Source organism: Parasteatoda tepidariorum, chromosome 9 (genome assembly GCF_982258835.1).
Source record: "Parasteatoda tepidariorum strain Cologne lab strain chromosome 9, Ptep-v5.0, whole genome shotgun sequence".
NCBI lineage: Eukaryota > Metazoa > Arthropoda > Arachnida > Araneae > Theridiidae > Parasteatoda > Parasteatoda tepidariorum.
This window is the reverse complement of record NC_141763.1, coordinates 53,201,970-53,271,948: the sequence shown is the minus strand read 5'-3', so window position 1 is coordinate 53,271,948 and position 69,979 is coordinate 53,201,970. Positions and strand designations below refer to the sequence as shown.

At 30.8% G+C, this 69,979-nt stretch overlaps 1 protein-coding gene across 3 annotated transcripts; it reads left to right on the top strand.

Annotated features, from left to right (window-relative positions):
* The first annotated feature begins 17,713 nt into the window (after positions 1-17,713).
* On the top strand, positions 17,714-54,025 carry Hn (phenylalanine hydroxylase). 3 transcript variants are annotated; one of them, XM_087151824.1, is made up of 13 exons: positions 17,714-17,959; positions 36,320-36,454; positions 37,494-37,671; positions 39,568-39,662; positions 40,470-40,537; positions 41,556-41,606; positions 41,736-41,881; positions 42,596-42,731; positions 45,421-45,547; positions 48,340-48,435; positions 50,705-50,838; positions 52,423-52,538; positions 53,728-54,025. In XM_087151824.1, the coding sequence occupies exons 1-13, from the start codon at positions 17,912-17,914 to the stop codon at positions 53,766-53,768; spliced, it is 1,371 nt and encodes a 456-aa protein (XP_087007950.1). In that variant the 5' UTR covers positions 17,714-17,911; the 3' UTR covers positions 53,769-54,025. The 3 variants fall into 3 exon arrangements, with proteins under 3 accessions (XP_087007950.1, XP_087007949.1, XP_087007948.1); XM_087151823.1 differs by lacking the exon at positions 17,714-17,959 and adding an exon at positions 25,747-26,082; XM_087151822.1 differs by lacking the exon at positions 17,714-17,959 and adding an exon at positions 34,113-34,237.
* The last annotated feature ends 15,954 nt before the right edge of the window (positions 54,026-69,979 follow it).

Here is a 69,979-nt window from a genome sequence, read left to right as displayed (position 1 = left end):
CTAACCCGTCTCTTCTAAATAAATAAAAATATAATTTTCTCTTATTTATTACAAACATTTATATAAATTGCACAATAAATTAGTAGTTACTAGGATTACAAATACTAGGTTACTAATAGTAAAACCTAGTTTTTCTTTTATGAAATAATTTCTTTCTTTTATGAAATAATTTAAATAACAAAGGTCAAGTTATCTGTCAATTATCATGTCAATTTATCCGTTTTATAAATGAATCAAATATGACGTTTGTCAGTTCCACAATCAAGCCAATGATTTACAGAGGTTTCTGCGCAGAAATCTGAAAGAGGTTTTCCATTTAGGTAGATGTTCATAAATGTGTTTAATGCTTCTTGTTTAAAACCAGTAAGTAATGTGTTTTTTTTTTTTTTTTGTAAGTTCATTGCTGAAAAGCCCCTTTTAACCGCTGCAGTACTCCCAGACAGAGAAAACATCAATTCCACCATGCGCAGTATGTTGCTGTATTTCTAGATTAGAGGGTCATTTTAGAAGTGAGGCGCTAGACTCTTGTAAGATAACAAAAATTGAAAATGTATTACGAACATTAACGGGAAAATGGCCGTCCGCGCGGACGCTGGATTCGAGAAATTTGTTGTCCACGGGGAATTTTTGACCTCCAAGGACGGGCGGTTTTTCGAGCCCTGAGCTATGTGTACACCACATCAACTGAATTTTATAGACAAATAATGTATCGTGATTCTCATGCCCATGATTTAAATATCCCACATCCTGATTCGTATTCGCTCAGATTTAAAATGTAACATTTGTTTTCACGCAATTAAAAAAAAAAAACAGACACCGTTATTCGTAAATCACGCGATTTTTGAACCAAATATTCTGATCTGTACTCACATGTTTTAAAAATCAAATATCATGATTCGTAGTCAAATAATCGTAAAATAAGAATTCACGATTAAGATCAATTATCATGCAGGGTTCCCACAGTCCTTAAAAACTGCTTAATTTTTATTTTGTTAAATAAGGGCTCTTAAAAGTACTTGATTTTGGTACAAGGTTCTTTAAAGTCCTTAATTTTTCTTCATCACTATTACTTCATAGGAACAATTTTTTCAGTCTTGGAAAAATATTTTTTAAAAAGTCATTTTTTTACCACCTAAAACGAAACCATGCATTAACGGTAGAGCATTTTAGAGAGACAATCTTTTTGGCATTACTTAATCAGAGTGGCCACCCACCTGGAAAACCTTGAAAACCTGGAATTATCAGGGAATTTTTTTATACTGGAAAAAACCTGGAAATATCAGGGAAATTTGGATAAAAGATGGAAATTTTTTCTTTGATAATTTTTTTAATTTCACTAATTTAAATTATGTACTAATTTTCTTAATTTAAATTATTTCATCCATTATATCCACTTTTTTTAACGGAAATGTATCGCCAAACAGTTGAAATATCATCAATTTAGCTATACTTTGCTTGCATCAAAATTTGCTCCATTACAGCTGTTAAACTAGAATGCCACATAAAATTCTCCTACTGTTGCTAAACGAATGCAGAAACCTTTGACCGCTATGGGACTGTGCAATTTAGGAAAGATTCTGGTGTAGGTGGAAAAAGATTTAGGATATTAGCTTCTATTTTTAAATATTGTCTTTGGGCTGAATCCATTTATGGCTCAAGTTTGTTCCGATGCTTTTGGTGGTAATTTTTTTTTCTATTTTGACAAAATGTTTTTGTATTTTTAACTTTATAAAATTCTCCAAATTGATTGATTGATTGATTGATTGATTGAATGTAGAGTTTAATGGTAAAATTCTCCAAAAATTAGTTGGTTATAATTTGATAATAGATTTTATATTGCACTCTTTTTCTGAAATTTTTTCTACTCCCATTCAAGGAAATCTGTGAATTACTTTTTCTCAGCAAGCCAACCAGTCACACATTTTTTTACCATCGCTGACAGCAATGTTTGTCGATAAATCGTTACAATTGTTGCATCAATGCTAATTTTTTCTATTTCATCTTAACCTTTTATAACATATTTTTAAAAAATGGTTTTTTTAAGAACCAACTATATATTAATATTTAATTTTACTCTTTTGTTGGTCAATATATGATTTTTGATTCAAAATTTTGTACCAAAACATTTGAAAAATAAATAAAAAATCTTGCCAAATTGTCAAAATAACATTTTGAATAAAATATTTTATAATATAGACACTTTTCTTGTACACATCCTACACTTAATAAGAAAAAAGAAACAAAAACCTGGAAATTTTAATATTTTTATCTGGAAAACCTGGAAAAATCAGGGAAATTTGAAATCTGATTTGAGTGGCCACCCTGTTAATATTTAGCATGATTGGCCCACAACTGAATGTTATGCGTGCCTAACAGCGAAATATAAAGACTTGTTTTAATAATTTTTTCAATGTGTTTCCCAAATTTCATTATTTACTCTTTTTTAAATGTATGGAAAGAAATGCTAATCTTAATTTCTGCACTTAATTTTACAATTCAATTTCAGTGAAATAATTAAAAATGGAATATGGTTTAGTTTCATAGATGTTGTTAACATTTAATCTGAGAATATTTTTTTTTAAAACCCAACCCCGGTGTGCAGAAATTACCTGGTCCATCTTTGGTGAACCCTGTTAATTAATACAATTATATCAGTACTTACATTATAATAAAATTGTTTTTTATTATTTTTTTTTTATTGATTTTTTTTAAAGAAAAGTAAATAACTGTCACTGGTGGTATATTCGATGGTAATCATGCTATTTTTAAGGTCCTTAATTTTTCATTTTTTCAAAAAAAGAGTCCTTAAAAGTCCTTAATTATTGCTTTGCTTAAAGAGTGGGAACCCTGTCATGGTCCATATTCATGTGATTTTAAAATCAAACATCATAGTTCCTATCATCTTGCTTTCAAAACATTTATGAGCAAAAAGAATACATTTTGTGTCTGGTCTACTCGTAATTCAAAACATAATTGTAACATAAATTTGGTGCTTGTACAAATAATTAAAAAAATAGCAATTGTAAAACTTTTTAAGTAATTTTTTCAAAGCTACATATTTTCTATTGTTTTATTACTCAAGCATTCAAATCTGTGTAAAATATCTAGATCTACATAAGCAATACTGTTTAAAAAAATTCAAGTGTTTTTATTTCTTAAAATAATGTTTATAATTTTTATTTTAATTAGGTTTTAATGTGTAAGTATCTAAATTTCATAAATTAAAACAATCCAGAAGTATATCAATTTTTTATTTATAAAAATTAGAATTGAAAAATTTTTAAATGCGGAAAGTTACAGCAATCAATAAATATGCTCCCTATACACACTTTTTTCCTATTAAGATTTCCTATGTGTTTTCATCAGGGTTGAAATTTCTTCTGGAAGAAACCTTTCTTCTAATACACTAGAGAAAGAAACTGAGCAAAGAAAAATAAAACTAAAAATGACCAATACAATTGTTTAGTAGCAATAACTGTAAAATTTTTTTTTTTAAAAATAACTATTTTCATATTATTTATTTTAATTTTATATAGAATCCTAAAATATCTATCTATCTATCTAATCTATTATATAATTTATCTTGAATTTAGAATTTTGTTATCTTTATCTTCCCAAATAAATTTGTGCAGTATACGTTGATGGAAATCACAACAGCTAGAAAAAATTGTTGTAGAGTAATGTAATTTCAAAAATGCATTTGTCTAAGTAACATATTTAATTGATTTAAGTTTCAAAATCACAGGTTAGTGCAATTAAGAAGTAAAAAAACATTTCAAATGGGAAATACTGGTACATTAATAACTGATGTAGCCACCAGAATTTTGAATGAAAACGGGCATGCATTGCGTCATACAGATGTCATTTTGTGTAATTCCATGCCTTTTGCCAGTAAATAGGGGATTGTTAATACTGGTTGTGGATGATGCTGAAGTTGTCTTTCAATTATGTCCTATACGTGCTCGATTGGTGAAAGATCTGGTGATCTTGCAGGCCAAGGCAACATGTCGATATTCTGTAGAGCATGCTGTGTTACAACAGCAATATCAGGGCAAGTGTTATCATGTTGGAAAATACCCTCTTAAATGCTGCTCATGAATGGCAACACAATAGGTTAAATCATCAGGTTGACACTATTACACGGCCACGATGCACAAAGGCAGTGAGCTGTTGATAATGGCTTCTTTGTCTTCTTAAAGACATTCTCGACTAAGTGCAACTCACTATGTCAAAATTTAACGAAAAATAACGCTTGCGAATTGTGGAACACGTTTTTGAAGCAACCCTTATTTGCATGTTCACAGTAGCGCTACTTGTTGAAAATATAATCAATAATCATGTCAAATATGCACCGAATCTATGCTCTTTGTTTATCTCAGGTTAAGTCACTGGATAACGTCATAAAAGATCAATGTGGAAGGTTTATCGGGAGTTATAACAAACCACGCTCGTGAGATAATGTTTTCCTCACTGGAGAAGTCAGTTATTGCTCAACTCTTCACCTACTTGTAAGATAATTTAATGCAAGATGCCCAGTAACGATTTCTAAGGTTTGAGTGAATTACTCCAAATTTTGAAAACATCCTTTCAATTGACGCTGAGCTTGCTGGGCATTAGACGAATTAGAGCGCTGGGCATTAGGTGACGAATTTAAAAATGTCTTAGGAATATTCCCCAAATGATATTGATTTTTCAATAGCCCTCCACCATGTCACTGGTTTAATGGTTCTCCCAGCTTCTCTGAAGTAAGTTTTCGGAAATGGTGTCGCTTCAGCTTCATAGGCAATCAAAAGAGAAATGCACTCAGGAAATTTGTTAGTCAGTTAAATATGACTGAGCACTTTCTTTTTGCACATCAGACAAGCCTTCTCCTTAACATTTAGGGTTTAATAAATAGGCCAAGTAATGAAATACTTACATTGCTTGAGCCATTTGCGTTGAAACTTCTTGAAGACGGGGCTGTAAATTGTCTTCCTTAATAAGTGTTAACCATACACGGCATGCTTAATCTAAAGTTGCAGTGCCACTTTGCAATCAGTGTAGTGCATCACCGATAGGTTTTAGTTTCAAAATTTAATCTTTAGATTGTTTAAACAAATTATAATTATTTAAGATGTGCTGTGTCCCAATGAGTTGCACATTTTCCTCAATTATATGCTGATAAGCTTGTCTGTTTTTCTAATAAGTCTCTATACAAGCCAACTGGCTCTTCCATCTTGTATCCGCTGGCAGTTGCGGTTCCACTGTATACGTATTTAGTATTTCTTTCAACAATGCACTTGGTATGTGATGATTTTGAAAAAAATTCTGAGCTTTCATTATGTTTTGTATAACTTGACTTGGGGTAATGTCTTGTCCCAATAGGTTTAGGTAATGAGCACTGCATCCATATACTACTAGATTATTGTCATCCTCCAACAAAAGATCCGTTGCTTTTTCCAGGACACTGGCATTATCTGTTACCACAACTTTTACATTGCAATTGAAGTCCTCTTTTGCTTTAGTGATGGCATCTTGTATCAATTTTTTGTGAAATTCTGCATTTTTAGTAACAATACCTGCTTCTACTGAATCTAGAAAAAATTTTTTCCCTCACTATAGATGCAAGTTGCTATAATTGAATCATTATGTATGTTACTCCAACCATCTTCCACCAGAGTGACTTGTTTTTCTGCAATATTTTTCTTTGTTTCACTTATTACTTCTGCAGATACTCTGTCTAAAAGCTTCCCAGAAAGTGCTTTGCGATTTGGTGGAGTATATTCTGGACGCAGGACTGAAATCAATTCCTTAAAAGTTTGATGTTCAACTACCTTAAAGGTTAAATTGTTGTCATAAAAAAATTTTGTAGCAAGTAAATCTAAGCTTTCCCATAATACTCTTGCTGGTTTTTATGATATGAGAATCTAAGCTTTGCTGAGTTTCAAGTCTCGCCCTCTTTTGCCAAGATTCATTTATGATTTCCCAATCATTTATAACTTTGGGAAAATCATTATCCACTGCTTCTGAATTACACTCATTAGTGTTATTGCCTGTCTTTTGTAGCTGACAAGTCATGTGTTTTTTCATTCTTTCCACTTTTGCCACTTGAATATTTCCACCATGTTTACATTTTGAAAATTTGCTTTATCTTTATTCTCCTCTCTGAGAAAATGTTCCCACGCAACATCTGCTGGTCTGCCACCGTTGTCCATTTTCAATATTTATCTTCAATTTTTTTTAAAAAAAAGAAATCAGTAAGCAAATGTTTTTAACCTTCAACTTTATGCATAAATTAATTACAGAGGAAAATACTTTAAAAATTCGAAAATTATAAAACTTTTCCTAATATATTATATTATTTTCCTTTAATAAGTTAAAGTAAATTGTATAAAAAATTAAGATTTCGTAAGGGAAAAAAAATCTTATTTAAAAGTAATAACATTGACTTATTTGCCCAAGCTATTAAACTTCAGAGATCTCAGTGGATACAGGATTCCATAGACAATCTTTAAGTGTTTTTGTAGTGGAAGAAAGTCCCAAGTGCATTAAGCAGTCTTAGAAAACCAATCTTTGGTCAGCAATCAAAGATCCTAATACTATGATGTTATTTATTGATAAATGTAATTATTATGTGTACAATGGTTACACATATAGAATTTTTACCATTTACCAAAGTTCAAGGTTTTGCACACTTTTAGTCAGTTTAAGACAGTAAAACCCACGTGTCCTGTCCAAAACCCCAACCCTGATTCCTTATAAATGGAAATGCACTTTAAAATGTTGATGATTTTTTTTAATATTTCATGTGATTAATCTTGATATTGAGTCTTGATCAATTATTTATTTTAATCACATATTTGATTTACGGTTGCTTTCTGGTTTTCTGAATCAAAATAAATTTATCACAAATTTTAAAAAATGTATTTAATTTCCTTATTATTTTATTAATGATATTTTTTAAAAGAAGGAAAAAACATTGCTCTGCTTTTGAAGCAGTAGTTGAATTACTAAATGATCTAGTCTAGCTAACCTAATTTATTATATTGTACAGCTGTGTCATGAGATGCTTTTTTAGTTGGTTTATTATAATAATTATTCAAAACAGTATTACACATGGATTTAATATATTTTGTCATATGGGTAACATATCCGGTGGTTTTCCGGTGTACAGTTAAGATTTAATCTTGATTTCTAAAAATTTTTTCTTAATTGAAATGCAAGGATAAGTTCTAAAATAATTCCATGGTTATCTCGTCACCTTTCAGATATTTCAAACTTTTTCGAGTCCGAAATAATTATGTATTAAGACATAAAAATGATGATGGCAGTGCACGCGGACCATTGATGAATGGGTTTAACTTGATCTCCATGCTGTATAATCTGAAACAGACAAGACCAAATGTTTACGATTATGCATAAGTGTAGCTATGGTTAGGACCAAAAAAAATTTTGAAAATTAGAATTTTTGCGCTTTTAAACGTACGTGAAACAATAAAAATCGAAATTTTGTTAAATGTTAGATTTCTGCCAACCATAGCCACATTAGTTTTCTAAAAATTCCCGAAACATTTTTCTATTTCCAATGGAAGATTATAGACAGTAACAGCATACATAAACATCTAATAAAAATAAGAACAGAAACAAAAGATGCTGCAACAGAGTCTATTAATCTATTAATCACAACATGTCTCTAGCTTCCCAATAGCGTTCAGTGATAGAATTCCCGCAAAGTGCAGAGCAGCGGAGAAGATGCGTGGAGTCCATGTCCTCACCAGAACTGCAAAGAGTGCATACCGGGGAAGGAACGATACCAAATCTAGACAGATGTTTCCGCAGACAGTCATGACCGGTGGCCAAACGGACGCAAAGTCTGCAAAAGCTCCATGCGCTTGGCTTGGGACAGGCCGCCAGTCTACTGTAACAGTCTAAGAACAGAAACAGGAGATATAATGCCAGTTGTAGATCTTTTAGCCACAAAAGTGTTACCAGGTGCACCGCGAGGAGGTAGATCTACATCGCACCCAAATTCCCGAAGCATCAACAAAAAAAAAATCATGATTTTTGGGAAAATCGTACTTAAAGTTTTAATAACGTCTTCAATTTTTTGGAACTTATCATCAATCGGCGATGCCTGAACCATACAGCACGCCTTCCTTGAACTCATACATTTCGTTGGCGTGTACTACCTCCTTGCGAGCCGCTATCTGAGTAAGTGCTCAGTCTATAAGATGATCTACGTTCCGCCTTTTGCAAAACTCGAATGACGTTGCCACTTCGAATACTCAACCACCAAGCTGGCAATCCGCATGAAACTGTCGTTGAAGATCACTGCATCCAAATATTTGGCAATTTCGCCCAATTCTTTACCCAAACAATTTGTTTTGGAGAAAACGTCCTAATAAGCGAATTTATCTATTCGTTATTTTGACTGTTGATGCCAAAGCATCTTTTCAATAAGTTGTCGTTTTACAGGTCTTTGTACATAGGTCGGATTGCCTCCTGCACCGTTCGCGAGACCTCAGCGACGCGGAACGGCCGGTCTGATGATCGCGTTTTTCAGCTAAATCAGAAAGTTTTCACCCACATGTACTCCTTAGTATGTGATATAGAAATATACAATTAAAAAAAAAAAAAAAACGAATTTTCTGAAATTTCCAAGCCAGAAAACCCATTAAAAATTTGTAACTTATATAGATTTTTATTACAAGATATTTTCTGCAAAATGTAATATTTTTATAACAATATTTTTAATGTTTTGAACTACATTAGTTGTTTTACAAACATAAATATATAGTTAAAATTTTGTTTGAAAAAAGTTATTACTGTTTAAGTTTTTTTTCATTTGTATATAAAAAAAACCTTTAACTTGTAAATAAAAAATTCATTATTATTGATATATTTTTATATTCATTCATTATGTAATTTTAAATATATTTCACGCATGCAGGCTTGCATTGTTGAATTATAACTTTGTTAAAAATTTCAATTAGCACAAGCATGTTTCTATCTATTTAACGTTATTACTATCAAGAATGATACACATGCCTAAAATTGTAATTATTGGTAACGGATAAAAACAAAAATCTATATAAAGAGATTAGAATAGTCGACATTCTCTAAAGGTCTGGTTTCTTAGGACAAGCGCCTTATCTGGGCGTCAGCGGGACGTCAACGTCCCGCTGACGCCAACAAAATACTGGTTTGTTAGCTCAAGACCTGGTTTCTTAGAACTAGCGCCTTATCTGGGCGTCAGCGGAAAGTTGACGTAGAGCTGACGCCAAAAAAATACTTTTTTGTTAGCTCAGCCTGAGCAGTCGGCCCAACGCAGGCATTATCTCTCATTGCGCATGCGTTAATAACGTAAACAAATATTTATTTTGAATTTGTATTGATTTTGTTATTGTCGACCAGTGTTTCTGAAAACAAATAATGACTTTGTCCAAGAAAAAACACATTATAGCTGAGCTAAATGAAGAGTGCTATGTTTAATGAAGAAGCTATGTTTAATGTCAAAATCAAAATCTTGGCTGATTTCAATGTGCTGTTAAATGTTGTCCGCCATTGCTTCTGTGGTTAACGTCAAGTTGTAATCCAACTGCAGTTGAGTTCGACGGCAATTGTAGTTCAAGATGAGCGTTCGATGACGTATACTATCAAACTCCCAAATGGACCAATCAGAGGTTAGCGCTGATTTCCAGCTGACGGCGTCCTGTCCTAAGAAACCAGGCCTTAAGATGTTTATTTCAGTTTATAATTGAAAAGGAATGCAAGGATGATTTTTGTGCTGAATATCGATCTATCTTATCTCTTCCTCTCAAATTCAACAAACTAATTAAAAACTTATTTATATTTTACTTTTGAGAATAATATAGATACCTACTTTCTCCCATTAAACAATATTTTCATTTGCAACTGCAAATTGAGAAAAGACAGACTATACAATTGACTGATATTTCTAAAGACTGAGCGCAACAGTATAGCCAAGAGCAGTGGAAAAGAGACCTAGCCAAAATGGGGCCAACTAAAACGCGCGTCGTTGTTCTATCTGAAGAGCTACTTATACTTTTTTTTTAGTTTGCCGTTTGCTTTTTTAAATGTAGTCTTGAATATGTATCATGCTCGAAAAAATGCCATGTTTTTTTTCTTTGGCCCACTTCGAAGCCTGGGTATAGATACCACCCTTTTTCTCTCCCAATATACATTTTTTTCATTTACAACTGCAAATTGAGTCTATCGTAAAAAACAGACTCTTCAATATACAGGCATTGGTAAACACTGAGCGAAAGAGTATAGCCACGGGCAGCATACAAGAAATCTAGCTAAAACGCAAGTTTTTGTTCTATCTGAAGCTAGCTTTAAATCTATCGCCATCTGTTCTTATGCCGTTTTATCTCAAATGCAAGTAACTATCTAAAAACCTACTTATATTTTACTTTTGAAAATGGTATAAATATCTTCCTTCCTCTACACACCAAACAATTTTTTTTTTTTTATTTACAACTACGAATTGACACTATAGTAAAAAATCTGTTTGGTGTATTCTTTTCTATCAAACTACACATCTATCATGCCATTGTATAAAAACAAACTTTTTATTGAAAATCCGTTTACTTTAAATACAACAATACTAACAAATAACAAACCAGTTGGAAAAGAAAACAGCATTTCTAGCTTGACCACTGTCACAGCTAGTTAATTTCAATCTTCTTCGTCTGGCAATAAATATATAAGCAAAATACTTTGCCCATTGCAAGTTATCATTCCTAAATGAATGGCTCTATAGATGACACAAGTAAAAATTATGATCCAAGATTTGCGTTTTTCTTTAAGCATTAGATATTTCACCAGATCTCTTGTTATTTCGAAAACATGTGCATCTTTAACTCTATTTTCCGGCAATACTCCAGGACCACGTCTAAGTCGTATAGCCAGATCAGGGGTCTGTTTAGAAGAAATTTGAGTCCGTTAACGGAACATTCACAAAATATCTTCATAAAAACGGACCCTTCACAAAATATTTTAACTTAAAAACGGACCCTTCACAAAATAATGTATCTTTTAATCGGACCCTTCTCAAATTTTTTTATCTTCATTATTGTTTTGTTAATAGAATAAACCCTTTCCAGGGAGTCAAAAAGAAAGACAGATGTAAACAAACAATGTGACTCTTCTGTCCTGGGGACTGAAATCAGTCTTGAGAAAAAATCAGTAGACAAAATTTCATCAATTAATATCTCTTTCCCATTTGTTTTTTTAAATAATTTTTTCCCCTTATAGATAACAGATTTTCTGTTAAAAAAAATATCACAATTTAATGAAAACTTTTTTTATTTTTTCATAATTATTGCCAAATGACCAAGTAATGATGTCATACTGTAATGATTGTTGTTGTTACTTTACGTCGCACTAGAGCTGCACAATGGGCTATTGGCGACGGTCTGGGAAACATCCCGGAGGATGATCCGAAGACATGCCATCACAATTTTGATCCTCTGCGGAAGGGATGGCTCCCCCGCTTCGGTAGCCCGACGACCTGCGCGCGAAGTCGAGCACTTTACGGTAGCACAGTTTAACGAGGACCAATACCGCACACCCTCGGTCCCTACGCAGACTGATCCAAGTGGTCACCCACCCGCACACTGATCGTAGCCAGTGATGCTTGACTTCGGTGATCTGCTGGGAACCGTGTCTTAACGATCAGTCCACTGCGGGACCATACTGTAATGAAAATTCATGAATAAGATTGAAATTTAGCACCTGCTTGTTTAAGCGAAATTTGTGTTACTATTTTGTCTAAATTTACTTGAGTTTTCCTTTCCCCCCAACGTTTTAAAATGCTGACCAAAGTTAAATTAATATAAATTTTTTTTAAATTTATAGATTAGGACAAATATATATGTAATCTGAAAAATAAGTAGAGAGGAATAGATTCATACAAAAAAATAGTAAGTAGTTCATTATTTAGTAATTGGTGTAAAAAGATGTCAAGGTTGGCCGTTATTTTTACCTTGTTTGCTGTAAAAATAAAGAAATTTTTTTTTTTTTTTTTTAGAAAATTATAAATTCCTAGTTGATAATGAATGATGAGAAATGATATCCATTATTAAATGAGCCTTTATCATGCAAAGGTACATTTTATAGTCAGTGATTTTGGAAAACTCTGGTAAACAGCACTAGACCTTGTTAATTGTTTAACAAAAAAAATATGTTCAGTCATGAAATTTTTTTAGAGTGGCATCCATGTTCCTCTCTTCCAGACTGCGCGGAAGCTGATGACGTCATTGTTCAGCGCTCTGATCTGCGGATAACATTTATTTCGTCCCATAAAAGTTTGTATGGCAACGTTGGTCGCTTCACTTTTTATTAATTTCGCAAACACGTTTTATTGCTAGCTAAAGCATCATTTGGTTTCCTCACGTGTTTCCATTTCAAATCATGAAGCGTACACATCAGAATTGCAGCCTTAGAAATAGTGACTATTACAAAAAGATAGTGAAACCGACAGATGTTAAAGGATGTCTTTCTATTAAATTTTTTTTAAAGCAAACGAACCGCGGAATGTTGAACTAGATCAACCACCAATTATTGAGAGAGCAATCGCCGCGGAATATTGAACTAGATCAACCGCAACGGATTATTGAGCGAGAGCAATCGCCACCGAATATTGAACTAGATCTATCCCCGCCTATTATTTAGCGAGAGCTATCGCCATCAAATATTGAAGAATACTTGCCGTCGACTAGTGAGCCGAAAAGATTGGTGCCGAAAATTGCACGAGAAAAGTTACCTCTGAATATTGAGAGTTATGAAGAACTTCATAACTGGCTCTATCACAGCATCTCAGCTAAAGGATTTCTATGTAAAGTATGTTCAGTTATTTATCAAAATGGACCTTGGATTAGCCAGGCTGTAAAACTTGGCGATCATCCAAGTAGAGTTATTAATAAACATTAAAACAGTTCCTGACATCTTTCAGCAGTAGCAACTGGAAAAAATGCTCCAAGAAAATCGTTACATTTATCATATATTGAAGTAGCAGAAATAATTTCTGAAAGAAACAAGGAGGCTAACAGAAAACTTCTCACTAAGTACATAAAAATAGTTTATTTTGTGATAAAGAAACAATGGTCTGTAACAGAAAATTTTGCTTCTTTGGTGAAGTTTATTGGACAAGATATGGGTGATGCAGATATTCAACCCTATTTAAGTTCATGTGACAAGAATGCAACATATTTATCGAATATTTCTGTTGATAATATTGTTGGGACAATTTCTGTCTACCTTGAGCAAATTACTATTATGAATTTAAAAGTAGTATATTCCTTTACATTATTAGCAGATAAATCACAACGGGAGCAACACTTGGTTTAATAGCCCGCTATAAATTAAAAGGAGTCCCGATAGTCAAAGAAGAATATCTTGGAAGATCTGATGCACGTTAAAATTCTGTCGAGTCGCAAAGTCCTCCATGTTCCCATAACAAATCAATACCTCTGGGGGTACTGGATTGGAGATCGATCGTTCTCTGATTCAGGTCAAAATTACGATCTGTGGACGGATGTATGAATGGGTCCGCCTTATAAACAGGTGTGACGTATGATGTGGCAGAAGTCGAATTCTTGGCCATAGATGGCGCCACTTAAAAACAAGAATCGCACACTCTGCCTTAAATTTGCTCGGTTTCACCTAGCAGGCTTGCCCGTGTGGCATTACCTGGCATCTACTAATGCTGAATCAATAACCAGAGCAATAGAAAAATTTATGACGGGGAAAGGAATAAATATAGCAAATTGTTTTTTTGTGGCATTAGATGGAGCAAATGTTATGAGTGGAGAATTATCTGGGGTTCAAAGAAGAGTTCGACATCTATACCCACACTCATTATACATAAATTGCAGAAACCATAGATTAGCTCTAATTTTTGCACATCTGTTGAAGTAACATGAAATTTTACAAGATGTTGATTCCGTTCTTATTCGTTTATGGTTCCGTTCTTATTCGTTATAACTTTTCCATTATAGTTCGACTAAACAATAAATTTTTAAAGACATTCAATCGAATGTATATTGCACCAGTATTTTGAAGACACTGAAAGTGTCCGTCACACGATGGCTCTCACACGGACTTGCATATGAGAGAATCGTCGTTATCAACAGCTTGTTGAAACTCTGGACACCATGTTCCAAAATAAAAGAGAACCAGAGCTTAGAGGGCTAAGAGAGCAGTTGCTAAATGTTGATGTTTTGCTTTGCCTTTTATTTTTATCCGACTTTCTCAAAATAATCAACAAATTGAGTACTTGGCTGCAAAACAGTTCAATTTTGTTTGTTTCTGTTAAAGCCAAAGTATCCGTCATTATAAAAGAAGTAGAAGAGCTTTCTCTTAATTTGAAAGATGTCGAAAATTTTGGGAAAGCTGAAGAACTTTTAAAGTTTTCTGATGAGTGCACTGAACTTAGTATGGAAATTTGTTACAAAGGTAACAATCAAAATGTTTCCGACAGGATGCAAAATTTTATAGAACACTTTGTTAAAACTTTTTTATATGATTTTATGTTGGAGATTTCGGAGGCATTTGCCATCAATAATGACGTTCTAACTGCTTTTGATATGTTCAGTAATTTGGACATTAATTATAAGTTACCAAATAGTCCAGACAAAACTTGACTTTCTACTTTGTCTTTTTATGGGAATTAACAAACTGATAAATTTCAAGGTGCTATTAAAATTTCACTACCATTTGTAAATTCCGTAGAAGCGAAGAAAGAAATAGATAGTTTTGAGACGCAAAAGTGACTCATGACTTGAATGAAAATGCTGTGGCACAATCACTTCTGAAGTTTAATAAGAAAGAAGCTAAGAAATGCATTGAGAAGAAGATATCTTCCCTTGATGCATTAAATTCTTTTGAAAAAGAATCCTATTTCTGGGAAACTTTTCCTAATTTATTAAAACTATTAGCATTGTCGGTTATTATACCAACGTCAACATCTACTGCTGAAAGGTTATTTTCGAAAATGAATCTAGTTTGCACTGAGTTGCTAACAAGGATGAAACACTCGTTAGACATGTGCGTATTATTGTAAATGGACCGGAAAAATTGACTGATGTTGAGTGCTCAGCTATCATAGATATTTTCAAATCTACTGGCAATCGACGTACATTGCTCTAATATTTCGTTAATCATGTTTTTCTGCTTTAATTCTAAGGCTAAGTTTGATCTCATTTCATTTATATTATGTATCTTTATCTCTTCGAAGTAAAAAGAAAATTATAAATTCCAAATGTAGTATTCTAAGAGAATATTTCTACTTCTATAAACATCGTGTGTACATTCTAATTGATATTAAATGATATTCTTTTTGTAAATAAATAACTCAGCAATGTATTATTAATAAAATGAATTGATAAAATATTATGTAGATAAAAATTAACTTATGCCAATTTTTTTAAAAATATATTATAAATTTAAGAATTGTTTCAGTTTACTTAATGTGTAACACATTAGAAGTGATACATAACCAAGTTGTGTTTTTTAAAATACATCAATTGAAATTATTAAAAATGTGAGTGATTTTGTTTCCATTATTCGCCCGAAATGAATATTCTGTGTTGAGCAATATAGGCTAAATACCAAATATTTGTATGTTGCATCTTTAATTTAGTAACCTGTTTATTTTTAAAAATTTAATTTTTTTTGAAATTGTAATCTTATAGTGTTGAGCATAATCTTGTATCCATTTACAGTTTAAAAACTCCTCGAAAAGGTTTTTTGCAATAACCGGATCCTATTTTCACAAAAGCAGGACCCTGGTTGAAAGAATGTGACTTAGCGCTTATTTTATATTCACAAATTACGAGTAATTTTTTCACAATTTTGCAAAAATCGGAACTTTCACAAAATGTCTGGACAGATCCCTGCAGATGTCTTCTACACCTTACACATTTGCCCAAAACTTTACGAAATGTTTTACGAGCTCTAAAAATCCAAAATTGTTCTCGCAGTTTGAGCATTAATATCTGTACTCCAGAATGGCACAAATGCAGATTGTAAGTAATCAATTCTACTAGCTTGTAGTTGTTGGGAAATAGCATGCAATTAATGAAGTTTTCTGAGTGATTTCTCTCAGTTAACTTTGTGCGAACTCAAAAAGTATAATGCCTTATTCATTGTCTTGGAAAACGCTCCAGGTAATAGTGATGATAATGTAGTGCAGTGATTCTCAACCTTTTTTCTCGTCGCGGCACACGTTTAACGATTTCAAAATTTGGCTGCACACAAAGAATAAAATAGTTTATGATAATAATTTGGAATGTAAAATAAAAAATATATAATATGTACACTACAAAAACAACACTACGTTTATTAAGGGATTAATTACAAATGAATAATAAGAACCTTTTAATGAAAAATTTGAGCTTGATGTTTTTTGATAATTTCATTTATACAGTCAAACTTCGATTTTTCGAACTTGAAGGGAGAGGAGAAAAAATTCGAGATATCGGAAATCGCATGTTATCGATGGTAGAATAAAGAAAAATGCTCTTTACATACTTTATTTACTATTCCATATTTATTCTAAAATCACTTTTTACACTTTCATTTAAAAAAAGATTCAATTGTTGTTTGCTTTAGAGATGTGTAAGAAAGTTTGTCTATAACACTTTCTAAGTGGACTATAGCTTTAAATGTCTCCTCTGACATATTCGGCTGCCTCTCAATAAATCTCCTTACAGTGTCCACTGCTGAAAGTGCTTGTTTGTTAGTAACATTGGGCGGTAAAACTTCGATTTTCTCATTCTCTTCTTCTGATAGTTCACAAGAAGCTTTCGTTTGAGCGATGATATCATTGTCATCCCACTGACCACACACTGTTACTGCATCATCTACGTAAGTCATGAAATTCCATGTCATCAAGCTTCATGAGCCCGGTCAATCTGTTCCTATCATTTTCGGTGTAGTTTTCAGCAGAATTAACGATATTGATTGTTTGACCAGTTTTGTGATCTTTAATGAATCCAGACTTCTTGAAGCCATTCATTATCGTAGAGGAAGACATATCATTCCATGCCTTGTCAGCCATTCTTAAAAAAAAAATTTTTGAATATTTTTTTTAATTTTAGAAAAAAAATCTGCACTATTTATGGAGAAAAAAAATTCAAGTTATTGAGGGATTAGAAAAAAAAATTCGTGAAATCAAGTTTTTTTTTTAACATTGAGTGTATAGGAAATTTGAAGGGAATTTTTTTTTTTCTTCGAGATATCGAAAACTACGTGAAATCGAGGTTCGACTGTATTTGGGTTGTAAAAATGACAATGCTACTCTCATATCGTCTTCTACATTTAACAGTCTCGATCTTTTTTTCGTTTCCATGTTGGTTAATACTGAAAATCCGAATTCACACAAATAAGATGTAGAAGGTTGTGGTGTGGAGGTTATAAGCTCAGACGTTGTCCACGTCATTCCTGCTATGTCCGTTAAAAGATAGTCTTAAAAAGACGGATCTAGATACTTGGCCATGGGATGTGCACCTAGAAGTTCACATTTTTGCTATTTCGGAACATATTAATGTTTAGATTTAGTGTTGCTATGAGCCTTAGAGTTGACGTTACAGTAATTGGTAGCCATCGGTACCCGTCAACACTTAGGAAGTAAATAATAATCAGAGAAAAATCTTTTCGCAATCGTAAAAATCTATATAGATAAAAAAAAATACAGAAAAAAAACTTTAATCTGGCGTGAGAAACAGTGAGTGAAAGTTGCTTGACCTCTTGAACTGAATATAAATGTAACAGATATGTTATCGGGTTATTGATAATGAGACTCGAAGGCTTTCCATCATTTTTAAGTGCACTGAAGACTGACCACACACGCATAATTCAGATACCAACTCTCAGGAAGTAGCAGCGATACCACATAAAAAAAAATATGTCAACAGGAGTTGATTTGAAAACACTTTTTCGAGAAAATAAAGAGGTAACTTTTGTGACATTGAATCACTTATTAGTTTTGTAATGTTTTTAATTAAGCTTAGCTTAATTTTTATGATATCGAATATTTGCAATTTTAGTTATTAGTTTTTAATACTGTTAGTTATTTGAAGATTATTTACGCAAAAGCCATTAGTTTTTAATATTGAATTTTTTTAAAAAAAAATTTCTTGAATAGGAGATTCCATTTCTATTCTACCTACTATCGTCGATAATTCGAATTTATTGAAATCAAATGATCTAGTCAAATGTAATCGTATTATTTTTACTACTATTCATATTGTGTTAATAGAGTAATGATGTATCGTAAATTTTGTATAAAGAATCTTTTAATATATTTTTATTAATTATTTAAATGCTGGGTGGAATTTTTTCAATTCACAAAAATCGATTTTCCATTTAATTTTTGTGTATTCTGGAGCAAAATTTTACTCATTGTAAATTTAATAATGCTTTCTGTAGTTTCTAAAAATAAATTAGCAAAGTAATGTTTTACAATGAAATCGCATTTTTCCGTTGCATAGTTAACACAGATTTCGAAATTCCGAGTTATTCTTTTCCTTTTTTTGGAGAGGGGGGTTGGATATAGTTATTAACACAGTTCAGTTTCATTACATTGAAATTTTTGTAATAATTTATGCTTTTAACACAGCAGAGCCGTTTTCCCCTCTTGTGTTAATAGTGCTTAAATCATCAACTAAGCACTTTTTTCCGAAGTAAAGATAACTATTTTAGATCAGTATGATAATAGTAATTCAGTTGACATGGGCACAAGCTTTATAATACGACTTTATTTTTTTATAAGTTTAAAGTATTTTTATTTTGTTACACGATTGATTTCTTAGACGAAAGATTTGTAAAGCTAGACAAACCCTAATAAGACAATACTAATTAATAAGAAATAAGTCTTTGAAATTTATATATTTGTTTTAATGCTCTTAGTTTATGAGTAAACTGTTACCGTAGGTTATTTGGTCAAAAACCTTTAGTTTTATATAAAAAAGTTTCATATAGAGCTTTGGTATAGTGATTTGCTTATCTCTTATGCTAGATCTAAAAGATATTTTTCCAAGGTTTTTTAAAAAAAATTTTAATTGAAATTATAAAATTACCTGGTCTTTACTGTTTCTAATGTTATAAAAGATGCACTCTTCGATCTTGACTAGAACATGAATATTGTTAAAACTTTAGAAATTTTAAAAATACTATACCTTAGTTTTTCTCATTTAGAATCTCATTAATTAGATTTAAGAAAAGGTAAATGCTGTTGATTTTTAAGTAAATATTTTGAGAGATTAAAATGAAATGAAAATTTGAAAAAATACGTTTTTTAATTGGACTAAAAAGGAGAAAATAATTCCATTTTTGTTTCACCTAAAACTAAAAATATTGAGAGCATCACCATCGAAAATTTCACCCACGTCATTCGATAGTAATACGCCTTAATTTTACAACTGACAAAAAGTAGAAAATAGTTTTATTTTTGTCATGATTGAAGTACATTATAATGGTGATGCTCTCAATCTTTTCAGTTTTAGGTGAAACAAAAATGGAATTTTTTTCTCCTTTTTAGTTCACTTAAACACAGTTTTGTTCATTTATTATTTTTTCTATTTGAAGTTTCGTATTTTTTAGTATATTTACGCTGAAAAGTGATCAGAATTTCGGATGCTAATGGAGAGAGATGGATTTTGTTTGCAATTGTTTGTTTATAAGAAACAATTGAAAATTTGTTTATAAGAAACAATTGAAAATTTGTTTATAAGAAACAATTGAAAATTTGTTTATAAGAAACAATTGAAAATTTGTTTATGAGAAACAATTGAAAATTTGTTTATAAGAAACAATTGAAAATTTGTTTATAAGAAACAATAGTCAGAATTTCGGGTGGTAATGGAGAGAGATGGATTTTGTTTGCCATTGTTTGTTTATAAGAAACAATTGAAAATTTGTTTATAAGAAACAATAGTCAGAATTTCGGATGGTAATGGAGAGAGATGGATTTTGCTTGCAATTGTTTGTTTATAAGTAACAATTGAAAATTTGTTTATAAGAAACAATAGTCAGAATTTAGGATGGTAATGGAGAGAGATGGATTTTTTTTGCAATTGTTGGTTTGTAAGAAACAATTGAAAAGTATAATCAGGCACAAAAGTTCAGTTGAATTTTAAGCACTCTAAACAATCGGAAAACGGTCGAAATTTCAGTTGACGATAAATTGTGTTTGCAATACTTTGACGATAAATTGTATTCTACTCCACTTGGAAAAGTCATGAAACTATTTAAAATTTTATTTTCTCCAACCAGAGCTCTAATTAAAAGCTGAGTTCTCTAACTATTCGGAAAGTAGTCTAAATTCTGGTTGACGATGAATGAACAATTATTCAATTTATTCCTTTTGTGACGTAACTAGTTTAAGTGTTAACTGAACTTAAACCTAAATATTTTCCTCATCAACGCCTCATCTTTGCCTTAAATATAAACAAAAACCGATTGTGAAGGGTGCGAAGAGGTTTTATCTGTCTCAAACGTACAGAAAGTAGAGCTTGTTATGTAGTACAACTGGTTGGTTGAACATCTTTCCTTGCTTCGGTCTCAAACTCATTCAAAACAATTCTCAGCCTGTTTGACTTAAGAGCCCATCATGTTCATGGTGAAGTAAAGAAATTTTTAACACTTGCACCAATAACTACTAACTTTTGTCAATATTACTTGAAAATGAAATAAATAATAAAAACTAAGTAAAGATACATTTTGACTATCAAAATTTTAAATTTTATGCCATAAAAATGTAAAGGGCAATACTGTACAGTTCATTAATTAGTTTTAGTTGCAATTTTTAAAGTGATCAAATTTAGAATTTTTATTAATATAGAAAATGTATCATTAATTAATTAGTGCTTGAATGAATAAATGAAGAAAAAATATATGGATCAAGGATACTTACTTAACGTCCGCTTAGATTAATCCAATAAAAGCTTTAGGTCTCATCAATCTGGCTTTTTATTTAATAAGTTTTTCTTCGATAGAATCAGGCAACTTAATTTTATTTTGTCCTTTCTCTATTGAAAAAATATTGATTATGAATGAAATTTAAATGACTCGGATACAATAAAATTATAACTCGGAATAAAATTATCCTGATTAACAAATTATTAAAAAAAAATTGCTTTGTTGCGTACCATGAAATTTTCTCTCTTACCCCTTAATGTTAATTGCAAGTTTTTTTTTAATTTAGAAAAATACTTAATTGGATGGATGGAGAAAAATTGGCGGGTTAGAACCTGAAAAAATTGGTTTTTATTTTTTGTATATGTATGTTCTTTGTGTGCTAAACACGAATCCGTACTTTGCGACCTAAATTTTTTCCGGGATATAGGTTATTTGCCAGGAAAATTCCAGATTTTTGCATATAACTTTTTTTTTAAATTCAAGATCGAAAATTTCTAATCGCATATTTGAAAACAAAAGAAAATTTTCAACAAAAATTCTGAACCTAATTAATAGAGGTTTGAAATAAATTAAAATTTCTCTTATGGGATCTAGTAATGTATGAAAAAAATATTTCTACCCCATCAAGAACTCTTCCATCCCCCCAATAACCATCACTTTTCTTAAACATTTCCCAAAATAATAAAGGTATTTTTAATTTTTGATTCTTGGCTTATCTTCTTAAATTTTTATGCTCAATTTGGACTTCATACTTCACTTCTCAGAGTTTCCCCTGCATATTACAGCGTTGATACATAACAATATTACTCATATTATAATATTGATATAAATCAATATTACTCATACTATAATATTGATACCCCCTCATACATATCCCAGCTCCTTAGAAGAAAGTTTACCTCTGGTTCCCCACTTTTTGAATGACCATACTTTTCTTAAAACGACCATTTTTGCTCTTTCTATTTTAACTATATGCAAATAAAGCTTAGAGTGTAAGTTTTTCCCCATATTTTATAAGTACAGCATTTCCGAAACAGTTCGTTGTGTGTCAAGAGGCTATTGAAGTTTAAGCTCCACAATTTTGTGACCAACGGCATGATTGAAGCAAAGTGGTCAGCACTGTCCCAGGCAGTCCTTTACTTCCCAGACAAGATGATACCTATCGATCTGAACCTGAGTAGACTTCAAGCCGCCACTGGGGATCGAACCCCATTTGTTCATCATAACTGTCCAGTGCCTTAACCACTGAGCCATTTTATATTAGTACTTACTATAAAACAGTGCCTTATTCCTTAAAGGTTTTAAGGATATTTCTTATATAATATTTAATAGTATTTTTTTTTTTTTAAAAATTTTAGCTATAAGAATGTAGAATATGACTTTTTATGACACCGATTAGTTTATTCTTGTACTAAAATTATAATCGGACCTCTATTTAACGAAGTCGCTAAATCTACATAATAAGTTCGTTGTATGGAAAACTCGTTAAATAGAAAATCACCTTTTAAAATAGTTAAAAAAGACAAAACAGGTTTTAAATTCATAAACACTAGACATAATTAAAATAGCAATTGATACACCGTTATCTTGTAAACTAGTATCTACTATTTATTTTATAAATCTTAACCATAAAAGAAACCTGCATGGAAAGCAAGAATAGAGGAAAACATTATCCAGTTTTACACTAATATCATGCTACATACATTTTCAACTAAAAAAGCTAAATTTATGTATAAAGTTATAGTTGCATTTATTATAAAAGTAATTTTAAACATACTACATGCGTTCCATATACACTACCTCATGCGTTTTTAAATTTGATTTCTGCTGATAAAATCCGTTAATTTTGTCTGACTTTTTCGTTGGAAATGCAAACAAAAAGGTGAAGGGATTTTACTGCTTTCTCCAAAACTTAGGTGGCTTCGAAAATCATTTCAAGGTCAGTTCCCCCATAAAATGCGTTAACAAGTTTGAAATGTTCTGAAATATTTCGGGAAGTAGGGAGAGTGGATCTCAAAGAAAAGTTCGTTAAATAGAAAATTCACTTCGCTATTTAGAAGTTATTTTAATAAAAAATTTCCAAAATGTTTATGGTTCCTCGAAAAAAATCGCAAAATAGAGAAATTCGAAAAATGGAAATTCGTTAAATAGAAGTCCGATATTCAATTATAAATATTTTTGGAAAGTAATTATTTTCGGTAACATTATAATAAAAATGTATATCTAAACTATATAAATATAAAAACGCTACTCTCTCCACCGTAAATATTAATATATAATCTTAAACCTTATAAATAACCTAAAAATTTAAGCATTGGGTAGTATTCTAAGTCTTAAAAGTCATTCATCATTTGCACGTGTATAAATTTGTCGAAGTGTTCGTAAGAAGACTTTCTCAACAAATAAAGATTTATTTCATTTGACATTCTCTAATACGATTTACGCTGTGTGTAGACCAAACTATGCCGAATTAAGTTTAAGACCAATCGAAGAAGAACATCCGAGAAATAAATTGATGATATCAAATGACCTTGTCAGATGCTTTGCTTAAAGCATATTTCTTGATTATTCACTTAATACAAATCGAAAAATCCTTGGTTGTTACGCTTTTTTTTTCTTTTATCTTGCTGCAGTTGAAAGGCAGTTAGTTATACTATCGACGTCATTCAATATTAAATATGTCCAAAAAAGATTCATTTAAATCTCAATTGGTTTATAATAACTAAACGGGATAATTAATAAGTTTATCAGATTTTATAAATAAAGCTAAAACGGATCATAATTTCGTTTTTTTTTAATGGACTTAAACCATAAAATAGTCACGTAGGAATTGTACAAGGTGTACCAAAGTCGCTGCTTCAAAATATATTTTTAAAATACTGCTGGTTTAAAAAGAAATCTAAAATGTATATTCTTGAGAGTCGTAAATTATTGTTTGAGCAATAATTTTAAAATGATATCGAAATCTAACGAATCATTATTTTTAATGGTGCAACCAAAAACACCAAAACCTTATACACAATTTATACACAAAACACCAAAGTTCTGTCCCGCTTTTTTTTTATTCTTTAGATTTCTTTATCATTTTACTTCTTTCGAGCTTCGATATTAATTATTGATAGCTTTATTTTAGTTTGGGGTTCTAAAAATGTATATTAAGGACGATTATTACAAATCACGTGAAGTAAAACATTCGGTAAATTACCTCCTTTGCCTTGCTGGCAAACTCCATTAAGCAATATTTGTCTTCCTTGAAATTAAAAAAAAATTTGCTTTTAAGCTTGATAGAACGTTAACTTGTTGATTGTTCACACAGCTTTTTATTTATTTTACTTTTTTAAAAAGTGAAGAATTGCATATGATCTTTATAAACCGCAACTTAGTATTACTGCTCCCTCGCATTTAATGGCACTAATTTAAATACCTAATTGTTAGAAAATTAACACTTTTCCCTGTCCTAACGACATTAACAGCTTTTCAGAACAACTGTTGATTTTGAATTAGTTCCGAAAACGAATGGTCGTTATAGTACTGGAAAATATTAAACAACTCCAGCAACTATAAACGTTTGATGTAGCTTTATGGCGCTAAATGAACGGAGGACCAGATATCAGTTTGATTCTTTAGAAAATCAGTTGAAGTTGAATTTAATATATATCAATATGGTGAATTCTCTAATTATACATTTTTTTACCGCATGCTTAACAATAAAAAAATATGAAAATTTAAAATAAGAAACCTTTGCTATCCGTCCCACGAACTATTTTTACTTAACGAAAACCTCAACATAATAATTTATTTATTTTATTACAACAAATATTTAAAGTTGATAAAATTAAATTACATATAATTTATACTTATTCCTGTTTTTATTACACGACTAAAATTTTATTCTATTATATTTTTAAAAAAAATATATCGGAATAGAAGTTTATTTGATTTTTTATGCCTTACAATTTTTATTATTCCATAAAAATATTAATTGTATTACATTTAATATTTAAAAAAAATTCTACATTTTTTTTTTAAAAACAAAGAAGAAATTTTAGAATTATAGCATAATTTTTACATTTCCATTTTCGTCACACTTTGAATATTTTATTTCATTAAATTTAAACAACGCAATTTATTTATAATTTTCATTAAATATTGGAAAAAATCTCAGCAACAGCAAAAAGCAATAATTCTTATTTCCTATTTTCCGATGATACGTAACCAATTTGTAATTCATTTTATTTAATTAAATTTAAACAACGCAATTTATTTATAATTTTCACTAAATAATGGAAAAAATCTCAGCCACAACAAAAAGCAATAATTCTTATTTCCTATCTTCCGATGATACGTAACCAATTTGTAATTCATTTTATTTCATCAGATTAAAACAACGCAATTTATTTATAATTTTCATTAAATATTGGAAAAAATCTCAGCCACAACAAAAAGCAATAATTCTTATTTCCTATCTTCCGATGATACGTAATCAATTTGTAATTCATTTTATTTAATTAAATTTAAACAACGCAATTTATTTATAATTTTCACTAAATATTGGAAAAAATCTCAGCCACAACAAAAAGCAATAATTCTTACTTCCGATGATACGTAATCAATTTGTAATTCATTTTATTTCATTGAATTTAAACAACGCAATTTATTTATAATTTTCACTAAATATTAGAAAAAACTCAGTCACAACAAAATAATTCTTATTTCTTATCTTCCGATGATACGTAATCAATTTGTAATTCAAATGAGACCATAACTTGACGTTTTGTGACAATCATGAAGTCTGCACCTCATCTTATACAAATAAACGACATACACACCTCCAAAACAAAGAAAATAACATCATAAAATCAATCTGATGTTATTCAAATTATTAACACCTGTCAATCCGGCTTAAATTTTTCTCCAGCAGTTTCGCGGGTAAGGTCAAGGGAATTAACTGTAGTTAAAATGATGCAACAGTTGTTGACGTTGGGTCAGTGAGAACATTGTATAAAAGCGCAGACAGGTTGGAAGAGAAACCGAAAGTAAGAGTTTTCGTTGATATATTTACATTCCAAAATGCCGGGTGATACTTGCCAGCCCATAGAACGGCCTGATAAAGATGCTCATTGGTGGTGGAAAGAGCCCGCTTATTCTCCGAATCAGGTAAATACTTATTGGCTTATTAAATATTTTAACGGTTTAAAATAATTGCATTGTTTTAAAAAAAATTGAAGAACTTATTAAGTTTTAAAACATTTTAACGATTTTAGAAGAATTGCATTGTTAAAAAAAAGAACTTATTAAAATCTAAAACATTTTAACGATTTTAGAAGAATTGCATTGTTAAAAAAAAGAAAAAATAACTTATTAAAATCTAAAACATTTTTTAACGATTTTAGAAGAATTACATTGTTAAAAGAATAACTTAGTGAGTTTTAAAACATTTTAACGGTTTTAGAATAAATTCATTGTTAAAAGAAATGAATTCCCCTATTTTCGGTATTTTGACATTAAGTTTCTTTACTCTGAAACGAAGACAAGTCAAATGAAAAAAAAAAAGTGTTACATTTAAGTTTGAGATATAAATCAAAATTAAGAAATTTTGCTAGCGGTCAGTGGCAAGTTATAACAATCTTCAACAGTGACCACTATGTCAAAAATTAAAAATTTTAAGCGATTAAAAAAACTGTTGATTTTAATAATAAAAGGCATTTTTTTAAAAAACATTTCTCAAAATATGGTAAACATTACAGGGTTCATTTCAGAAATTAAGAAATAATTTAAGAAACATTTTCTGAACTAGGTTAAGAATATTTTCAGAATATTATAAAATTTTCTTAATAGTTTTATACTTATTAAAAAAAATAATAATAAGATGTACATTATAAGTGCAATTTGATCTGAAGCAGCTGGCGACCATTAATTTTGTCCTTTAATTTGAGTGCGTAAATAGTTGGTGGTTTTAGCTGTCACATTAATAATTCGCGAAAAGAAGAATTTCACCTCCAATTAGAAATTGCAAAAGAATACTTCAATCAAATGGAAGCGAGTATAACCAGCGTTAATGCTATTTATTGTATAGAACTTAAATAAAATATAAAGTACGAAAAATAGAAAAAAATTATTTTCTTTTTTTATTCAACTAATTTTTTCTCTTCACTTATAAACCAAAATTCTTCTTCTAAATATTCTCGCCTTATATTTGATTACCTAAGTCTTTATAGTTTTATAAATGCCTCCTTTTTTCGAAAATAATTTTTTTAAAACTTTATTTAAATTAGAGAGCATTGTTCTAAAATTAGTATTATTAGTATGCATTATTCGTTTGAAAATCTTGTTGATAAGTGAGATATGTCTTTTTAAATTGAAGCGCATATGGATGATTATAAGTTTTCGCTCACTTTAAATAACATTTTCTAAAAAAATAATTTTTGAGATAACTTTATTTTTTTCCGGTTAACAAAAATTTAATAGTAATGTAATGCATTCACGCAACTACCCGTTTTGGGTCAGGTGTCATCAAGGATGTTAAAGCTCCATAATTTCATGACCAACGGTAGAACTATGGCAATGTGTTCAGCTTTGTGCACAAGCTGTCTATACTGCCGTTAACAGAAAAATTAACGTTAGCAACAAAGAATTAAAAATTGAGATTTTTAAATATTTGGCATCTTAGTATGATAACTACAAATCGCATAAAAAAATATTTCAAAAATAAATTTTGCTTTTTCTGAAATTCTATTTTAGCGTTAATAGCATTCGCAATAGAAAGAACATAGTTGTCAAGCCATTTTTCTCGAAATATATGGTGAAGGTCTTACTTAACATTTTTCAATTACATGGCAGTATACTTTCCGGATAAGCTGTTCCCCATCGATCTGAAGCTAGATGAGCTTCAAGCCGGAAATCGAACACGAGTCCTTCCATTAATAGTTCAGTGCCTTACCACGTAGCTCATTGAGCAAATGACTTTTTTTTATTGCTCACATAGAAACAGAACATTTCATACAGAATTATATTCTTATTATAGATTTAATTTCTTTTTTGTGTGGAAAAAAAGCTTTAAGGGACTGAAATAAATAAAAATTATAAAATAAAACACTACGTAACTCAAATGTTTATCAGTGTCAAATATTTTTGAGCAAAATGGATCTAAATATCTTTAAAAAAAGGTACTGTTTTGAGTTTACAGATGCATACTTATTTTTCAAATTTTCCATAACGTGATGCATTCGTAAGTAAAAAAAATCCTCTCAATTTAATTTTTTTCACTACATAATTGTAATTTTCGTTGCAGGTAGGATTTTTAATAATATATTTATTAATAGAATGATTTTTAAAAAAATTATAAAATGACATATATTAAATTGCATTTTCGTGGATTAATCAAGACCAGCCAATCTAATTAAAAAATGCCTCCACGCAACAAAAATATTTATTGTGATGAACATTTGAAGTAAATCAGTTGAAAATTCTAGGTACTAGTTAGAGATACTATAAGTACGGGAAAAACAGTTTCAAGTAAACTGAGTATAAAGTTTTGTGATCATTAATCAGTGTGAATATATATATAAATTTTGCAACTAACTATATTGCATCAACACCAAGATCCATAAGAAAGATGCTTTTTCTCCATCATTTTCTGCAATTTCAAATGCAAGCCCGTTCTCTTGTTAATCTACCCATATATGTTTTTACAGTAGCAACCGAAGTTCTGGAGTCATCTTCATTTTGAGCACATTCTCTGGCTGCTGGGTCTAAATTTATTTCTTATTTTTGCAAAACTGTCAATAGCCTTCATTAGAAATTATTGCAGCTAAAAAAGTTGCAATTTCATCTGTTTATATTGAAAGTGCCATTAGTTATTTTTAATACTTAATTTAAATAAAATAGTTAAAATGATAGTATTTCACTAAAATGTTTTGAGAAGAGTGAGCAAATACATTTAATCAACTGAGAACGCAAAATTTACTTCTTCGCACACGTCAGACACGCTTGACATATATTATGTTGTAACTTGTGAATTTTTACGAAAATCAGTTCAATGTTTTGGTATAATTATCTTAAAAGGTGCAAAATTTTAATAAAGAATTAAAAAAATGCTATTTTTTAGTGTTGTTTCCCCTTAAGCTTAAAGATAACGTCAGAAGAGGGCTCTTTAATGGACGGGTCGGGCGTAAACGCATATTTTCCCTTGATTTGTCTTAGGTCCCTTATCAATTTCTAAGAAGCAATTTTGAAATGGTTTTAATTTTAAATTGGCTTCGTGCAACAAAATATGTGAACTCATCGTTATTTGGTCCTTACATTAACGCTAAACCACCATTTTTTAAAAAGAAATTTCAGCTAATCCTGTTACATGAATCATTGCGCTTGGTGCAAGCACAAAATTATAAACAAAACATCTTACGAGATGGAATCTCTTGAGTGACAGAAACATTTTGAGTAATGGAGAAACGAAACTACAATAAAATCTAATCAAGAATTCCCATAATGTTTACCTTATTTGCAATCGTATGAGCAAGACACGTGGATAAGTATCGTGATAAAAAAAAAAACCTTAGCTGTTTCGATTTTCTTCAATAATAAAAAATAAGGAGAAAAGAAAACATTTTAAAAAAGAATCATTTATTTGTTCCGCGTCACGTTTTGGTCAGTCTTATCACTAACGTGTTTCATAAGAATCGTAAGATAAGTGTTATCTTTTAAGTATATCCATCATTTATGTATCGCAGATTACTCGTATTATTCAACAACTGATTTCATAACCTAGTTCCTCGTGTGGTCAAATCTAATTCTTACGCCATTAACTCCTTACTAACAAATCAGCAATTGATTAAATTTTGTAATTCGATAACTGATAAATCTTTCAATTTTTAGATATTTCTGAAGATATTATTAAAAATTTTTATTAAATGAATGGAGTAACATATTTCAGAAATATTGCATCTCATTTAGACGAGATGATGTGCTCGCAGCTCGAATGCAATTAAAAGTAGATTCTTGCTCGATAAGTTAAAAATCCTCTGTTATATTTTTATGGGAGAAATTTTTTGATTAAGAAGCTTTCAACCATTTCTAGCTAACAATTCCATCAGATCAGACGATTTACGATACGATTCTCATTTAGACGAGATGATGTACTCGCATCTCGAATGCAATTAAAAGTAGATTCTTGCTCGATAAGTTAAAAATCCTCTGTTATATTTTTATGGGAGAAATTTTTTGATTAAGAAGCTTTCAACCATTTCTAGCTAACAATTCCATCCGATCAGACGATTTACGATACGATGACGTCAGAACTAATTAAACAGCAGCTTTAGGCGATGATATAATTCAAACTTCTTTCGTATTCCTAAATACCAGGTAGTCCACGTTTCTCATCAGAAACTATATTTCTCTTTTACCGCCCCCTTGTTCACTACAATCCTTCACAAAAAACTCCGCCTGAATCAGTCAACTCCGCTATTCTTCCAAAAATATCGTCTGCCTTTTTTAATCTATTCCATTGTACTGCATTTTATTATTGTTTAAGTTACCCTCTGTTTTAGATGGCAGGCTATGATGTTATTTAGAGAACGAATGAAAACGCGAATTTTGATACTTACCTGACATTATATATTAAAAGCGGTGCAAATAAAATACTCACATGAGTGTTCTTTGAAGTCTAAATTGAGTTAAATTTGGGTAGATAGACGGAAAACTCTTTAAAAAATTCTGATTTTGTGCAAGGTTTAAGAAAAATTATGGATGTTGTGTGAGTAAGGGAATTCTTCCCTTAGTGGGTACAAATATTTATTTGTATATTACCAGATCCCACAAGAGAATTTTTTATTAACTTCAAACCTTTATAAATTACTCTTTTCATCCAGTTTTCTCCGCTGAAGTAGTGTGAGACATCATTCCAATGTTAAAAGTCATTATTGCCATACACATAATTTTTAATTACCCTACGGCGATACGTCTGTTTAAATTATATTGGAAATTTTCTCTGGTTTTTAAATATGCCATCAGAAATTTTCTATCGAAAACCATAAAAAAAATTGCATACAGAAAACTAGATTTTTCCTGGAAATTTTTTTTTGATTGATCCCCCCCCCCACATCCAAAAAAACATAAGTTTACAAAATCTGCCAATTAACTTTTAGAGGTGAAATTCTCTATTGCCTGAACTATTTTGTTTTAAAAATGATTCTTAAATATTTGCATCAAAATATGCGTCGCATTTGTTACACGTATCACAAAAATTTATAAACCGGTCACGCAAACAATATTGAAATTACTATTTACCAAACTACACCCACCTTTCCTGATTAGGAATATCTACATATGACTACAATGACGCATGAATACTTCTAGAAGATGACTTAACGCATAATGCAGCTGTATACCTATGGATAAACAAATCGGATACAACCAGATGTTACATATATTATTTTACATTTGCAATTCACTATTTCTGATTAATGAATTATTCATCTAAAGTCGTACGGTTTTGTGTACCAAGCAGCTAAAATTTTTTACCCAAATAAAAACTTAAACATTAAATTCACTCTTTAACGATGATTGTTTTGAATGCTATACGTTAAAACATATCATTGCGCCTGAGTTTTTATTTCATTTATCGTACTATAAACATTATATAAAGATATTGTGACAGTAATGTTTTAATATAAAGTGATAGATAAATAACATAATTTGCAACCAGTTAAAGAAGTTTTTCTGGCACATTCGATTAATCTTAATGGCGCAGTCGGTTCGGGCGTAGCTCACACCACTTTTTAGACAGCTGGGGGTGGTGAGTTCGATCCTGGTGGCCGATAAAAGAAACTGGCATGTATATGCAGAAAGTCCCCTCGTTAGCTGATGTGGAAGTTAGGATGGAGGGTGCTCTGCTCATTGTCTGACCAAGGTCAAAATTACGTGGCATTTCTACCGTGGACCGTTAAAAGGTTAAGTCATGAAAATAGGGCTAGGTGCTTGGCTCTGGTTGGGTGATGATGAATTGTGTTTATTAGTGTCACTTAAAGAACAAATATAGTTAATTCTAATTTTACTATTCCAGATCAAACAAGAGCAATATTGCAGCCATGAACGACCTAAGTACGTTCCGCAGTGACGCACATCATTGCAACGCATTTTTCAAAGTTTCTTTTTGCCGTAATTACAGTAGATCTCCGTATTAAGTTTCTTAGGAAACATTAAATTGACGGTGTAGATTTGGAGAGTTAACACTCTACAATTTAGTATCTCTGACATAGTTTCACTTACTTAATTTTTTAAAAAAAATTATTAACTTTGCTGAATGATAAATGTTACCTTAAACAGAAAAAAGAAAGGTCTATATTGATACCACTGGGAAACGAATCCAGTAGATCGAAAACTCCCCGTGCAGTAAATAGTTAATCTGTCAGGTCACAAAGTCCTCTATGTTCTCTTAACAAATTATACCTTTGGGGATACTGAATTGGAGATTGATAGTTCTCTGGTTCGGATCAAAATTACCGTCTGTGGATGTATGAATGGCAAACGGGTGGGACAAAAATCAAATTCTCGGCCATAGATGGCGCCACTGGAAAACAAGAACATCCATTGATTTGATAGCCACCGACAACAACAACAGTTGTAAGCAATAACACTTATCTATATTTAGTCTTCAACTTAGCTTAAAACGATCAATGACAAACCTATAAAAAATACATTTTATTCAACATGAAAATATATGTAAGATAAAGATATATATATATCGATGAAATAGCTGTACAAATTTAAATTTAGGGAAAAGGGAAAATATACTTACAAACTTCGTCTTCATAAGCTTAAGAGCATATAAGTGCTGCTCGAAAATAATTATCGATAAAGGAATGCCAGTATGTTGCTTTATGCTACGATTTGACTAGCTATGTCCTCAGCAGCAAGCTACCCCAAACAATTCTTTCAAGTTGGGATGTTAATTTCTCTTTATTTACATTTCCTCCACATAATATTGATTACTTACTTATAGTATTATTAGTTACAATATTATTATAAATAACTTTTTATTAGTTACAATTAAAATACTTGAGTGGATTTTTTAGTGGGAGTTACACTAACTATGTTTATATACTCCTCGCTTAAACACATAGTTTTTGTTTCATAGTCCACACATGAAGTATGCATCATACGTATGTAATAAATACGTATCGTTATAGCAGAAAAATATTATGCAACTGGGGTACCGTGAAACAATTTTAAATCTTATAAGTTGGAAAAAGTTCGGGAATCCCCTGCCATGAAGGTTTTTTTTAAAAAAAAAAAAAAAAAAAAAAAAAAAAAAAAAAAAAACGAGTTATAGTTTGTCTATGTAAAGAACTCCCCTAGCCATTCGTCAGGAATAGTGGCAGTGACTATGATTACGAGGTTTAACTATTTCAAGTTATTATTTAAGACAGGGTTCGGCTCAGGTCGGCGAGAGAAAGAGAATCGGGGAAGAAAAAAAAACTCTCCTCTCTGAAATGCTCGATTTATTGTTTCCCTAGCAGCAAACGGCCTTAGACTTCTCGGCGAGAGGAGTTCTAGCTATAGACAAACTATACGTAACCTTCCCACTTTTGATTTTGCTACTAAACATAGTATCTAGCCCTGCTCAATTACATTATTTTGTACATGTAAATACCGTGAATTCCACTTTACTTGGGGCTGTTAAGCTGAACTCGTCGCTTGTGCTCAAACTTTACAATCTATCCAACTCAATTCTTAACTAACCATTTTTAATTATAAATAAATATGGTACCACTTCTTTTCTCTAGTACCATATTATGAGAAAGTCGTTTTGAGAGATCCTTAGAGCTGCTATTGATTATAATCTTATGTTTGTCAATTATCTCTTCACATTGCTACAATAATTTAATTACATTACGTTATATGTTGAAACAGTTGACCAAAATATAAGAAATAAAAACTTAATGATACAAGAAATATTTAAATAAACCAAGCAACACTGAAGGTATTGAAAGTCACAATTAGTTTCGTAAATGCTTTGGAAATTTGCCTTGCTATTTTGTCAACTGTAAATAAAGACATTCCAAAATCATGATTGACATTTCCATACTGCGATGAATCTAAATAAATTATTTTATGAACTTAGATTTACTCAAAAGATGCAATGATCATTTTAACTTCAGGGAACGCAAGGTCAAAAAGATTATATTTTTTTAATGATTCTCGTTCGCAAAATCTTCTTTTGACACCTAGAGAAATAGAAATTTTGTCTGAAAGTGTAGACCTTTATTGTTGGACTTCTAAAATGTCGGTGGATTTAAGGCGCTACAGTACACCAGTAAGTACTATACATTGTTAAAATATTAAAAATTTGACTCGTTCAACTACATTCCAAAAAAAATAATCCTATTTTTTCGTAAAAAAAATATATTTTCTTTAACTAGAAATATATTTCATATTTAGTTTCATTACAATTTTAAAGAATTTAATTAATTAAATTTCATTCAATTAATTATAATGTGATATTTCAAAAGATATATTTTGTCTCATAACTAAAGTTGCACTATTTATTCTTAATATCGAATATTTCTTGGTGTGAAATTTTATTTTTTACATTAAAAAAATTTAGGCTTGGTGTATTATGGTAATGAAACTATGATGCGATGACATGTTTTAAAGTACTTTAAAGACTTGAGTTTATAATGAAGATTTTCTTTTCTTTTGAGAGCAATACTTTGTCTTTTATGATCTACTTACTGGTCAATTGTGGCTCCCTAGGACCTTGGAAAAAAAACATATAATTTTTAAAATTATTTCGTCTTTTTTTTAAGCGTTAAGTTTTGTGTAATATATTTTAATGACTTATTACTACAAAAATGTTTAGTTAATGATTTTATTAACTAGTCTCTAAAAATCGAGTAAAAAAGCCACTAATTTTGCTATGGTAATAAAAATAACTTTTGTATAGTTTATTTCTTGCAGCCATCTACATAAATTTGAAATAATCAGCTTGAAAAAAAAACTTACCTGCACTTTCTAGACAAAATAAATAAATGCAGTAGGTGCTTAGTGAAATTTGCAAATGAACAGCTTGGGTACAATAAATAAGTGGTCTCTAACACCCGGGCCGTAATCAAATGGTGACGGGTAATTCAAAGAACATTAGATTATTTCCATTTTATTTATTGTTCAGTATTTCTCTCATATATGTGCGACTTTACGTTACACAAGAGCTGAGAGATGTCACCCAAGGCTTCGCCAATACCACGCATGTAATTGTATTTTATTTTGAAGGCATGTTTAAATTGAATTAAATTAAAATTATTAAATCAAATCTATCTAAAATATAAACAAATAATGCCCCCCTCCCTTCCCAAGCGGGCCACGGTAAAATTATCAAACATTAACCAATCCGCAGCGATAAAAAGGTTAAGATGCACTGCATTAGATATATCAAACGCGACTGGAATACGAGTCCACAGGACTGGGTCCTCCAACACCTCTAATATATGCGTATTTAAATTTGCTATATAGCATATATATTAAGTGTGCCCTGAATAGGGCGGGTCGAGGTATAAATAAACAATAGCATATATATTAATCATTTGGTATATATCTAGCATATAAATTTTTAAAATGTTGTTTTATTTACCTCTATCTAACTTACCAGTGTTTACAAACTTTTGTACTGCGTTATATTTTGAAGCAATTATCTAGAGAAAGATAAAAATCTGGAAATGGTTTAATAAATCAAGAAATGTACCTCTATTAGATTTAAATTCATTTTTCCGAGGCTTATTTCAAAAAAAGTTTAGTACTTAAGCAAGTTTTATTTGGGAAATATTTTTTCTGTTATTATACGTCTCGCATAGACAAGTATACGGCCGACATCACTACTACTAATAAGGGAACTGATGAAACTCCAGTCTGCTGTAGTAAACAATGTTGATTGCATTCAAATTTTGTATTAGATTCTTTTAAAGATAAAGCTGCAATATGGTGCAAAATATGCATTCAAAGAAATTATGTATGGTGCAAAATGTGCGTAAAACAAAATGAGCTGTATCCTCTAGGAAAATTGTTGAACAAATTGAATGCTGTACTATTTTGTCAACTGTATTAGATTCTTTGAAGACAAAGCTGCAATATGGTGCAAAATAAGCATTCAAAGAAAATACGCATGGAGTAAAACGTGTATAAAACAGAATGAGTTGCATCCTCTAGAGGAGAATTATTGGAAAAAAATATAGTGCTCTAACATTTTGTTAATTGTTTAACTGAACCAGCAAGCATTTTATGAGAATAAATTGTTTTAATATATGTATACATTTGTTATAGTGTATATTTAAATTACTTTGTGGTTCCCTTTTAATAAAAATTACGAGTTGGGAGGAGAGTAAAGTATATGTTTTCTTTTCAGGATATTCCAAATGGTAAAAATGGAGAAGGAAATTCTTTAAAAGAATCAGAAGAAAGAAATCGTCATGCAACTGTCATACTATTCTCCCTCATTGAAGAATGTGGGGCTCTGGCGGAAGCACTTCGAATATTTAAGGTATTTACTTTGACATTCTTATATGCATGGGAGGGTAACTCTTTAAATTAGAAATTAAGTAAAGTAAAATTAGAGAGTAGGTACATTTCAGAATATCGGACAAGGGAACTCATACAAATCACAATATATATATATATATATATATATATATATATATATATATATATATATATATATATATATATATATATATATATATATATATATATATACTACCACGAACTATCGTTTCTTGAATTTTAAATGACGAATTAATGTTGAAAATTAAGCCTATATTCTCCCAGTATTTACTTGCATAGCTGTTAAAGGTTTCCAGAAAATAGAGATATATATATTAATCCTCTGTAAGCTTTATTGATTATTCAAAATATGCCAACAATTTTGATAGACAAAATTTTCCAGGTCAGTCGCAATAGCTGAAAATTTGTTTCCTTTTAAGCAGACATATCAAACTGGAATCCCTGAAAGTACAATATTTAATAATGTTTAACACATCTGAGCCGAATTAAAAGAGGAAAAAAAACTGAAAATTATTTAAAATATTGTAATTTTTTTTTTATAAATTGATTAACTTCTTTGGAAGAATTCATTGTGTATCATGAAGTTTTACAATTACTGGTAATATAAAATTTCCTTATTTTAAATTCCATACAGTTAGGACATACAAACAATTTTTGTTCGTATCTAGGTATTAAAAAGTTATACTATGCAACTTATTATATAGATAGTCAGTCCTCTATTTATGATTAACTTTTTTTATAAAAGCATATTGTAAAATTTAATCTATACATAATTTCATAAACGTCTTGCAAAAATAAAACTAAACAAAATTCGAAAAAATACTAAATTTTGTTTTTATCAGTACTCTTGGTGGCCGAAGTGTATTCGGAAATTAGCCGATTTACTATTAAAAAAATCAAAACTATTCAGTAGGCAACAGACCGCATATGTTTGACAAGGAACTTTAAAAAAAATTCAAAATATATTAACAATTTAGTAGCATAATATTGATTTTTAATACACCATGAAACTTTTGTAGGAAAATAAGATCAATCTGAATCACATTGAATCAAGATCTTCCAAGAGATTGGGTGACAGCTATGAGTTCTTGGTGGAATGTGATTCCCGATATGGAAATCTCAATGAAGCAATGGAACAAATTAAATCTGTATCACAGTACATGACGGTTATCTCAAAAGATTACAAGGAAAATAAAGGTAAATATAATCATCGAAATAACCATAGCTTTTACCTTATGGGAAAACAAGTACGAAATAATTTAAAAGTACCGTAAAAATGGCTCAGTAGTTAAGGCACTGTACTGTCATTGTGTTTACTTGAGGTTCGATCCCTGCAGTTTGAAGCCCACTCAGCTTCGGATCAATGGGTGACAGCTTGCCTAGAGAGAATAGGTGGTTAAACTTAATGCTAACTGCTTTGCCACAATCATACAGTTGATCACGAAATTGTGGAGACTTAACTTTCAAGACTCGCTGGCCCACAGCGGTCTGTTGTGTGAATACTTTACTTTTTCCGTTGTTGAACAAAGTGGGGTATCATATAAGCTTTTGAATTTTTTAAAAGTAGTGGTGAGTAAAAGCCCTATAAATCAAATTTGCTAAATTTAGAATCGTACATTAAAAGACTACCGCTTTAAAATGTTTATCCGTTGTCCGGTGCAAATTGGCATCTCCGTTAATGGTTCGAGAAAAGGACCTCAAATATGCTAATTAATTAGTGCGGACGATATTTTAAATTAGAAAATAAGAAAGAAAATCGTACTTTTCTTAATACACAAATCTTTTTCAGACGGATTCAGATTTTGGATCCCCAAAATATAGCGAGTAGCCGCAATTTGTGAAATATGGGTCCAATAGTTCGGCCAGAAGAGCGGTCAAAAGTTTAATTTTAATTTTTGCGTATTCTGCCGTAGCTCAAACTTTTTAAGCGAACTGAAACGTTTTTGTACACAATTATAAAAGTAATTTATCCTAAGATAATTCCAATTAAAAAATAACTTAAAAGTAATTAGTTATTTGATGTTTTTGGCGCAATATTTACTACATTATTTTCCTTGATAAAAGTCGAAAGTATTTTGAATTATAAGGTATGAAATTTTTTATTTCATTTAAAAAATGTAATTTTATACAGCAAAATACAAAATTTGCGCGAAATCGGTCGAATAGTTTCTGAAAATTCGAATTTTTAAAATTCGATTCCTCTGGAACTATTCGACCGATTTTATTTAAATTTAGTATTTTTCTATTTAAAATTAAGTACTTTAAAACAATGTAAAAAATATTTATACCCTACAGTTCAAAATTTTTTTGACAATTATTAAATAAAATAATAAATAATTATTAAAAATTATTTTTTTGCATGGAATTATATTTCGATTAATATAATTGCGTGCAAAGAAATTTTCTATTCGCTTAAAAATTTTTAGAGGTATATTTTTTGCATTGCGGCTACCTCCTATATTTTGGGAGTCATAAAGCCGGATTCGTCAGAAAAAAAACATGTTCATTCGGATAAATTTCGTGTTTTTGTCTAATTTCGTAACTTAAAATATGGTATGTTTAGAAAATCAGCATATTTGATGTGAAGATCCAATCATGAGATCAAAAGTTATTCAGGATGGTCAGTTTTCTTTTTTTCCTCACAGTACATATGTTGCGGCAGTCCTTCTACTTAAAACTTACAGATTTCTTATTTTTATTACTTCAAGCCATGCCTTGATTTATTCTTGCAATTATTCCTTCAATATATCGCGAGGATACTGCTAATAGATCTGGTTTCTAAAAGGATATTCGGAAACTTGACGCTTTGCCTTAATTTCTTTTTTCATGACATAAATCTTAAACAGAGATTACGTAATAGAAATGATTTTTTTTTTAATGTAAACTTGTGCGTAAACTTGTTTTCCCAGACTTCTGGTAACTCAAATATTGTAATTTGGTCACTTTTATTTGAATGCCCATGATATACAATGTTAATAAAAAAAATCCTCTTTTCTTTTATGAGTTGAACATTAAATTTATTTATTTCGTCGAACCAAAAGCCGGTCTTAAAATGAAACTAATCTTCTTTTGTTTTTTTTCCATCTCTTTTAGAAACTGTTCCATGGTTTCCTGGAAAAATCAAAGATCTTGATAAATTTGCCAATCATATTCTATCATATGGAGCTGAGCTAGATTCAGATCACCCTGTAAGCATTTGCCAAAACATTTACAATCTAACTATAATAGTAAAATCTATATAGTAAAAAGAATCACTTTACAAACTATGCAAATTATTCTTTAAACAAAAATCGTATTTAAATATAACAAATCACTATCGAGGAAGGCGGGCCTAAGAAATCAAAAATAAAATTGTATGATTGCCGCGGAAAATAGAGAGGCGTTGGAAGACGATCATTAGAAACCCTGTCAAGTTTTGATCGGCAATGTAACAGGTTTTAATGATTTCGAAACAGGTTACTTCTACTTTTATCAATAGTAATTTGCAAGACATTGATAATGTTTTATTCACTTAAATATTTATTTACGACATTCCAATGTATCGATTTTATTTACTTAATCAATTAAAAATTCTAAAAACCTATATATTGAACGACTATATACAAGGTGTCACTACTAAACACTCTTTATAAGGTTTCCTGCAATATATGAAAAAAAAAGACATACATCGAAATCCTTAGGTAATGAGTGAAATTTTTAATCGTTTCATACTTTGTTGGCTAGTTTTCAGCATTCTATAAAATGCCTAAGTATTCCATTTTATCAAAAACTTCGCTAAAATATTCTTTTAAACGTATTAATTACTATATATGCATGAATAGGTACGTACAATCAATAAAATAAAAATCGAATCACTCTAAATAACGTTTGATCGGATTATCTATGAAAAACTAACATATTTGAGTTGTGCGTGATAATCTAAAGATTATATCAAAAGTTGTTTATCATGATTCGTTTTTTTATTTCATCAATTTACTTTTTCGTATCTTTGTTAGGGCTTCACTGATCCAGTTTACAGAGAGAGAAGGAAATATTTCGCTGATATTGCTTTCTTTTATAAACAGTAAGTATTATATATATATATGTATATATACGTAAGCACTAATAACAATAATATAAAATAGAAAACTATTACTTAACAATTTGCAAAAGTCTTCATCCGGACACATTTTTTGCTATAATTTAATGCGATATTTCTGAATAAAGAATAATTATCCTAAGATTATATATATATATATATATTATTGCAGATAATAAAATAAAAATTTTATTTCCCACATTGAACAACCGATTCATATCCGATTTGCAGCTATAATCATGTTCAACCTAGTAATTCCGAGCCTAACCCAGAAGGCAGAAAATTTTTGTATGATTCGACAACGAGAACTGGGTTGCAAATATTGCTCTCTGTAAATACATATCACTTATCGTTAGTTTCATGTTTTCTTTAAACAGCATAATTCATTATCACCGCCCTTAATATACATTTTTAGAACATTGTCGAAGTTATGTATATTAAGGGTTAGACACAAATTAAACACATTATGGGTTACAAGTGCACAAATTAAGCAACAAGTAAACATACAATACACATTATATGTTACAGATTATGCAAATCAGATGTTAATGTTTAATTGGAGGAAAAATAATATTAACAAAATCTAGATAAATTTACAAAAATCAGTTTGATTATTAGATGAAATAGGTAAAAATAAGGGAAAGTTTATTATTGGAAACTCCTTTCGGTTTATATACAGTCGACTAAATATCCAAGCTGTTTCAATTTAATTGATTTTTAACCTCTCCATCCCCGATGATGAGTCGTAAATTTTAATAGCGTTATTGTTTTTCTTCAATTACCAACTAAGTTGCAACCCTCAAAGTGCATATTGTTTTGGTTTCGATTTTGACAGCAATGATAATATAGCAATTAAGAGTTAAGTATGCGGAACACACTATATTAACCTTTCTTGTAAAATGTTGCTTAAATTAAAACATCGTCTCTTTCTCATTCGATACTTCACAAGAAATTTACTTTTCACTTTATAATGTAATGGCAATTTCGTTTTCTTGCATTTTAGTGGACAGACCATTCCAAGAATCGAATATACAGAAGAAGAAACTAAAACTTGGTAAGTAAAGTTTAAGTTTTCAATTCTCAATGTAAGATAATTTGGTGTATGTTTTTTTCTTCTTCCTAAACATACATTACGTCATCAAGTGAAGTAATTTTTCTATTTACATTTGTTTTATTATTATAGGGGTACAGTGTTCAAAGAGCTAATAAAATTGTACCCTACACATGCCTGCAAGGAGCACAATCATATATTTCCATTAATGATTGAAAACTGCGGTTATAGGGAAGATAATATTCCTCAACTGGAAGATGTATCAAATTTTTTGAAAGGTCAGTAGATTTTTACACTTAAATTTTAACAAGTCGTAGTTCAGTTTTTTTTTCAATATTATTATATGCTTTTATTAATTGGTGAGAAATCTAAAATAAAATAAATAAAAGGTGAAAAACCTAAAAATAACTTAAAAAAATTCTGACTCATATGTTTTAGTTTAATTTAAAAAAGAAGGGAAATCTTCAAATTTTTGTAACTTCATGTAAAATTTAAAAGAAAAAACATTGAAAATCTAAAACTGGGAGTGATTCCAAGGAAAAAAAGTATTCTTATAATTTTATTTACTATTGGACGATTCTATGCTGAGGATTAGTCAGAAATAATTTGCACTGTTTTTTAATTTTATTTTTAATTTATTTATTTATTATTTTTTTATGAATGTAAATAAAACCATTCATGTATTGGCATTTGTTACTAAGATACTTCAGGCAGCAATACATATTTACAAGACATTTTTAAACTTATACATATATTATTACATGAGTCACGCGTGATCTGCATGAGTCTTATTTTAAGTCTAAATTTAAAAAATATCTTTATACTTTCTCTAAAAAAGAATCGCGAACAATAATTTGAGTGCATGATTTAAAGGCACGAAGAACTAGTAGGACATGGTTTAAACTTGAAATATATATATATATATTTCTTTTTAACAGTTACAATAATTTTATTAAGCAATAAGATTATAACTTGTTATATTATTTGTTCAGATTGCACAGGTTTCACTCTACGTCCAGTTGCTGGTCTACTCAGTTCCAGGGATTTCCTAGCTGGTCTTGCTTTCAGAGTTTTCCACTCAACACAATATATTAGACATCCTTCAAAACCTTTCTACACCCCAGAACCGTTAGTAGAGCTCCATTTTTTAAAATTTAATTTAAAATATCATAGCTATTGTTCATATATAGTTAACACACAGAGTGTCCTGAATGAAACAGACAATTTTTAAAAATTTAAAACAATAAGTCGGTTTTTTTTTTTGCAAATTCGTGGGACATTGCCGAAATTTTTTTTCCCATAGTTAATGTTTTTGTTTGAAAAGTTTTCGTCAGATGGCACTGCAAGAAGTAAATTGAACTCAATTAATAAAAGCAATTAAAAATCACAACACAAGTTTTTGATATCTTTCAATAAAAAAAAATCATTTAGCTTTATTTTAGAAATGGCCACTGTCAGCAACAATTACGTAAGAAGTGGAAGGTGTTTACAACGCCATTTGTCGGTACATTTATAACTAAAACCATAAACCCGAGGAGTAAAATGTATGCTTTGTAACATAAATTTGCTTCAAAATTGATTTTAATAAAATAAAAAATTCTATACTGTTTTTCTATTACAAATTTTTTATTACTGTCAATTTAGTATAGGACATGCCGTAAATAAGTATGCTTGAAATGTTATATTTTACATCATTCGCTGTACTCATCTCTGTATATATTTAACTTTATGTTTAGTTAGTGGAGTTACAGGCGCGAGAAAAAGTTGTGGCTATATCGCACCTATTACTAAAGTCATGTTACTATGCCCCAATGTTTATGTTACTAAAATATTTTTAATCTAAGTATAAGTTCACATCATTTGAGTATTATTGTGTTATGCTTTGCCACTTTTGAACTTACGAAATTTTGGTCTTACGCAGATTAAAAAAGTAAACAACTGGACTAATCCAATTTTGACCTGAATAATTGGAACAAAATTAAAATGATAAATAACTCTGGAGCTGTCTCGTTAGGAAACCAAACAATTTAAAATAAATAGTTTTTTCCAACTACCGAAACACATTTTTAAAACTTGAAATTAAATTCCTTAATGAACGCATTTCAAATATAATTTTGGAATATTTGTAAAAAATGAAATTAAAAAGAAACTAGTCATACAAGGGGTGTCGCAAATTAATATTTAAGTAAGAAAGGGCAATATATATATTTATATCAATAAGCAGAAATTTCAATATTATTAATTTGTTGATCACAAAATTTAATTGTCAGAGTTTGATAACATCTTCTTCTGACTGAAATATTAATTTACAATCACTAATACTCATCGGACAATAATATATACAGGGTGATACAAAAATATATTTCAAAATTGCAAAGGCAGGTAGGGATAGGACCTAAATAAGTATATTCTGTAAAGGAACGCGTGTGCCAAACTGCCGCGTTGAACCGATAGAGAGAGCTGTTTTGTAAGAATGCATGTGCGACAATCCATGTGCCGCTATGGATCTTGTGTGCCTGTTGGAGACAATTTTTTCGAGCATCTATTGTAATTAAACGGTAATTGATTGTTAATTATTTGATTTTGTTTATGAATGTAGAGGCGAAAATGCCGCGTAAGTGCGCTAGCACGTAAAGCAGTATTAATCTTAAATAAATAAAAATACAAGTTAGACACAAGCAAAAATGATTTACAAACAGTTTGCAATCAAATACAGTATACAATAGCTGCTCGAAAGAGCAATCATTAACAGCTATACAAGATTCAGAGCGGCGTATCGATTGTTGTTCAGTTGTCTCTATCGGCTTAACGCGGCATTTCCGCACACATATTTCTATATGAAATATGCTTATTTAGGCTCCCACTATCTGCCTACATTTTTGATATATATTTTTGAACCACCCTTTATATATACGAAAACCTTGGGGTAAAAATTGACAACTCACATGCTTATAATTTATAATAGAGTAAAAATAGATTTTTAATAAGATGTGATGATTATCAATATTATGCACAAGATGTCTTACTTAAATTAAAAGCGTTCGTTGCGGGACACCACAATTATTAGCGAAATTTTTTTCCTTCAATTTAAGCCTTTCTGATATTCAAGCACACATCGAAATTTTTTTTTTGACTGGAGACCAGACTCTTAACTTACATAATAGTGTGAGATGTGAGTGACCTAATGATTAAGAATGATTTAATTATAATTAAAAAATACTGTATTTAATTGCTTTTAAATATTTGTACCAGGAAAAATGCAACAATTATTGGAGTGGGTTAATGCTTGCACGCTAGACTATTGTGCTACGCAAAGTAGATAGTTTGTTTTATCGTCGTAACGGAGTATTAATATTTTAGAATTGAGTTGAATGTAGGGTTTAATGGCATAAAATCCAATTAATAATGTAGAAATAAATCTGCAATAAAAATGGCTTTAAGATAGATAGCTGTTTCGGTGCTATTAAAGATTAGTATCATTAGCGCAGGAACTCAGAACGAAAACTGAAAGAGTACAAAAATCGTGTTGTATTAACAAAAGAGTAAAAGTTAACCAACACTAAAATTGGTTATTCGCACTATCGTATTGATATTAACCGGAAAATTCCAAGTAAGTCAAAGCAGTGGAAATAATAAAGAAATGTGGGAAAAAATCTAAAATTAGGTCTACATTAAAATTCTAAGCATTTTTTCCCCCCAGAACATTTGATCAAGGAAAGTAAAAATGCAAAATTTTATATTTTTCTTATTAATTTTTTTATGTTAGGATATCTTAATATATAAAAAAATAAATATTGTTTTATTTTGTGACTAATAGGGATATATGTCACGAACTGCTAGGACATGCTCCGTTGTTTGCTGATCCAGATTTTGCCCGATTTTCCCAAGAGATTGGTTTGGCATCCTTAGGAGCACCGGACGAATACATAGAAAAGTTAGCTACGGTAAGTTCAACTTTCTTCCATAATTATTAATTAAAATACTGTCTAATTTTATAAAATTGAATAAATAATTTAGAAAATATTTATTAATATTTTTCCATGAATGTGAAATTTCACTTTCTAACAACGCATTTAGTTCTTATTCCTTAATCTTTTGCTTTTAATATATGTATATCGCTGGTTCAAAACTAAAACGACACATCTGCAAACGTATTATGCTAGCAGATGTGTCGTTTTAGTTTTGAACCAGCGATATACATATATATATATATATATATATATATATATATATATATATATATATATATATATATATATATATATATATATATATATATATATATATATATATATATATATATATATATATATACAACAAAATAAATAAATACGAGAATAATACAATTACATAATAAATAAAAAAAATTTAAATCAGTTGTTTGTTATTTTTTTCATTATTATTTCCCCCCCCCCTTTTTTCATATGTCTATTATTTTCCTCTGTTTTATCTTCATTTTGAAATATATATATATATATATATATATATATATATATATATATATATATATATATATATATATATATATATATATATATATATATATATATATATATATATATATATAGTCAATTCGCTGTAACTCGAAGTACAATAACTCGAATATTACTAAAACTCGATTTTTTTTTGGATCTTTTAAAGCAAGAAAAAAAAACCTAGGAGCTGATATCTTGCCCCTTCCTTTGCAACACACACACAATGTCTTTCACACTCTTCATGGAGAAGCTAAAGCTATCCCTCTTGAAGTATGTGAGCAGTGGTTAAATGAAACGTTACCAAATTTACTTCAAGGATACAGTTAAAATGATGTTTTCAATATTGATGAAATGGGTTTATTTTGTAAATGTCTTCCAAATAAGACTATGATGTTTAAGGATGAAAACTGCTCAGGGGGTAAAATGAGCAAGGAACGTTTGACTGTCCTAGTTGAAGGAAATGCGTCTGGGACAGAGAAATTGCCCTTACTTGTTATCGGAAAATACCGAAATCCCCGATGTTTCAAGAATGTAAAAACGTATCCTTTGGATTACAAGTCTAACAAAAAGTTTTGGATGACAGCAGTTTTATTTGTAAGAAAATTGGATCGGAAATTCTTCGCTAAAAAAAGAAAAGTGATACTCTTTATGGATAAATGCACAGCGCATAGTGATCTATCTAATTTGAAAGCAGTAAACTTGCAGATTCTCCCCCCAAACACAACAGCAAAGTTGCAGCCGATGGACCAGGATATCAAAAAAAAAAAAAAAATGATCTTAAATATTGTAAGCATTTAGAAGATTTGTAATTAATAAGCATTCATTAAATAATCCGACAATATTTTAAGTACCTTGGATTGGAACGAAATTGGATGTGCGCAAGGTAATAATATTATACTGTATGATTTAAAGTTTATAATTAATAAGATTGATATCTCATAATACAATTTTAATGGTTTTAGAAAATCAACATTCATTTAAAAAAAGAAACATGATTTGCCCGTTTTGCACAGATTTTTAGCCATGAATTTTCTCGAATTGAATTTGCACATGGTAAAAAATAACAAAGAAGCAAATAACATGGTATAAATTAACAAAGAAGTTTTTAATAAATTTATTGCTAATAACATACAATTAACTGAATGATTTTATTTGGAACTTAATTACATTAGTTGGGTTGGGTATCTTTTTTTTTTTTTAAAAAATCAAATTTTGAAAGAGTTCGTCGACTTGTGTTTTGGATAAATGAACATTACTACATATTCTTTTAATTCTATACGTTTGATTAAAAAATTTTTTTAAGTAAATGTTTTTAAAAATATTAGAATTCCAAGTAATTTGTTCATTTAGATTAAAATTAAAAATGTTTCTTTCATCCTATACGTTTTTAAATAATTTTTTTAAAAATATTTTATTTTAATAATTTTTCTCCTTCACTTTATATTAATTTTTATAAATTTCAATGTTTTCTCTATATTTTTAACTTATTTTATGAGTTCTATGTACTTGCAGCATATGCGCAGTAAATAAAACTTATTAATTTCCTCCCTTTTTTTTTCTTGATATCTTTATCATGCTATAAATATATATATATATATATATATATATATATATATATATATATATATATATATATATATATATATATATATATATATATATATATATATATATATATATATATATATATATATATATATATAAAAGAAGAAGAAAAATTATTAAAATAAAATATTTTTAAAAATATTTGAAGAAATTTTTATTTAAACAAATATTAAAAATTTTATTAAACAAATATTATTTAAAAATGTCAAAATTTTTAAGTAAAGCAAATACAAAACATGTGTTTGCTTTATTTCAAAATATTGATGTCTACAATAATATTATACTCATCAAAAAATATATTAAATAAAATTCAGAAAATTCCGATTTTTGTTTTGTGCACGGTACATTGAATGAATGGTTAAGATTTGTTATTGTTGAAAATGTTATGCAGCTACAAACTCAATGTAAAAAACAGAGTTCAGCATTACAATAAGCAATTCATAATGTAAAAACAAAACGAAGAAAAAGATGATGAACAAAATAGAAAAAAATAATCATTTCATAGGAGAAGCAATTGATTGGAAGTCTATGCTCTTAAAATACTATCAATATCAGCTATCGACTCTTTACATTTTGGAAAGTAAGCAATGATGGTTATTTTAGCCAAATAATTGGCAATTACGTCATTTAATAAGTAATTCCCTTTTTTTTTTCAGTGCTATTGGTTTACAGTTGAATTTGGTTTATGTAAACAGAATGGAAAAATGAAAGCTTACGGTGCAGGCCTACTGTCCTCATTCGGTGAATTGGAAGTAAGTATACTAATTTCTTAATACAAACGTAAGATCTTCTGAGATTTATATACGGTAATTAGCTTATACTAAGTTCATTTTCCCCACCTTTAATGAACCATAGAAAAAAAGATACAGAACGAAATGAATTTATAAATAAAATGTGTGTACAAACGGGGTATGCATATAAATTAGTTTTTTTTTTAAAAAAAAAATTAGTTGAGAAAAATGAAATTAATCCATTAAATAATACCAAATAAATCACAATTACTATCTGATTCTCTGACACCAACAAACCACCAGAATGTCTAAAGTTTCTTCTTAGGTATTCTGGTGGTTAATTGCACCTAAGTGTCTTCTGACACCAAAAGAAACATAGGAGTCACTATCGGCAACGCAGCTACCAAGGGAGTCAAACTCTAAAGTTAACAAGTTATTACTAACTACCAGAGCTGTTTTATTTTTTTTTCTTCTTCAAGAGAATTGTTCCACAGACAGCACATCACAAAATTCAATGCTTTTAAGTTAGAGCATTAAGTTTGATTAGTTTTAGGACTCAACAATATATCCTAAGTTACAGAAAAGGTTCATCGAACTAAATAATTTTAAAAATTCTCACCTTTAAATAAACTTACCTGTCTATTACAAAAACTCTCTACTTTACCTTTCTAATTAAGAAAAACAATATTTCTGATTGAGAATTTCTGTCAGAGATTTTTATTTTGAGAATTTTAAGTTGGAAAGATAAAGTGGAGAGTTTACCAATATTCTTATAGGAATTTTACGACTTGCTTTAAAGTTTTCCCCATGAAGTTCGTAAGCCTATATATTAAAGCTAAATTTTTGTAGCAAGAGCAACGTTTAGCAATAACTTGCTTTAAGCTAGGTTAAAATCAATAATTAGTTTAAATCTTATTGTCAGGTAGAACAACAACTATGATTTTTGTGCTTAGTATACCTGTAGAGTCAGGTGCTTGACCTACAAAAAAATTAATCTTAAACATCAAAATGCACAACATCAGCGTAAGAACATTAATCATGAAAATTTAGAACGAATATAGATCTTTATAGAATGTTTTGATTCACTTTAGTATGTTGATTTAAATTAAGATAAAAAAATAAATAAAAAAATTTCAAATTTTTTTCTCTCTCAAACATGTAATGTTTACCGTTTTATATCTGTGTGTTCTTTTAACTTTTTGAAACTTATAACAGTTAAATTTCGCTCCGTTTTGGGGAAAAACCCGTTGCAAATAAAATTCATGGGCTAGCATAATTAATAAAAGCAAATAAGTGCACAGTTTGACTTTAACAAAGTTGCTAATTTGTTTTACTATCCATCAAAAGTGCCATTAAGATAATTAGCATATTTGTATTTTTTAATTGCTAACATATGTTGTACTGAACATTTTAATATAAATTCACCACGATAACTCACGAACATGAACATTAAATCCACTCTAACTTGAGCAATATGAGTTTATATTTACGTATTATCTTGATTTTAGACTGAACGATTTTAAATCTAAAAATACTAGAAATTCTACTTATTTAAAAAGGCGAACCAGCTAGTCGCTGAAGGCGGCTAGTAAAAAATAAATCTTACCTGGGATAGAAAAAAAAAATTTATACAATAATTGAATTTAAACATTAAGTTTTTTTAAAAATTATGTTATGAACCGTGGTGGCTTAGGGGATACAGCGTTCGTCTACCAATGAGCTGAACAGGGTTCGAATCCCAGCGATGACTGGTCGATACGAATTCATACCCGGGTCGCACCGACCACAGTGCTGGCGTAAAATATCCTCAGAGGTAGACGGATCATGGGTTACAGCTCCCTTGCCGTCAGGCTGACCACGAAAGGTTTTCGTGGTTTTCCTCCCCATGTAACGCACATGCGAGTTAGTTCCGTAAAAATGGTTCTCCAGAAAGGCAAATTTCTCCCGACACTTGATCCACGAGTTCCCTTGTCTTCTGGATTGGGTTGAAAGTTACAAGGCTACGGAGTTGAATATTCGTATTCGTAAACTCGAAATCGGGTCGGCTGTTCAACGACGGTTATAAAATAAAATTCTGTTGGAAATATTTAAATTTTTATGAGTAAACTGACAATAGTACACACAGAGATGAGGATTTGAATAAATATATAAATTAAAATGAATATAAAATTTTATTTGTTATTTGTCTAATAAATATATTGATTTTTAAAAGTCGTTATAAATTTTGATACAGATAAATATAAAATTTATAGTTGAACAATAATTAAAATAATGTTTTTTTTCTTTCTAGTATTGTCTTTCAGGTAAACCAATGATAAAAGATTTTGATCCACCGACAACAGGTTGCACGAAATATCCAATCACGGAATATCAACCCCTTTACTATTTAGCCGAGAGCTTTGACGATGCGCAAAGAAAAGTTAGGTAAGTTCTATGATATTTTCATACATCTTACCCTAACCTTGAGTTACCATAGCAACAAAATCTATATTTGAAAGACCTTTTTTAATACTAGTTATGTCTTAAGTAATGAAAATGCTGCAAGTTTAAGTTTTAATTTTTTTTATTAACTAAATTATCTCTTTCATGGATTTGGTACCAGTCAACCAACTCAATTCATAGCAGTGAAATTAGTTTATAAGTGTTACCCCATCTCAAGCAACTATACAAGATTTTTTATTATGGAGATTAAATATTACCAGAGAATTTATATTATGACACGAAACACTAAAAAAAAATAGATAAAATTGTATAATAAGCGATATGAAGTATCAGTTTAAATTTCCGATTCACAGAGTGTTTTGCATTAAATAAAATGAAGGGTATTCCGCTGTATTAATCATTCTTATTCTATATTATTAGAATAATCGACATTACTTTCCGGTCCCCCTAATATTTTAGTTCAAATGAAAGACAATAAATACATAAATTTGTAGTGAAACTTTGTGACAAATGAGGTAGGTAGGTAGGCAGAAAATAGAACAATTCAAAAAAAAAAAAAAAAAAAAAAAAAAACAGTCCTTTTTTTCCCCAGGATTTTTCTTTCCTTGCTTTTTTCTCCCTTATTCGAGAAATAAATTAGTGATTCCTGCGATAGCATGAGCACACAAGGAAAGTTTTGTTTCGAGAAAAGAAAAACATTAAAATTCATGCTATACAATTGTAAATTCATGTAGTATTACAGAGTACGCCATCACTAATTATATTTCTTAGAAGTAGGCTTAATTTGGGAATTGTAAATAGAAGTTTTAAAACAAAATAGGGAGGTAGCAAATTTATTAATAAATATAAGTTTTATCATGAAATTATTTAAAAAATTTTGATGACACCGAGACTAGCAATGATTTTTTTTCAAATCATTAACCTCAATATGGTTTGATTAAAAGAATAAAATGCTACAATAACACCTACTCCAGATAAAAATACGTAGTTATAATATAATTAAAAACCAAATTACGATATATTTTCTTCTACTACAACAGCGTCCTAAATCCTACAACAACGTCTACATCTACGTTCGAATTTCGATCATTGAATATCCAGCTAGCTAGGAAATTCTTTGTAATTAGAACAGGTTAAGTAAATAGAACAAAGTTAAGTGAATTTCCCCACTCTCCACATTTCCCCCTCACTGTTACCGTGGTTTTTGGCAATTCTTATTTTTTTCAATTTCTTCTTCAAAAACTTCCAATTGTTTCTGAAACGTACTGACGTGGGGGAAAAAGAAAAACTAGCCGAAACCATGGTGACGAAGTGTGGAGAGTGGGAAAAACGCGTAATCTCGAGATGCTTATTCTATTCACATAAGAGTATAGTTGTATCTGCTATATTGTTAGTCGGAGCTTGCTATGGTGCAAGCTATTCTATGAACTTCAGCGACAGCTATTATATTCTCGTATTTATCTTTCCGTAATTTTCAGAAATCGACACTTATGGGACGTCAAATTAAATGAATAAATTTATATAATTATTTTTCGATTTTTAAAATTTTGTATTTATCTATTACAGGGAATTTGCTTTATCTATACCTAGACCTTTTACTGTTCGTTACAATGCCTACACTCAACATGTTGAAATCCTTGACGCCAAACCTCAAGTGGAAGGATTAGCTAGAGATTTACGCTGTAAGTAGTTATATTTATCTGAAGCATCTAATGTGTGCACAGTATGAATCGAAATTAACACAAAAAGTAATGTTGATAGAAAGCACAGGTATTTACTGAATAATTATGATTTTACTTATTAATTCAACACAGAATAGGGTGTTTTATGGAATAGAATATGGTGTAAATAGATCTTATTTGCTGCTTTATCGAAATTTTCAATGGCCGTTTTGAATACACATAACTGGATTTCATTTCACAACGATCAATAATTTCTTTCAAAGTGTGTTTGTAGGCATAACCTTCAGCCGTCAAAAAATTATTAATAAGACATAGATCCTTTGGCGTTTAATCGCATGATATGGGCGGTCGATTCTGAACATCAAATTAAAAATTACATTACCACGGAATAGTTCAACTGTGAACTTTTATTTTGTTGGCAACATTTTATAGCACAAAACTTAAATCTTGCATAAATTTTGGGACACCCTTTATTATTCATATTAAGATGGAAAGGGAAGTAAGGTGCAAAATTCAATGCTTGCAAACAAAAACGAGGATTTTGCTAACTTCAAGGTTCGTAAAACAGAAATGAATTGAATTAAATGTAGGGTTAGAGGCACAAGATCCAAAAAAGGACATGTTGCGCCAAACACACGGTTTCAAAAATAGATTAAAAAGAAAAAAGTACATGTATAAAATCTGATAAGATGGAGAAAAATATAAAACATTGTAAGGATACTTGCAATTTTACAGTTATAAACCCCGTAAACAGACAGTTGCAAATTTTTGCCTGAAGACCGAACTATATGTTTGTTGAAAATAAGCTAAATTTATTCTAGAGTATGCTCGATTTGCAAGAAGAGACAGTTGCAAATTTTTGGCTGAAGACCGAACTACGATTACTTGCCAGAATATTTGTTGAAAATAAGTTTAATTTATTCTAGAGTATGCTCGATCTGCAAGAAGAGACAGTTGCAAATTTTTGGCTGAAGACCTAACTACAATTACTTGCCAGAATATTTGTTAAAAATAAGCTTAATTTATACTAGAGTATTGCTCGATTTGCAAGAATGCGCGTCACAATAATTTTGGTGTATTATCATTTATTTAGAAATATTAACAAATTTAGAATTATGTAATGATTATTTTATTGTTATTGGTTAAACTTATACATATTTATAATCTAACTGTGTTTTTACTATTTCAGCTGAAATGGAACTTCTCATGGATGCTCTGAGAAAAATTTAAATGTCTAATGTCTGCTGGCCATCATTAAGGATGGAGAATTAAACATTAGAGTACTAGAATTCTCAGTGATTAGCTTATTATTTGTATAGTACACAACTTAAATGAAGAAAGTTTCACGACGTATAATTGCAAAAGAACTTCGTTTGTTTTTATTTATACTCTGTATCATTTTCAAATATTGTCACTGATTAATGTTGTACAAATGATAGTATTTTATAAGCTTGTATGAATTATGTATAAAGATTTAAAAATCTCCATATTCAATTGCATTTTTTTATACACCAAACATGCTTTCACGCATTAAAATTTACAGGGAAAAGTTTAATACAGAAGAAAGACTACTTTCAAAATGCAGGCTGTACAGGGGTCAAATGGTAGTAAGGAATATCGAAAAGATGGAAAACTGTTTAGCAAGCCATGACCAGAAATGTTATCGTACGACGTACGTCCATATACAGAGCGATTCCCTAATATGGACAGCTATTTGTTTAAAATATCTCTATTTCCCATTTATTAATAATCATTGTTGAAAATTTCAGTCAAAGAGGCTCGGAAAAAACTGTTTTATCGTAATTACTTAAGTTAGTCACCACATCATTAAACTACGATAAAATAGATAATACTGCAACTACTTGAATGAAATTTTAAACATTAATTATTAATATGAAACATAAAACTAAGATAATTTCTATAATTAAAAGAACCTATTCATAACATAAATGAATAGGAAAAGTTCATAATATAATAGGACAGTGACCCAAGAGGCGTACGATAACATTTCCGGTCATGGGCTCCCATGCAATTCTCCATTCTTCTGATGTGTCCCAATTAGTTATGAGACACCCTACACATCGCATTGCTTAAAAACTTATAGAGGTTTGTTTTGAAGTCAGAAATCTTGCGACGCAATACCGAGAAAGAAATTTTTATTCTGAGGTTATTACTTCTACAATCGGATACCTCCAAGTGTTGTGTCATTGTAGGAAAATCACAGTATTTGTCGATTCAGTAGCCAATCACGTTCGATACACAAGCATGACGTCGCTTACTTAATCACTTCACTTTTTCTCAAGTTGTAAGCACCACATTCGATTTCATATACAACTGTACCGAAAAAATCTTTTAAAATCATGACTTGTTCACCTCTTATTTCCTCCCCTTAGTTACCCATAACCTATCAAGAACTCTGACGTTTCAGGAAGCTCGCCGGATAGGTCCTATTCCATGACAGCTAAGATTACATATTGTTCAGTAAGTACGCAAAATATCAACATCATGTACCTCGCGACAAACAAAACAAAATCCGTTATTTAATTTCGCTGGACGATCTGCTTCTATCAGACCTGTATCCAAATTTCCACAAATTGGTACTAATCAAATATTACTCCACTATCATACCAACGAACAGTTACAATTTCATTTCGTGAGTCAAACTTTTGATCGATCTATCTATCTTCCCCAACATTTTAAATGATTTTGAAAGGAATTTTTTTTCCCATTCTATTTTCTCTAACAGTTCCTGTAACGTTAAAGATTTTACTTTAGAGACCAACGAAAAGATCTTAAGACGTGAAAAAAGTTATCCATATAAATTTTGTGCATTTCTGGAGTTTCAACTATTGATAGCAAATTTTCAATAACCATTTGAGATTACTTTTTTTCTTTCTTTATTGTTTATTTATACCTCGACCCGCCCTATTCAGGGCACACGAGAGTAGAACAAACATTCTACTGACAAAACATACATAAAACACAAAAAATTACATTAGCAACAAGTATAAATTACATATAAAGAATAAATTAAATTATGAAAATATTTACACTATAAAATACAAAGGCATAGAGAAATGCCTTAAACAAAAAGCATAGAAAATAATTTTAACTTAATAATAATGAAATTACATGGCAGATAAGTAACTGGAAAACATAAGAAGATTATTTTGACAGCTGTCGAAAGTGTAAGGCTCTCAAGGAGGCTGGATAGCAAGAATTTTGAAAGGAAATATGAAAAAAATAAGAGTCATCTACAAAAAGTCTGCAATGAGGAAAAAAAATGTTTATAGAGTTTCTCTAGCGATTGGTATATTCAACAAACAATAGGTATATTTTTCTTTCTTTATGTCAGATTTAATATCTTTCTTTGTTCCTTGATATGGTATTACTTGTATATGAAAAACATCTAGAACCTGCATCCAAATTTCATGGGTTTCTCTTTCTTATACATTTTGCAACTGGGTTTTCTAAAATAACGAACCGTTCTTTCATCAAAATTTAAAAGTTCCGAAAACACGCCAAATTGTTGTATAGTTTCGTTCAACAGTTCAAAAATTGGACGAACTTTGTAATAACTATCTTTTGTATCAATAGCAGTGTTGTCATTGCAAAGTAAATACTTCTTGATATTAAAGTACATTTTTCTCGCCATTGCTTGACTAATTAGCGTTGTTCCAACATCAAAGGCATTTTCCCAGCACAGTTTTCCAGTAGGCAAATTTGATAAAAACTAAAGAACTTCCTAAGAATTGCTTAAATTTGTCAGTGTTTAGATGAAATTCTTTATTTATTTATTTATTTTTTTTTTGTCTAGCATACTTGTGACTTTCGTGTACTATTTTTGCAATAATACTTTTAGCCATCATTTCTGAAATCACGTCCACTATTTTTTAACGATGTTCACCATAAAATAACTCAGAAGCTGACGAAAATTTTGATTAGTCCATTGTGGTGATAAAATACTTATATCTGTAGTAGTTTTTCCCTGTATGACTTTAATAGTTCCTGCAGTTTCTTTGTGGTTTTTCATCAAATATAGCATGTCAATATTCAGTACTAGTGCAGGCGCCATGAATTTCTTCATCATCAGTGACTACGTCTAGATGAGGCGGCAAAATTACCATTTTAGGGTCACTATCATCAAATTCGTCACTTACTTACTTATCCTCTACGTGCCTTTGGGCACTTACGGCCTCTAGCATATCCCTCCAACGCCTCCTGTCTCTAGCAATAGATCTTGCTTCCTCCCAGTCAGATATTCTACATTCTTTTAATTCGCCCAAAAACATGCGCTGGATGGTAAGTCTGGGTCTACCTCTTGTTCTTTTACCATCAGGGGCCCATGTAAGCGCAACAGATGTAATTTTTTCTTTGGGCATTCTAAGGATATGTCTGAGTCAGCTCCATCTTCACTTTTTAATTTCATCTTCTATTGTTTTTATTTTAGCTTTCTTTAATAGATTTTGACTTGATACTTTGTAAGGCCAGAAAATTTTAAAAATAAATCTTAAACATTTGTTTTGAAAGGTTTCTAATTTTTGTATTTCGATCTTAGTCTGTTTCCAGGTTTCTGCGCCACACAATAGTACTGCTCTAACAATAGCTCTGTAAACAACTATTTTTGTCTTTATTTCAATATTTGACTCTCTCCAAAATTTATGTAATCCCTTAAAACATGTTCTTGCTTTGATTATTCTCTGTCTAACATCTTTGCTACTTCCACCTTTTTTTATCTACAGCTAAATGACTCTATGTCATCTATTTCTTGATTTTCGATTTTAATTTTGTCATTCTTCTTTTGATCTATTCTCATTACTTTTGTTGCGATACAGCTAGCGTCATCTGAGGAAAATATTTTCAACTACCATTATTATTACTCAATAACTTTTCTGGAAACCGCCAACGGCGGATGTAAAATTTTTTACTCTTTGTTATTAAAAGTTTTGTTTTGTTACTAAGCCCTTGTGTGCTTGTCTCATTTGTTATTTTACAATGAGTGTATAATATGCCATTTTTCCCAGTTTCGAATATAATTAAATCGGGTAGATTTTATCGGATAACCCCATCTTTTATATTTAAAAATAGTATTGTTAAATAACTGGCGCCCGAACAGGGACCCGATATTTGATATATTAATTTCGAGACTGAATTTTTCTGAACTGTGCTAATATGGAACTAATTCAATTAAAAGCGAAAAGAAAAGGACTAAGAACTTTTTTTTCGCTATGTGTGAAAAATATTGAAGACGTGCTCAATGTTGCTGAATTGGATACTTAGGAAAGTAATATAAAAACGCTTTCGATTTACGAGCTCCAATTGAAGGACAAATTTGAGCGGTTGGCGAACTGCCAAGAAGAAGTTTCTAATTGTATTCTTCTCATGGAAAATGCTGACACAGAATATGAGTCGGACTTTGAAAAAGCTGAAGAATATCGTGACAAATTTCACGAAATTTGTTCCAAATTGACTGAACATTTAAGTAAAACAGATGTAGTTCAAAGAAAATATAAACTCCCACAGATTGAGCTACGTAAATTTAGTGGTGAATTAAAAGATTTCTTAGGCTTTTGGAGCCAATATGAAAAAATTCATGCCGACGAAACTTTGTCGAAGGAGGATAAGTTTCAGTATTTGTTGTCGTCTTTAGAGCCGCAGTCAAAAGCGGCCCGGGTTGTCGGCAGCTTCCCTGCAACGGCTAAGAACTACGATAAAGCCATTGAACAGTTAAAAGAGCGTTTCGGACGGACAGATTTACTGGTGCAAGTTTATGTCCGGGTCTTATTATCACTTGTAATGAAAAATGCTATATCTGGTCGATCCAAAACTGATTTACCTGCATTGTACGATGAATTGGAAGGAAAGATACGGGCCTTGGAAAGCCTAGGGCGTACACAGAGCAATTACGGAGATTTTCTATTGCCACTAGTAGAATCTTCTTTGCCGGAGACTGTTTTGATTGCATACGAAAGAAGTCGTTCTGCTGACCAAGGGGAAAGATCTTTGCAAAAATTAATGAACTTTTTACAGCAAGAGGTGAAGGTGAGGAGCTTGTCGTCCTCGCTCGGGCTGGATTTGGAACCTCTACTAAGAAGAAAGAGCCTGTTGTAGAGAAAATGGATTTATCTACCACAGCTGCATTGGTAAGCACTACGCCTGATAATACAGGTAAGATCAATTTTATCTGTCTCTTTTGCGGGAAAAAGCACCTTTCCCAAGAATGCTATTTTGCTCGAAAGCTAAGTTTAGAAGAAAGGATAAAGGTAATTTACAACAAAAAAGCTTGCGTCTCCTGTCTTAAATTGGGACATACTGCTCGTACATGTAGGATGAAGATTAGATGCATTATTTGTAATAAAAATCATTTTATTTTGATGTGTCCTGATCGAGAAATGAAGAACAATGAACCTAAAACTGAGGAAGTGTCATCTTTAGCCAATAGCAGTGCCCCTGCTTATGATTTTAAAACTGTTTTTCTTATGACTCTGATAGTTAAAGTTAAAAATAAGAAAAGTGAGTGTAATATACGAGCCATTTTAGATACTGGCTCGCAGCGCTCATATTTGAGTACTAAAATTGTTAAAAAATTGTGTTTGAAACCCAAGGGTAAACAAATACTTATTCATGGTTTATTTGGAGGTAACGAAACCAAACCTAAAGACCATGAGTGGTTCATGATTAAAGTTTATAATTTGGAAAACACTTTTTGTTTTAAACTAGAAGTCCTCTCTGAAGAAAAAATTTGTGGTTTTGTTCCTCGAGCTAACGATTCTGTTACGCTAAAAGAATTGCAACAAAGAAACATAGATATTCACGATGTTAATTTTAATGATTCTGAAATAGATCTGCTTCTTGGAGCAGACATTACCTCTAAATTGTTTACTGGTAAATCAATAGCATTAAAATCAGGTTTAATGGTTGTTCAGACAAAACTTGGTAATACTCTTACTGGTAAAATAAATAATGTTTATGCAGATATAAATAATGGTAAATCAATATCTGTTGATTCCAATTGTATCCTAGGTGATAATGTATGTGTATTGCATTCAGTAACTTTAAATGTAAATAAGCTTTGGGATCTCGATGTAATAGGTATTAGAGACCCATATGATAATTCTAAACAGAGATTAATGTTTTCGGAAGCTATTGAGCAGTATAAAGATAACTTAACTATTCTTCCGAATGGAAGATATGAACTTTTACTTCCATTTAAAAGTGAAACTACTTTGCTTGATAACAAGCAGTTAACTTTAAAGCGTCACTTGAATATGTGTAAACGCTCTTTAGCAAATGGTTATTTGAATGATTATATCAATGTTTTTAAAAACTGGCAGGAGATAAATATTATAGAAAAGGTTCCTGAAAGTGAAATTAATGAACCTTGCCATTATTTGCCCATCGTCCTGTCATCAAACAATCTAGCGAGACATTTAAATTGCGTCCAGTATTTGATGCCTCAGCCAAACAGTGCAATCAACCATCTTTAAATGACTTTTTGGTCAAAGGCCCAAATTTGATCGAATTGATTCCTGATATTATTGACAGGTTTAGATTATTTCCAATAGGTCTTTCTTCTGATATAGAAAAAGCCTTTTTGCAGCTAAGCATATCCCCTCAGCACCGAGATTTTTTACGATTTTTCTTTCCATCTGAGACAGGTGATCCCATTGCTTATAGACACTGTAGAGTTGTGTTTGGTGTGACCACGAGTCCCTTTTTACTAATGGCTTCTTTAAGTCATCTCCTGGAGAACGCTTCCGATGAATTTTCCGATGTTGTTCCCAAGCTCCGACATGCTTTTTACGTCGACAATTGCGTCACGGGAGTTAACACTGTCACAGAATTAGAAAACTTTATTATTAAGACTCAAAAATTAATGAAAACAGCTTGTTTTAATTTGCGAGGTTGGGAAGGTAATATAGCAAATCCTCTTTTATCCAAGTCTTCTGGTGATACTTCCTTACTGGGTATTAAGTGGAATTTGGATCGAGATACTTTACGATGCAACTTTACTAATGATTTAGATCGTAACGAAACATTTACAAAAAGAACTGTATTATCGTATGTGCAGCGGTTTTTCGATCCTATAGGTACATTGTGTCCGAGTACATTGCAGCCTAAATTATTATTGCAGAAGATGTGGAAGGATAAGCTTAGTTGGGATACCTTAATACCTCCAGAAATGAATAAAGAATTTTCTACGTGGATAGGTGAAATATCCTTTTTTGAGCACATCGAAATACCTCGTTATGTCGAAATTAATGATTCTTCGGAATTACATGTATTTGTGGATGCGTGCAAAACTTCATACGGTGCATGTGTATTTATGAAAACTGAAAATTCTGGTAATGTTAAAATTCAATTGTTACGCGCTAAAGCTAGAGTCGCATCCGTAAAAGAAATGTCTATTCCTAAACTCGAACTTATGTCTTGTTGTATCGGAGCAAGAATGGCCCTTTCCATTCGTTTAGCTCTTGATATCCCTACTATGAAAACGTATTTTTGGTGCGACTCAATGGTTGCGTTGTGGTGGATAAAAGAGCAGGGGGAGTGGTTCATTTTCGTTTCTAATCGAGTTAAAGAGATTAGGCAAATTACTTCGCCTAATGATTGGCGGCATGTCCCGGGAGATATTAATCCTGCTGACCTCGTTTCACGTGGATGTTCTCCCAAAAAGTTGGCAAGGTTACAGTGGTGGCGAGGACCGTCATGGTTGTTAGAAACTTCGAGTAACTGGCCTTGCAATGAGATTTTTTGCGAAAAGGAAGTAGATTTAGAGAGAAGAAAGGTAGTGCTTAGTAATTTTAATTCGGTTGAGGAGGAAACACCTTGGTACGCAAAACAGTTTTCTAGCTATCCATCAATAATCAGACTTGTTGCTTGGGTATTGCGCTTCGTTAACAATTGTCACGTTCAAAAGAAATCTAGAATTGTAGGCAACTTGACCCTAGCAGAAACTGAATCAGCGGAAAAGAGTTTAATCAACATTGTTCAATCAAAGTTTTTTCCTTTTCCTAAAGAAATACCTGTATATAATGTTTACAAAGATTCAGAGGGTATGATCAGAGTAAAAACTCGCATAACTGAAAGAATCGACACCCCTTATTTTAAATCTCCTATAATTTTGCCCGAAAAGTGTATTTTTACACAGAGATTAATCGAGTATTATCATTGTGTTAACTATCATGCTGGTACTCAAATATTGTTGAGCATCATTCGCGAAAAATTTTGGATTGTGAGAGGTAGAAAAGCAATTCGCAATATTGTAAAGAGCTGTATAAAGTGCAAAAGGTATACCGCTAAAGCTCATTTCACCGAGCCTGTTTCTCTTCCCGAGGACCGTGTGAAGGATGCATATGTTTTTGAGGTTGTAGGAGTGGATCTTGCGGGACCCCTCTACATTAAGAAAGGTAGCAAAACATGGGTTGTTTTGTTTACTTGCGCAATATACCGCGCTGTACACTTAGAGTTAGTGACCTCTTTAAGTACAGATTCATTTCTTTTGGCTTTTCGACGTTTTGTCGCCAGAAGAGGTCGTCCCAGAAAAATGTATTCAGATAATGGCACTAACTTCAAGGGGGCATACAATGATTTGAATGAAATTGATTGGGATAAAGTTTTGAGAGAGGCAGAGTTACACCATATAAATTGGAAATTTAACCCTCCGTCAGCAGCCTGGTGGGGAGGTTTTTGGGAACGCCTGATTCGGACACTTAAAGATCTTTTGAAACGCACGCTAGGAAGAGCTGTTTTGACCTATGAAGAGTTGCAAACGGTATTATGCGACATCGAGTCAATTATGAACTCTAGACCGCTCACCTATCTGTCCGAAGACTCAACCGATTTAAAACCTCTTACACCAGCTATGTTTCTTTTAGATAACTCAGAAACTAAAGTAATTGATATCGATATGGTCGATGCTCAGCATTGTCGCAAGCGAATTCGAATTCGACACGCCAGTTTTTACCAAAAAGAAATCAGTTAATTCTCCATTTACTTCTATACATGCTTTGCTGTTATCATACATATCTTTTATGTTAATACTATATTTCTCTGGTATATTATAAACTGATAAAATTTCCCATAATTTCTCTCTCTTAACTGAATCAAAGGCTTCACTGAAATCAATAAAGTTTAAATATAAGAGGTGCTAAATTCTAAGCTTTGCTCAATGATATTTCTAAGTGTGAAGATTTGCTGCATTGTTCATCAAATTCGTACGGGCATTAAATAGTTATGAGTCTCTCCAATTGTTAAAAATCTTCGATTAATTTTCGACACTTTTTTGCCGAAATGGATACGCATTAAATACAAAGCTCACCTCTAAGTTCATTCTTTTCCCTCCAAAAGGTAGCTCCATCAAGTGACTAAACCTTATGTCCAATGAGGAGTAATTCTGAAAGAGAACTATGGACTTATGTTCAGAAAAACCCAGATGTAATTGAGTTTCTCAGGTGGAAGCCTATTTTACCATTGACAGCATCTAAATCACCTGTAAAACCAGTTTAAATATACATTTTTTGATTCAGTTTTTACTCAAATGTAATATTAAAAGCTTGGGGTTAATAAATTTCAAAGCCAAGAACAGATAACAAATTGTATTTCTTTCTCCTGCGATCATTTTGTACAACTCCTGGAGTAAGCCGCATGATCACCCTTGCAGTTAATGCAATGGGGCAGTAACTCACGAGGAAGTATCAGAGAGGCCAGGAGAAGAGCAGCGAGCAGAAACAGATGTACCTCGGCAGGATGCCCTCGAATGTCCAAACCTTTGGCGCTGAAAGCATCTCAAAGGGTTTGGAACATAGGGTCGGACACTACGCGATTTTCCTTAACGTCGACTCCCGGGCACATCCACTCGCCGCGGTTCTATCTGGCAACTGTTTCATCGCCTAATCTGGTGAGAGGCAACCCTATGCAGACACATGTTGGAATGCTTACTACCACAGGACAAATTTATCAAGATGAGTTTCATTTTGCAAATTGATATATTAATAAATGTTTAAAATATGCTTTCAACGTATTGATATTTCTTTAATGAAAATGGCTTTTTTTGTTGAACCACTTTTCATTTAGAATGAACTTAAAAACTTATATTAAATTATGTTATTTGAATCCACAAAAATTATTTTGAGACGTAGTTAGAAAAAAAGATAATCTTTCCTCATATATACCTGGGAATACTATCCAGCTTTACTTTTCAATTCAGTATAGATAATTATTATAATTACAAAAAATATACCTACTATTATGAAGAGGCTTTAATTTATTTTTATACTTTTGCAAAAGCATTTAATGAATAATTTTTAATTACTGTAAGATAACACCTACATTATATTTATAATATGTAACAAACTTGTATTTGGTTGATTTCTATTGGTTTCATGTATAATATAACTAGTAATTATATAGGTACCGATTAGAATTTTATGGTAGATTGGAATTTTATGGTTGGAATTCTAATACATTAAAATCTAACATAATTATTCAAATAAAAAGTTCTGAACCACTTTATTTCTATGCTAAAAAATTTTATAATTATAAATACATTCTTTTGCACGAAAGGTAAAGTAACCACTATTGGGAAGAAAAAATATATATGAATTGGCTCTGAAACAGAAATTGTCTACGTCAATGTACTGTTGTTAAATTGCCTACCTAAAGTGTGAACTGTGAACCTTTTAGTAAAATTTCACTGAGGTTGCTTAAAATGTAAATTAACCTTATGAATTAAAATTTGCATCACGTACTTGCATCTAAATTTTGAATTTTATGGGTAACTCTTAACAATGATATATTTATGATTTCATTTTATTTATGATGTGCATAAATTTTTTAGATGGATGTATAGCAAGTCTTGGAAATGCCAGCATTCCAGCTTTCGGAAGAAAGCGAATTCCAAGAAAAACATGGACTATAAGGCAGCTATTACTGTTTTAACTAAGAAAATTTCCAAAGACACAATTAAAAAGGACAAATTCCTAAGTGCCATTGCCTACTGTATTGACTAATTTGTTAAAACACTCACATCATACCAATGATGCAGATTCTCTAAGATTTATGAGGGTTTCTGAAGAGGTATTTATTTATTATTTCTTTTTAATTATAGCTACTTTGTAAAATGTGTAGATTTATTTTTGTTTTTTCAGGTGTACAGAAAGAGTATGCTTCTAGACTTATGAGAACTTTATGTGATTGATAAAGGGAAAGCTTTATCATTAATAACAATATCTGTCATAACTTGCACAAAGAATTGATGAATAAGCTATAAGAATTTATATGAAGTAGAAACGTTTCATTGATGAAAAAGAAGTTTGAAGCTAAATAAGTTTGATTTGAAGCTGAATAAGTTGATTGAAAAAATATGATTGTTGTAAATCGCTACACGTAGTATAATTTACTTTAAAAGTACATTTTAGTTTAGTTTTTCTTAAATAAGTATTTTTACTTAAAACCCATTAAGCGCCAAGTCTCCCATTTTGGGAACCTTTGTTTAAGAATTTTTTTCTCGCTGAGTAATTCACATGCATATTTTTTATATTTCTTTATCGACTGTTGAAAGTTTTTAGTTTTATTAGAAATTTTCACAGCAGGTTCGAAATGTAAATTGTTTGTTTAGAAATTGCCTAAATGCAATCAAAATCGCTTTTTTTTACTTCAAATGAAAATAATTTCAGAAAAAAAATAATTTTTCAAGTCGAGAAATTTAAAAATATTGAATATACAAAAAAATTGTTCTGTCTTCATATAGTCGCCAACAAAATTAAAAAAAATTTGTTTAGACCGATTTTACAGTTGTTTATTTAAAGAGGTCCCAAAATGGGAGACTTGGCATTCTGTGACTAGCACCATCCTCAACACATTTACATAAAGGCAAATATTTATGGATTCTTTTTCGTCATACTTAGTACCCTCTCTTTTGTTGTTGAAGGTCAAATATTATCAGTGCAGGTGTTGAATTGCTCATTGTGACCCCTCCCATTATCCATTCTGTCACATAGAATGTTTCAAACTGTAAGATAAAAAAATTCTCAGTATTTTGATCTAATCGTTCGGTGAGTGTGGTTCTTTTTTTCTAAGGAACTTTTTAAAAGTGGCTCGCAGGTTTTTAACTGTGCAGCAAGCATTGATTATATGGAAACATTAGATACTGATAAATTCTCAGGTCATAAATGTAGTTTTACGTGCTTGTAGTATTATGTCTGCGTTACAACAAAGAGTGTTAGTGTTGTAAAATGGAAAGATAATAAAATTGTATTCCTGGCATCAAATTTTGAGGGAATTGAACCAATAAGACGTGTAAAACGTTGGTGCCAAAAGTCCAGGAAGAAAACTGATTTACCTCAACCTGGAATAGTTGCCTCATATAATCAGAACATGGGTGGTGTTGATGTTCTTGACCGATTTCAGTTCTTACAGACCAAAAATAAATTGTAAAAAGTGGTGGTGGCCCTTTTTTACCAACATTCTTAACATGGCTGTGGTAACAGCATGGAAGGTTCATCGTGAGGTTAATGTACAGATGTCAAAATTAACATTTCTTCGCGATGTAGTCATGGGACGGACCGGAGACTTTGCCTAATGGACTTGGACCACATGGGCAAGTAAATACCAACATTCGATTTGATGGAGTTAATCACTTAATTACACAGACTGGTAAGCAGTCAAAATATAAGTTGTGCAAAAAAAACACTCCTTTGTGTTGTGAAAAATGTAAAGTAATGCTTCACAAAAAGTGAACAATTTTGTTTCATACAAAAATAAATTGTAAAAAGTGGTGGTGGCCCTTTTTTTACCAACATTCTTAACATGGCTGTGGTAACAGCATGGAAGGTTCATCGTGAGGTTAATGTACAGATGTCAAAATTAACATTTCTTCGCGATGTAGTCATGGGACGGACCGGAGACTTTGCCTAATGGACTTGGACCACATGGGCAAGTAAATACCAACATTCGATTTGATGGAGTTAATCACTTAATTACACAGGCTGGTAAGCAGTCAAAATATAAGCTGTGCAAAAAAAAACACTCCTTTGTGTTGTGAAAAATGTAAAGTAATGCTTCACAAAAAGTGAACAATTTTGTTTCATACAAAAATGTAGAACAGGCAAATTTGAAGAATAATAATAAAACTGGTAAAAATATTTATGAACTATTTTGCTTCTTCGTTCAAGCATGTTTATTTCAAATTTAACTTTATTGATCCCATTAAAATAGATTTGGCGATTTTTATCAAAATATATACAAGTAATGAAACTAAACGTTTAACTTGTAGCGTAGTGTGTAAGTGAGCTATGTTAGTCCCATTAAACGCCAAGTCACCCATTTTGAGACCCTGATATATCTTTTAACGAATTAAAATTTTTTTAAAAATTTAAAGCTCATATGATTAGAAATGTCTATTAAACTTTAAAAGATACCAAAATTCCAATTTTTTATCAACGGTTTATATGGCGGCGTTTAATGGGTTAATAAATTAACCTTGAAGCTTAAATAATACAACACCACAGGCTTAAAATAGATCACTTCTGGAAAAAAAAGATTCTATTCTAGCGTTAAAATCTTTTAACTGATGTGCGGTATTGACATATTTCTTACTACTTTGTTGTGAATAATTAGGTTGAGTGTTTTAATTTTGATAGAAACAAAAAATGTTATATATCTTCAAAAAATATATATCTCTAGAATGCAAAAATAAGATAAATACTGCTAAAATTTCTAAATACTTTTGATAGGAGATAAAAAGTAAAGGAAGTTAACTGAGACGAAAATTTAAAAATGAAAAATATTTTTTTCCTTGATATGAATCGTTAGGATTGACAAGTATGAAGCAATTTTGTTTCCATTGTTGGAGTCCTGCATTCCTGAAGATTTAATGAGAGTTAGGCTACGAAATCCAATATAGTCGGGCGTAGCAGGTGAAATGGCAGATAGTTTTGGAAACAAATTGAAAAACTTACTCTCATTTTTGAAACGCGAGGTAAAAGGCGAAAACGTTTGCAACTGGCGAGAAATAGATTTGATGGCGCTCGGACAAGGTTGAGGCCAAAGAAAGAGCAATACATGGACGAAGTCGTTCCCACCGACAGCACTCTGGTTTCTAGTGATATATTCAAGAGACATCCATCTTGTGTGTTCTGTGACAAGACTCATGAAAGTAGAGATTGCTTCACTACACAAAGATGGTCTTTGGATAAGAAGAAAGAAGTCTTAAGCAATAAGAAAGCGTGTTATATTTGCTTCAAGGCTAACCATAGGGCCAAAGAGGGCAAAGCAAAACTCGAATGCATGATGTGTTCCAAGCGGCATCGCGTAATTATGTGTTTCGAGTTACCAGTAAACAAAAGGGAGTTGACAGCTAATGAAAGGATAGATTCAAGTAATGTGTTGGTCGCCAAAGAGGGTAACGAAGTTCTTCTGAAGACTCTCTTAGTAAATATTGAAGCCAATGGAAAAAGGAAACTGGTTCGAGCTCTTATTGACAGTGGCTCCCAGAGTTCTCACATATTAAAGAGAACTGTTAAAGAAATGGGCCTTAAACCTACGACAAGAAGAAATTTAGCCCAATCATTGTTTGGTGGCATTACGACGCAAGTGAAAGATCATGGGCTTCACCAAATCACTCTTAAATCACAAAATAGAAATTATTCTCTGGACATACAAGTTTTTGATCAGCAGGCTAATTGTGGTACAATTCCTAGGCTTAAAAGGGGACCGTGGAATAAGGATTTATATAAGAAAAATATATGGAATGCTGATTACGGAGAAGGTTCACCTGATATAGACCGATCTTTTAATTGATTCAAAATGCAGTAGCCTTATTGATAATATTACAAAATTAACCAGCACTGGTTCAGTTTCTAATCGTGTCAATTACTATTCGGTAAAGCTTATCGAGGATTCACTATATCTCAATATCCTTAAAGAATTTCCGGACCTATTAAAAGTGAAAGCTAATATGAGTAATGTTAAACATAGCACGGTCCACTACATTGAGACGAATGGACCTTCCGTACACAGCAAACCACGACGATTAAGCCCTAAATTATACGAAGAGGTAAAAAGCAAATTTCAATTCATGATTGAGCAGGGTATTTGCCAACCATCAAAATCGGCGTGGTCATCACCAGGGCTAAAGAGAATAGAAGGGCTAGTTCACTCCGCTCTTAGAGCTGAAGCTACAATTTCCCTCCTCATGACGTCACTGTGTCCACAGATCTCGGAAGATCGCACGCAAAGATATTATGATAACTTTGCATCTTTCTCTTTGTAAAAATAAGTTAGATTTTTTCTGGTTATTGGCTTTTAAACTTTACGTAATTAACACATTATTTCAGTTCATAAACATAGTTCAAAAAAACCTTCTTGGCCATTATCTTAAAAAAAAAAACCATTTTAAACTTATAAAAATATTTTACTAGTTGGCGAAAATAACACTATAAATACTTTATTTTAAAAAGTTCAGTTTTAACTTTAATTATTAAGGAAAATGAAAGCATATATCGACACTTTTTTATCTACATATTCTTTTATAACAATAAGTTAAGTTAAATTTAGAATACCCGATTTTAAAATATGCCGTTAATAACAATTTGTTCATACTTAATCATTAGGAAACATCAACCTTAAGCACAAATTACTGAAACAAAATAATAATTTAGGTTCATAACGACATTAGAAATTTTACAATCGTTTATAGATATTTAAATTTAAGATCATATAATTTATAGATATTTAAATTCTAGAGAATATAATTTTTAAAAGAATCATAAATATTTAGAATAACTACATTAAAAAAATAAGTTATGATATTAGGAGAATTTCAACTGTACACTATATATTTCATTTATACTTACGTTTTAATTTTCTTTGACTTTATCCATTTTTAAATTTTTTCACATGCCTTTCTTTTTGAAGTAACGAGGCGGTTTCTATTTAGATAACGAATTTTTATAAAAGTTCTTAACGATAGAAAAAACGTATTGCTGTTTTATATTAACTGCGTCATTTCGGAATCCATTCTTTACATAGTTGTTCATTTACTTTAGGGAACATGGGGAAAATTATATTTTTTCTTTTTGTTTTTCTATCAGAATTTTTGCAGGTTGCAATCGCGTAAACTGGCATTTCGTTAATAGTTTTAAAATTTTGCAAATTCACGGCAAAAGCTGAGGAAAGTCATTATAGAAAATAACAAATGTCTTAGAATATGTCACAAAAAGAAATGCTCCAATATTAGTTAGAGCTAGTAAGGCCGAACGCTCTGTTCTTGAAGTAAAAGTGCGAGCTTTGGTTGGTTGGTTGATTAAAGTTTATTGGCACAAGAGCCAGACATGGCTATACTGCGCCAGCCACTAGGTTAAAGAATACTTTATTTTTAAAGCAGGGAGTATAGTCCTATTTTTTTAACAAACGTAATAAGGTTGTGATGTATAGGGTCA

Coding starts and splice junctions, on each gene's coding strand:
- Hn (XM_087151823.1), top strand. CDS start 25,996: ATGCCGGGTGATACTTGCCAGCCCATAGAACGGCCTGATAAAGATGCT. Junction 37,672..39,567: donor AGATTACAAGGAAAATAAAG/GTAAATATAATC, acceptor CATCTCTTTTAG/AAACTGTTCCATGGTTTCCT. Junction 50,839..52,422: donor GATGCGCAAAGAAAAGTTAG/GTAAGTTCTATG, acceptor TATCTATTACAG/GGAATTTGCTTTATCTATAC.